Consider the following 60,146-nt stretch of genomic DNA (forward strand, 5'->3'; position numbering starts at 1 on the left):
AGCCACCAGAGCCTTTGTTTTTTCCAACAAGGAGAACAAGGTTTGAGCTAGCTGACCAGCCTCTGCTGCTCAGTCCACTTCAGGGCAGCTCCTGGATCTCATTATTCCCAACCAGACCAAGGGCCTCTTCCAGGATGTAAAAATTAACCCCTAGAGCCTTCAGGCATTCAGCTGAGGGTTCAAATTAAGCCCAGCTACTTCCCCCAGGGCTACAATGTGGTGGGCTGAATCCAGAGGATGAATGAGTATGACTTCACAGCAAGAGGGTCAGGCTCTCTGCAGACTCAGGCAGTGTTCTGCATCAGCTGCACTCACAGAAGCTCCCCCCTTAGCAAGCAAGTCTGACCCCATTCTGCAGAGGGCAGAATTGCACATGTCCCCTTCAGCCCACCCAGTTGCCTCAGCATCACCCTGGAGCAACCTGAGGTGGGGTAGACTGGGCTCTGTGTCTGAGGCCAATCCAACTTTCTGCCCCAGGGCTGCAGGTGCCAATAGCTGATGCGATTCTGTCTCCGCCCACTGGATCACGGTAGCTGCAGTCACACTGTTGGAGTCTGTAGCCCCTCAATGTGGCTGGCTCTGTTGCCCCCTAGAGAAAAAAGCCCAAGTCCCATTCTCCACCCCCGGAGCCAGCGCTCCCTGAGCCCTGGAACCAGATTGGAGCCAACACCCCCTAGAGGGGAAAAGGCACTGTGTCCCATTCCCCTAACTCGGCCCCTCCCACACACAAACTTTTTAGATGATTTTTTTATTTTCTACAACAATCAGAAAAATCTCAAAAAGCTACTGATAAAAAACCAGCCCAGCTATTTGCAAGAGTATGTACAGCATCTGGGATTCCACAACTCCACTAAAACACATGTAATTTTAAGACAGCTTTGAAAAAAAGTTAGTCTTAAAAGCATCAAAATATTTAAAAATATCCAGGGAAACAGAATTTACAGTTCTATGGACCAGCTGGGAATTGGAGCCAAAATAATAGTTCAGTTCTCCAGCTGGTGTCAAGCAGATGTCACTCAACTGAGATAATTTATACCAGTTGAGGAGTTGGTCCAAATATTTCAATTATAACATTAAAATTAAGGCTTGAATTTAGAGACCTCTTCCTCCCCCACAAGGACTCCAGATTCCCCCAGTAATGCCCTGTTTTTCCATGGCAATCAGGAGCCCCTGTCCCATGCCTGACTTGAGAAATCTCAGGCTATACATTGATCGAATTCATAATAAAAGTATCAGGTAGACAAGGCCCCCAACTGCTTTGCCAAACCCTGTGGCAACGGGCCAGCCAGTGTCCTGTGTGCCCTCCAAGGAAAAGACGTGACCATCCCAGATCCACGGCCTCCATCTTCTGCACTGGTGGTGCTTCTGGGAAGCGATCGGGAAGGAAAGCAGGCTGCATTTAAACCACCAAGCTCTCTCTGCTGAGGTCATGGTTCTGGAAGGGAAACAGATGCGGCAGGATCAGCAAAAAGAGAGAGACCCTACAGAGGTGAAATGCCTTCCAGTGAGACTCAGAGCACACCACCCGTTGAGCTGACCAAAAAGATCAAGAGTTGATTTCCCCGGGGGTGGGTCTAAAGGCTGCTCACTGGGGGAAAATCCAAAGCACTAGCATTGTAGCGAGACAAGGGTGGGGGGTGAAGGAATATCTTGGAAGCTTGCCTCCTTCACAAACAGATGCACAGACAGCATAGGCCGGGAGCTCAAAAAAATCATGTTGGATGCTTCTTTTGCCGTTTAGTTCCAGAGTCTCAAAAGGGTTGTGTTTTAGAGAGAGAAAAATCAGTACATGCCCCAAGATTTGAGGGGTGTGAAGGGAAATGCCTACCCAACCCTCTTTCCCCAGCCATGAGTACAAGAAAATGGCTTTTAAAAATCCCCACACCAAACAATAGGAGACTTGTGATGAAACCCTAACAGCCAGCCAGCCACCAGGGCCTTCTGGGGAAGGCAGAGTTAAAGAGGAACAGGACAGCAGAGCCCTGAGCCGCAGGTTGGCTTGGAAGACTTTGAGTCTTGTACATGGGCCCACATAACTGAGAGCACATCTGCCTGCCCCTCTATCCCCTGAGCAGAGCTTTATCCTCCGGCAGTTAAAGGCTTCCTGCCCAAGGCCCTTATGTGGAGGAACAACGAACCTAGATCACAGCTAGATTTGTGAGCAACAGCTGTGCTGCTGCCATTCCTGACATGGATTTGCAACTTGGTGGGGCCTGCCTCCTAGAGGAGGCGCTATGTCCCATTTACTGCCATGCCCCCCTCCCCCTCCTGAGCCAGTGGCACACTGTGGAGTGTGATGGCAGCTGGTGCCCCCTAGAGAGGCAGGGCCCTGCATCCCATCCACTTACCCGTCGGAGCTTGCGGTCATTCTTGCCCCGGGAGGAGACCGACTCGGTTTCTGTGTAGGGTGGTGGCGGTGGGGGGAAGCCGTCTTCATCCCGATCCCTCCTGTTTCCCGATCGCGCGCTGGAACTGCTGCCCCCATCCAGGTCCTCGCGGCTGTCGGCCCGCCCCTTCTTGCGCAGCGCCTCCTGCAGGAGCCGCCCATCGTAGTGGCCCCTATCCAGCTCCCGCAGGTCGTCCCTGCTGCGGCTGCGCTGCCGGCCGTAGTACTCCTCCTCTCGCCAGTTGGGGGAGCTGTCCCGATGCTGCCTGCCCCGTCCCCTGCCCCGTCCCTCAGGCTGCGGGGACCAGTCGCGGTCCAGGTCATCCACAGAGTGGGAGCGGGGCCGCCGGGCGTAGTGCTCCTCCTCATAGCGTTCGCCCCGCCGGGGAGGGGGGACAAGGCGCCGGGTCTCGCTGCCCCGCCCACTGTCCCCCTCCCCCACATCACTGATGGGTGACATGGGCCGGCTCCGCAGCCGCCCCAGCCCCTGGCGCAGCTCCTGGCGCCGGTCGTCTTCGTGGAGGGAGCTGATCTCACTCATCACTGAGGCTGGGAGGAAAGAGAAAGCGTTAAACAGGCCTCCCCAGCAGTCAGGGCTGGCCTCGATGCCCCAGGGCAGTGCTAGGGGGCCCTGTGCTGCTTGGAGCAGCCTGGGGGCACTCTCCCCTGACAGGGCTTGCCCCGATGCCCCAGGGCAGCGCTAAGGGGCGCTGTCGTGCTTGGAGCAGCATGGGGACACTCCCCCCTGACAGGGCTGGCCCCGATGCCCAAGCATGGTGCTAGGGGGTGCTGTGCTGCAGGGAGCTCTTGGCATCCCCTGGGTTTCTTGCTGGGTGGAAGGAGAAGAGGAATCTACAGCCAAGAGGCTACTCACCTTTCTCCAGCTTGCCATTGGCCTGGCCTGGCCGCGTAGGGTCAAAATTGGCCAGCTCCCTCTCCATGTAATAAAGGACCCGCATGGAGTCATCCTGTTGGTTAGCCTGAATCCGATATCCGCTCCGCACTGCTGGGAAGAGAGGGAGCCAGAGAGGGGAGTGAGTTAGAGACCCCCTTAGTGCCAAACCTGTCTGGAAGGGGCAGGCACAACCAGTGAGATGAAGCCACCTCTGAGGCCAGGCCGCTAGGTACAGCTTAATAGCAATGCCTGAGATGCAGCCACCTCTGGGAGGGGGCAGCTGAGGAACAGCTGCACAACAGCAAGTGAAGGAGAATCTCAGACCCAAATGAAGGGGGGTGGAATGGAATTGCCCAACGTGGGATTTGGCCATTGGGCGTATGGGGCACTTACAGACCTTTAAGAATCATCACGCTAAGCAATCTTTATGATGATTGGTGAGCACCTCTCACCGCATAGCGCCCTCTACCACTACGCTGGGGCACTGGAGCCAGTACTGACTGCAAGGGTGCCGCTCCCCCCAGCAGAGCGCCCCCTAGCACTGCCCCTGACTCCAAAAGGCAAGGGTGCCCTTCGGACAACTCCCTACACCATAGGTCTCCCATCCTAGCACTGTCCAGGCCTGACTCTGCTTAGCTTGCTTAGCCGCATGGCTCAGGCCATGAAGGGGCTATAACTGTGGCTGCCTGAGCTGAAGGGGGCACTATGAGCCATGGGGGAGCAGTGCCAACGCCATCCAGCAGGGGGCAAGAGTATCACATCAACTCCCACTGCTATACTGTCATCTGCCAAGTCTCTGCTTCACAGCCTGGCTTCTCCTTACCTGAGTTCCCACCACTATCCGTATCCCGGAGCAGGGGCACCTGGGAGCTGTTCCCTCCAACTACAAGGAAATCAAGAGAAATTAAAGACATCAACAGCTTCAGCCTTGCTGCTTGGTGCTGTGATTTCCCCATCTATGCGCCCCAGTCCTGCAAGTCCCAGCGCTCCAGGTTTGCAGGATCAGGGCCCATAGTTCTAGCACGTGACTAGAAAACCTGTATTTATAATACGGTAGAACCCATTGTGCCAGGTGCTGCCCAGACACAAAGAGAGACAGTCCCTGCCCCAGCTGAGATCGGGGCCCCATAGTGCCAGGTGCTGCACAGACACAAAGAGAGAGAGTCCCTGCCCCCCCAAATGAGAGTCAGCTGAGCACCGTAACTGTAATTAGGACTGAGCATGCCGCTATCCAGTTTACATTCTACCCTCCAAGTAGCCACGGGGGATGTAAATCAGCACTGACTCCAGCAGCACTACAGCCGATTGACACCAGTGGAGCTGCAGCCAACTGGCAGTTCCCCAGCTGCGGTCACTGACTCCAGCACAGTTAGTTACTATTGTGGCAGCACAGAATTGACATAGAATGCAAAGTTACCGGAGCTGGCTCTGTCGTATTCCGCCCCATAGCCGTTGTACATGGGCGACATGGGGCCCATGGGGATTGTGGTGGCGGGAGGACCTAGCTTCACAGGGTTTGGGTGGGAGTAGATACTGGGGGCACCGACACTCGGAGCATAAACACTGGGGACACCAGCAGTAGCAGCTTTTCCAGCAACGTAGACTGAAAAGAGAAAGCAGGGGGAGTTTGAGGGATCGGAACACACAGATCAGCAGAAATAGCTCCCATTGAGGACTTCTCCAAACTGCCTCGCAGCACCAGGGAGATAACCCAGGAGTTTGGCTCCCAGCCCTCCAACTGTAACCACTAGACACCACTCCCCTCCCAGAGCTACAGATAGAACCCAGGAGTCCCAGCTCCCAGCCCACCCCCCTCTTTTTTTTTTTTTTTTTTTTTTTTTGGTAAGTTCTCCATGCAGCATGAGACAAAGGAGAGAACTCACGAGCCTCTGGGCAGCAGCACTTCTCAGGGCAGCAGGGGCACCGGACATAGCAGCAGCAGGTGTGGGGGCAGCACTGGCACCAGCAGATGCCGAAGAGGAGGAGGAGGAGAAGGAATCCCAGCACCACCAGGACGACGAAGAGCCAGTCTGCAAAGAGGAAAAGGTTTCTCGTTATGGACCCAGTCGCCAACAGAACCCACCCAGCGGATCAGCGTCACAGTCTCCTTGCCCTGGGGAAACTGAGGCACACACCAAGGCCAAGGTTTGACCTGGGGCTTTGGGGTCGAGACACCCTAAGAGGGGTGATTTACAGAAGGCCTCATGGGAAACGAAGCAGCCCAGCTGGCAGGCAGCATGGCCTAGTGGAAAACACCCAGTTCTATTCCTGGTTCTGCCAGTGGCCTGCTGGGTGACTTGACACATCACAACTCCGTGCCTCAGTTTCCCCTTCTCTAAAGGTGCGGGGAGGGATTATGATCTTGACCACCTTTGTAAAGATCTGTTCACAGAGAGTGCTCTGAAGGAGCTAGGGATTATTATTAGGCATCTGGAGCTAGATACACAAAAATCACTAGGGGAACTTTCAGAGATTTCAAGGCCCAGACAGGACCATTTGGCCCTGCTGCATAGCCCAGGCTGAGAATCTCCACCAGCAATTTCTGCCTGCAGCCCAGATCTGAGGTTCAACAAGAGCGTCCTTAACTTCAAACCCTGATCTGGTAGAGTGGAGTTTAGAGAGATGCCTGATCTCAGTGGAGAGACTCCAAGGGCTGGAGAATCTGCCCCATCCTGGGGGCAGCTGCCCCAGGGTTAATTCTGCCCCCTTGGGGAAAATCTGCTCCTTATTTCTACTCTGGATTTGTTTCACTTCATCCACCGGCTCTCGCTCGCCTTTGTATGCTAGGTTAAAGAGCTCCCCAGGGAGGTGCTGATAGACTAGCATCAAGTCACCTCTGAAAATTCTCTAGGAGAAACTCCACAGATAGAGTCTCTTGATACCAGAGCGCTGATCGCCCTTGTTGGGTAGGGGGTTTCAAAAGAGCCACATCCGCTCTCCCCATCTCCCAACACAAAGACACAATGAAATTGGGAGAGGTGGCATACACAAAACAGAGCCAGTCAGTGTGTGATTAGTCTGCGGAACTCACGGCCACAAGATACTGTTGAGACCAAGAATTTAGTAAGATCCAAAGAGGGAGTGGATGATTGGACAACCTTGGCCAGGCCCTATACTCAACTTGATGGCATCTGTCTAACACAGAAAAGTGTTAACGCTGCATGCAATCCACTCCAAAACTCCAGGGAACGTTCTAGACATCCGTGGGTGGAACCTTATTGATTTTGGGGAGAAATCAGAAGTCCAGAAGGGGGAAAATGGAGGACACAGAGGCCCCAGCATCTGATTAGTAAAGATACAGCTTCAAGTAGCTCTGCAATTTTCTGTCTATAAATGAAGGAACCAGTTTCTGGTGCCATTAACACCTATCTTCAGGCATAACTCCCCTGCCCCCAGCTCAGTGTCCAGATGCAGTTTAACATCTAGACACCCTGCATTACCAGTCTCCCAGATAGACTGGTTGGGTACACACTTAGCTCCTGGCATTGGGGGGTGGGAGGGTGCAGTCATGGGGGGCACAGAGTCCCTGGCATGGGAAGGAGGAGGGAAATCTCTGAAATAGCATGAGAATAAATACATTGAAGATTGTGAGATGCTTAGATATCAGTGATGGAGGCCAGACAAGCAGATCACCACCACGGTCTGTCTGACCCACTCCATCAGGCCTATATCTTGTAGTCTGAAAGGGGAGTGGGGTCAAGTGGGTTAGAGCAGGAGGGGCTAGGAGCCAGGACTCCTGGGTTCTATCCCTGGCTCTGGAAGGGAAGTAGGGGTACATGCTCACCTCTGCCCTGTGCACTACCACAAGGTGAGTGCAATCTAAATACTCAAACATGAATGCACCAGGAGATGCAGAGTTCAGGCTCTGCAGGGACTGTCCCCTTGAGTCTGGCCCCTTTGATCCTTGCACTAAGGAGTAAAGCCAGGTTGAAAATATTCCATCAGGACAGTTTTCCATCAAAAATGTCATGTTGATGAAATCAAAGCGTTTAGCAGGAAGATACCGATTTTGCGTGATGTACTGCTGTGCAGACTTGTAGTGTGTTATAAGCCTCCGGCCCCCAACCAAATGAAATATACTCTCCCAAAGAGCAAATTAAAGCCCCTTTAGCTATTTCTCTCCTCTCACCAGCTCACGTCCTTCTAGCTCTGCCTCAGTCATGGGCTAAGAGTAATGTGCACTGCATAAAAGCTAAGTGGTGGCATAATTCCTCCCACACCCCAAAATTTAAAAAAAAAAAAAATCTATCAAGGAAAGTACCTTCCATGTGCCCTATCTGAAAGCCTGGCAAAAGCTCTGAGACTTCGGATGATTTGCCTACGGGACAGAGAGAGAGAGACAGTTACTAGAGATGTAAGCGAACGCCGTAAAGGCAAGCGATTTGAAGCCAACTGTGCTATAAGGGTGGAGGTGGGGACAGTAAGCAGCACGCTGGCCCAGGTGGGCATTCAAACTGGCACCCGAGTGCTTAGCACTTTAGAGATCTCACTCACACAGGAAAAGAAAAAGATTTGGGCTGTAGCTACAGCCAGGTAACCCTGTCAGCGAGCTAGATCGTCACTGATTGGGCTCTGACACATGGGCATTGTGTGTCCAGAATGGAAGAGACTGAACTCCTCTTTTTCCCACTTATCTAGTAACAAATCCTCAAGCCAGGCTTCCAAACTTCACGGTTGCGGCGTCCGACCCCTGCTGCAGCAAGATTTGGCACAGCTGTCCGGACAGTCTTGCGTATCCTACAGTTGGGAAGTGGAGCCGATGCTACGTACTCCAGCAGAACCAAAGCCAGGGTGGGTTTGGCCACAGATCCACATGGCCCTGTTCTCCAGAACCCTTCAGCCGAATCCTGCATTTGACTGTAGATCCATTATGTTCTCCAGGACCTCCATAACAGGATCCATAACAGTTTGGACAATGGCACATTATCCAGAGCACCAGACAACTCCATCCATCTCTTCCAAATGTCTCTCTTGGACCTCAACCTCCAGGCTCCCACCACCACCAATCCCTTTGCCCCAACTAGTCTCTCTCTCCTGCTCCCCTCTCCCTGTGGCTCCTAGCGTGTCTGTCTCCAATCGAGTCAGCACCCCCTCTCCCTGCCAAGCAGTATACCTCCTCCTGTTGTGCCATGGCGGCTCTGGGTGGGGTGCTGGTGAAGGTTTCGCCTTCCAGGTGGAATGATGGTACCTGCATCTGAGCAGCCATCCAGCCAGGACACCTCTTATCCCCACAATGGCCCAACCCATGAGCACGAGTGCGCTAGGGGCAGGTGGGCTCTAGGATACAAGAATTTGGGGGCAGTCAGGCCACTGCAGTGGGTGATGGGAGACTACAGAAGACCACTCCTTTGGGATCAGGGCTCCCCAGGCACAGCTGTCCTGTGGGAGGCCCCCAGGTTGGCGGCTGCTTAGTAAGGGTGCTGGAAAAGCTTCTCCAGACATGGCAATTTTACACCTAAACTGAGCTCTTTTGCATCGCTGCACTTCCATTTTACAAGAGAGAAGGGGATGGATATGTCTGATAAGGTACAACCCTGGAGTCCTGACTCCCAGCCCCCGCCCACCAGATCTCCACAGCACAGCCTCCTTTGCTGTGCCCTAGTGGCAGGGAGCTGTGGCACTGCTCAGAGGAGTGACACACTGGTATCAGTAACATAACCGTAGCGAAGCCCAACAGGATCAAAATTATTACAGGGCTAATTACTATTAGGTCATGGAGCTCCAGTGCCCAGAGGGCTGCTCTCTGAACGCTGAAACAGGCAGGACATTTGAGGATAAGAGCACGATCCGCAGCAAAAAGCTCCTGATTCCCATGGTCAACAAAGTGGAACAGCCAGGAATCGAACGAAGGAGTCATGTTTCCTGGGCGCCCCCCTCCTTTAACCCATTAGACCCCATGCCCCTCAAAGCTGGGATAGAACCCAGGAGTCCTGGTTCCCAATCCCAAATCCATTAGGCTTCATTTCTCTCGCCAAACCAGGCACAGAACCTAGGAGTCCTGTCTCCCAATCCCCTGCTCTAACCCACTAGACCCCACTCCCCCAGGGATAGAACCCAGGAGTCCTGGCTCCCAGCCCCTACTTTAATGCACTAGAGTCCATATCCCTTTCAGAACCTGGGATAAAACCAACTGCAGAATACATAAGCCCTTTCAGCTCCAGCAGGGAAGCTAGATTCTAACTCCCATGCCTGTTAGCAACCAAGCCAGGAGGGAGACAGTACATTTATGAGACGGGCAGCAGGGAAGGAGAGACGTTTCAGGAGATTTGGAGGGAGGGGAGTGTGGAAAGTCACATCTTATGCCAGCTGCGAGTGTTGCCAGATAGTGCTGCATGATGGTTAGCACTGTGACTGGGAGTCAGGACACCTGGGTACTATTCCCACCCTGGCCAATGACCTACTGCGCGAAATGGCCAAGTCACTTGGCCTGCATGCATCAGCACCCCCTTCCAACCTTTATCTAGTGGCAAACTCTTTGGGGCAGGGACTGTCTCTTGCTGTGCGGGCAGTGCCTGGCATAACGGGGACCCGATCTCAGCTGGGGCCAAGGACTGTCTCTGTCCGTGTAGTGCCCAATGCATCGGGGCCCCAATCTCAGCTGGGGCAGGGACCGTCTCTAGCTATGTGTCCGCGCAGTACCTCAACCTGAGCTGGCACTATTGTAATACTGATAGTGAAGTGATTGCTCTTTAGGAAGCTAGGCCAGCCATGCTGGACAGACATGCCAGCTCACGGGCAACACTGAATGGGAAGCAGTTCATTGGAAACAGCAGAGAGGATGGAAGTTAATACAAAGGGACTTTGTTGGAAGACCTCCATAGTTTCTGCTTCCTAAGTCCCTTTGTATCAACTCCTGTCCTCTCTGCTATTTACCTGACTGGGAGGCTGAAATTCCTGTTTGTGAAGCAGTGCAAGCAGCACAGAGAGGAAAGGGCCCATGGGGAAGATGCTGTGGGGCAGAATCGGAAAGGCCCCGGGGATGAGGAAGGGAGGCAGGAGCTGTGCGCGAGCAGGACAGCACTGCCCTGCGTGGGCTGCAGGAGTCACTGCTTCCCCTTTCTGGTTAACCTCTTCCTAGCCCAAAAGGCTGTTGATGCCTCCGACTGGTGCTGCTGTTACTGTGCTCCAAAAGCCACCTTCAGGGAAGCTAGGCACTGGGCAGAGAATGGCACGCACTGATTTACCAGCTACGTGTGGAAAGGGAAGTAGCTGCCTGTCTAGCCCTGTATCTGCCCCTGCAACAATCTACGAATCCCACTGCCCTGGAGCAGAGTGGTGAGCCCATATAGCCTGGTCTCCGACCTCCTCCCCAGATCAGTCCCCTGGGCCCATCTAGCCCCGTATCCTGCCTCCATCCTGCCACACAGATTCAGTCCCCTGGGCCCATCTAGCCAGGCATCCTGCCCATTACCAGCCACTCCAAGCAGACCCACAGGCCCCATCTAGCCTGGCATCCCGTCTTGACAGCACCTCCCAACCCCACTAGAACATCTTGCTTCTCACCTGCCTGTGTCCCAGTCCTGGCCACTTACCCAGCACGATGAGCTCAGCGTAGGCCTCATTGTTGCCCTGCAGGTCTTGTGAAGAGGTGACGGTGCAGTAGTACACACCACTGTCACCCCAGGCTGTCTGGTCAATACTGAGGTCAGCATCTGTGGGGGAGAGAGGAAGGCAAAGCTGGAGAAGCCAGGATGGGAGCATCAGGGTCACAGGCTAACATGCAGGAGGGGTCTCCAAGCAGGTGAGCCAGTGCACCAACGAGCCCTTTCAGCACAGCTTAGGCAAAGGCAGTGGTGTCTAGTGGTTAGAACAGAGCCAGGCCTCAGGGAGGGGAGTGGGGTCTACTGGGTTAGAACTGAGGAGGCTGGGAGTCAGCTTCACATTATTGTTAAGATACCAGCCAACTGGACAGTGTTTAGAGAAACAGCAACAATAATTAAGGGGGGCCCCTGGGGGAGGCTCTCTGGCCTGGGCTGTGCAGGAAGGCAGATTAGATGGCATATTAGTCCCTGCTGGCCTCTGTGGTGTGGGGGGAGGGAGGGGAAATCTATGAATTATCTAGAGTTTGTGGGACAAAGTTATGCAGAGAAATTAAAAGCGGAATACTCCCCACTGGGTTCAATGGCTGCAGCCCCTGCCTGCTGATCTCGAACAATGGCACTTCCACCAATTGAGGGCTTTGAAAACTGAAATGAACACTAAACCCTCAAGTATGCACACAAGCCCCTATGCCCTGCCCTGCCATCGGGAACAGGCTGGGGTAGCAGGGAGCCAGAGAACAAGGCCGTTTGATCTCAGCAACCCAGTGGCAGAGCTGAGACTGGAATCCAGGTGTCCAGAATCCTGGCCTGGGCAGCTTTGGGACAAGATTTTTTAGAAGTGGCTAGTGATTCTGGTCCTGGATTTTCAGAATGTGCTGAGCCCCAAATCCCCAAAAAAGAAAGAAGTCAGGTCTCTGTAAGGAGTCCCACTCAAATCACTAGTTGCTTCTGAAAATTTCAGCCCAATGTACAATATTCCCTTTAATTTTTTACATGCGGAATGAATTTTGTTATGTGCACCAATATGGAGGTGATGTGTGGTAGGGGTGGAGCCGAGGGGTTCGGAGTGTGGGGGGGCTCAGGGCTAGGGTGCAGGGGTGAGAGGGTTCTGGCTGGGGGTGCAGGTCGTGGGGTCAGAGGTTTGGGGTGCAGAAGGGGGCTCAGGACTAGGGCAGAGGGTCAGGGTGCAGGCTCTGGGGTAGGGTCAAGGATGAAGGGTTTGGGGTCCAGGCTGCCCCAGGGCTCTGAGAGACACACAGACAGAGAACATGGACTCCCCCCAGCTCTCTCTCGCCATAGCGGGCCTGGGGCAGAGGCAGAGGCGCCTCTCGCTGGTTGCAGGAGTCCCAGGGCTGGAGGTGAGGCACCTCCTGCCCCTGAGCAGCCCTTGACAGCCTGCTGCATGGCGACATGGCTTAGGGCTTGTCTACATCAGAAAGTTGCAGCGCTGGTGAGGGAGTTACAGCGCTGCAACTTAGGAGGTGTACACATCTGCAGGGCACCACCAGCGCTGCAACTCCCTGTTTGCAGCGCTGGCCGTACTCCCGTTTTGTCTCGGGTGTAGAGGATCCAGCGCTGGTGATCCAGCGCTGGTAATCAAGTATAGTCACTTACCAGCGCTTTTCTTGACCTCCGTGGAATAAGCAGGTATCCCAGCATACCTGAGGAAGCCTCTGGTAATCAAGCTGGTCTCCTTCCCCGGCTTGCTCTCGCGTTCCCCGAACCCCGAGCAAGCAGGTCTCCTTCCCTGAGGTTTGCTGGGTGGTTCCGGGAAGGCGAGAGCAAACCGGGGAAGGAGACCAGCTTCGCCGCGGTTTGCTCTCGCGTTCCGCGAACCACCCTGCAAACCGCAGGGAAGGAGACCTGCTTGCTCGGGGGTTCGGGGAACGCGAGAGCAAACCGGGGAAGGAGACCAGCTTCGCCGCGGTTTGCTCTCGCGTTCCGCGAACCACCGTGCAAACCGCAGGGAAGGAGACCTGCTTGTTCGGCGAACGCGAGAGCAAACCGGGGAAGGAGACCAGCTTCGCCGCGGTTTGCTCTCGCGTTCCCCGAACCCCGTGCAAGCAGGTCTCCTTCCCTGGGGTTTGCTGGGTGGTTCGGGGAACGCGAGAGCAAACCGCGGCGACGCTGGTCTCCTTCCCCGGTTTGCTCTCGCGTTCCCCGAACCCGAGCAAGCAGGTCTCCTTCCCTGCGGTTTGCAGGGTGGTTCGCGGAACGCGAGAGCAAACCGCGGCGAAGCTGGTCTCCTTCCCCGGTTTGCTCTCGCCTTCCCCAAAACCCCTTGAAGCCGCCCAACAGCGCTGCAGTGTGGCCACATCTAACACCACTTGCAGCGCTGGTTGCTGTAAGTGTGGCCACTCTGCAGCGCTGGCCCTATACAGCTGTACTAATACAGCTGTAACAACCAGCGCTGCAAAATTTTAGATGTAGACATGGCCTTAGAGGGAACTCAGCCTGGCCGTGTGGCATAGTGGATAGTGCACTAGACCAGGGGTCAGGACACCAAGGTTCTATCCCCAGTTCTTGCCAATGACCTGCTGTGTCACCTCAGACACCTCTCTATGCCCAAGATCTTGTATATTGTTGGTTTAGGACCTGAACCTTGAGTTGGTTTTGACAAACTTGGTCTAGGATTTTGCTGCATGCTCATTAGATCATCTTGTACTTTGGCTGGATGTCTCCTCATCTGGCCTCCTGTATAACAGGCCAGGGACTTTCACTCTGTTACCCACGGGTTGTGTTGGATAAAACTATCTTCCAGAAAAGCCTTTAGTCTGGATTGAATGACCCCAAGAGATGGACAATCCACCACTTCCCTGGGGAAGTCATAACGGTGAATCACCCTGCTGTTAAAGCACTCTCTTTCTAGTTGAAGTGTGTCTGGCTTTAACTTCCATATGTTGGTTCTTGTTCTACCATTCTCCACTAGACTGAAGGGCTCATTAGTACCTGGCATTTTCTCCCCATGAAGGAGAGATCAAATCACCCGCTATCTTCTTTTGGACAAACTAAATGGATCAAACGTTCACACTCTCTCACTGTCAAACTTTTCTCCAGCCCTTGGATTATTTTCACAGCTCTTCTCTACACCCTCTGCAGTTTTTCCAACATCCTTCATAAAAAGCACACCCTCGAGCTGGACGCAGCCTTCCAGTATTGGTCTCCCCAATGCCAGCAAGCTTTTTATACTTCATAAACAAGCAGTGTTCCCCACTGCTCCAATTCATGGAGTGATGCTGAAATCTGGAATCTGTGACATCACACACTCATCCTAAAATCCAGCCTCAACACCTAGCAGCCTAACTAGGACATCACTGGAGTCCTGAGCTAATTTGTTCAATTCTGCTGACCTGCATCATCAGCCAGAGTTTCAATTAGACTCACACGCTTCCTGCCTCAAACGGTAATTAAACTTTTGCAAAGCACTGCAAGGATGGAAAGTGTTATGTAAGAGAATCATTAGACTTGTGATCAGCTGTAATTAGGGTTATGATTTAACTGTTGGGTAGTGCTGTTAGCCAGTTGCAGTGTTCCGTCCCTGAGCTGGCTGCATTTTGGTAGGTGGAAGTGAACCACAGTTTATGAAGTGCAAGACTCTGGATGAGTATTAGAAACTGAAGATTTTTGCTGCATGAATCACACACCAGTTGGGCCAGGTTATGACAAAGCTGCTGTTATCACAGAAACGCCTCTGGGTAAGACAACACAAAAAGAAAAGGTGTGCTAATTTAACAGAGTTTGGCTGGAGACAGTTGAAGCACAGCTCCAGTTGGTTTTAGACACATGATCACAGGGCAGAGTTTTGTTGTGGACTTTTGACCCACCATAACACAATACGGTTAATTTACATTGTGAAACTAAAGCAAATGCAGTAGAACCTGAAAATATTTGTCTTGGAGTAGAGCCAACTGAAATCCAGGTCCCATCATGCCAGGCACTGCTGAGATGCAGTCCCTGCCCCAGCTGAGAAACAGCCCGCATCGTGCCAGGCGCTGCTCAGACACAGAAAGACAGTCCCTGCCCCCAAAAGCTTCCAATAAAATTATACAAAGGCAGGTTTATTATCCCCAGATGGGGAAACTGAGGTAGGGGGAAATGACTTTTCCAAGATCACATAATGAGTCCATCGCAGAGCTGGGAATTGAACCAGGATCCTAGTCCTAGTCTGTGCCTTAACCACAGGATAGTGTCCCTCTCCCCTTCCTAATGGAGCTCAGAGCATCTGACACCAGAGCACTCACCTTAACCTTAACCAGATACTGCTGTTCTGATACCCAGGGGTGGGTCACTGCAGGGCTGTGAGTGGTTACAGCTGGAACAGGATGCAGGAGTTCTAGTCACAGATGCGGGACTCTACACTCTACACCCACACTCTAACCCAATGCCCCAGCAGCGCTATGCTGCAAAGAGCTGGGTGGTGGCGCTCTCCCCTCATAGTCAGCGCTGGCTCAAATGCTCCAGCATGGTGAAATGTGTAACAGAGACTGTGACAGTTTGCACAATGGTTAAACATCCCCTAGTATTGTTGGAGTTTGGCCACAACGCTCCTGCTATTATAGGGAGCTCAATTCTGCCTCTCTCAACTTCTCCACCTGCTTCCTGTCATACAGGGCATTCTTTGCTACCTGCCCTGAACTCTCTTCTGTTATTGTCGACTGTTAAATATTTGTTTTGCCAAATCCCAGAGGTGGCTGCATTTCAGCACTGGGTGAGCGACACTGAAGGGCTATTAAGGAGTTGCAGCATTCCACCCCAGAGGTGGCTGCATTTCCATGGTGGAGAACTCTTTTCCAATAACTTAATGGCAGCCTTTTCTTTTCAGAGCTCCCATTTCAGTTTCAAAGCCACTGCTGCATTAGTTCTAAGCTTCTGGAAACCAGTGCGCCACGGGTATAAACAGGAATTATCTGGCTTGGAGTTAAGACACTGAACTGGGACTCAGGAGATCTGGGTTCAGTTGGCGCTTTGCCACAGGCACCCTGAGTGAGCTTGGGTATATTACTACATCACTCCATGCCTTAGTTTCCCCAACTATAAAATGGGGATGATAATCCCTGCTCTGTATCTTTAGACTATGAGCTCTGTGAGGCAGTGACTGTCTCTCACTTTGTGTCTGTGCAGCACCTGGCACAACAGCTCCAATCTCAGCTGGGCTGGGGACTGTCCCCCATTTCTCTGGCTGCTACCGTAAAACACCTAATAAGCAAGCAGAACAAACGCTCTGCGCCCCGCCTCATGTTATCCCCATCTCAGCTAGGGGATCCCTAGACCCCACCAGAATGCACCTAACAAACACACAGCAGTTCCTCTGCCCCATACATACTGAGGGTGCTGGTGATCGGACACCACTCATAGAAGTCCCCTGAGCGCTACCACAATACACCTAATAAGTGAGTTGGGGGCTACCATGAAACACCTAATAAATGACCTGCACAACAAGCCCTCTACCTGGCACAGTTACTCCTGAGGGCTTTTTGCACCAAAAAACTAAAAATTCTGCAAATTTTACTTGTCAATAAATGTGGAGGCTCCAGCATGGCACTGGGAAGCAGAGGCTACTGACTGCACAGAGGTGAGAGATCACTGTGCTCCTCCCCTCTGGGACACAGAATCAATGGTGAGGCTGCACTCAACCCTGACACAGTGCAAGGACCGGCCGTGCCCCTCCATGCCAGGTGCACCAGGTGTGGGCAGGCAAGCTCAGCAAGGCAGGATCCATGTGTGGAGTGGCTTAGTGGGGGGGGGGGGGGAATCCAGGTGTGGGTTGAGAGGGTTCTGTGTGGGGCAATCTGGGTGCAGGGGGATCTGGATACACAGGGGCTTCTTGGGGGGGTCTGGGTGCCATGGTAATCGGACTCTGCAGGGGGGTCCAGGTGAAAGTGGTTGAGACTCAGCAGAGAGGGTCTAGGTGTGTGTGTGTGGGGGGGGGGGGAATAGAGCTCAGCAGCAGGTCTGGGTGTCAGAGTGAGAGCTCGGTGGTGGGGTCTGGATGTGAGGAGCTCAGTGGGGAGGCGGGGGGTCAGATGCTGGGGGAGAGGGGTGAGGATCCAGATACAGCTGGTTGGACTCCATAGGGTGGGGATGCAGGTGTGAGTGGCTTGTTGGGGTGGTCCAGAAGCAGGGGGAGTTGGGGGACTCAGCAGGAGGGTCTGGAGACAAAAGGGTCTGGGTGGATGGTGGAGCAGCACCCTGTACAGAGATCCCTCCCCCTGCAGCTGAGGAGCTATGGGTGCCAGAAGCACGGGAAGAGTTTGCAGAGCTTCCTACAGCCAGAGGAGAAATCTGGGGGTGGGTCTGACAGCCCTAGATGCTCTGCAGAGGAAGAGGAAGTCCTGTCATCCCCAGCCCAGCCAGGTGTAGTAGCTGAGACCATCACAGGGTAGGAGTCACTATCCGAGTCTTCCTCAGTCCCATCCCCTGCACCACGATTCACCTCTCTGCCAGCTGCCATGGGCACCTAAAACATACTGCCGGGGAGGATCATATGATCACTCCTGTGGCTCCTCTTTCCTTCTCCGTCAGAAGGGCATTTTTCTGTGGGGAAGCAAAGAAGTCTGCAGGGGACAAATTCTGCACATGCACAGTGGTGCAGAATTCCCCTAGGAGTACACAGTGCTGTAGTTCCCAGCACCCAGTGTATTACCATACTACATCTCATAAGCCCTCCACCTGGCATGCTACTGTAATCTAGCTCAGTGGTCCCCAACGTGGTGCCTGCCGGGCATTTATGTGCACCTGCCCAGTGCCCAGCAAGGGAGAGAAGCCATGGCCTGCCGGGGACAGAGAACTCTGGGGCTGTGGGCGCCGGTGTTCTCGGTCCCTGGCAGTCACGGGGCCGCGGCTTAAGCAAGAGAGAAACCGCGGCCACGCACCTGCCAGGGACAGAGAATTCCGGGGCTCCAGGCTTCATTCTATGTTAAAATAAGAATAATAAATATATTTGGACCAGCAGTTCAACAATGTTTAATTTTTTAAAAATAAATAATGAAAATTGTTTATGATATTTATTTTGTAAAAACGCCTTAATTTTTCATATAGGTAGATAAAGAAAATTCCCATGGTAAGGTGAAAGAGTAACTGCCAAATAATTTAATTAATACCTTTTACACGTAAAATTACCCTTTTTATCTTATGGATTCATATATTATGTATATTAAATATGATGTTTTTGTATTATTTAATGTACAATAAAAATAAGCCTTGAAAAATTGTTGGCGCCCACCACACGCTTCTGAAAACATGAATGTGCTACTGGCCACAAAAAGGTTGGGGCCCACTGATCTAGCTAATAAGTGATCAGTAAAGAAAACCCTCCATCCTTCTCTGGAACTTACTGTTGGTGATGGTGATCCGACGCCCCTGATAGAAGTCCCCCAGTGTCACGGCATTGCCCTGCTTGGTAGCCACCACCCGCACAGTGCGAGTGCTGTCCTGGCACTCCACATAGGGGTTGTAGCCAGGATTGTTCTGCTGTAGCTGGTTGTTGATCTGGTTCTCCTGACTGCTAGGGTTGAAGGCATCGGCCAGGCGGCTCCGGCAGTAGGACTTATACTTCCAGGTGACGATGGGCGGCTGAGTGGCTGAGGTCTGATAGTTGCACTGCAGGGTAACAGGCTGGAAGAGGATCACCACGTTGAAAGGGTTCAGCACCGTGACTTGCATCCCCTGGACAGGACCTAGAACAGGGAAAGGGCAGGGTCAGCTGGGCAGTCAGGTCAGATGGGCCAAAGAGGGTCACATATGGGGAAGGGGGTGTACCCCAGGCAAGTGAATGATAGAGCCAGAAAAGAACCCAGGAGTCCTGCCTTCCAGACACTCCTGCTCTAACCACTAGACACCACTTCCCTCCCAGGACTGGGAACAGAACCCAGGCATCCTGACTCCCAGCCCCCTGCTCTAATTACTAAGCCACACTTTAGTCACTCTAGAAGTCAGATTTCCATTACAGTGGTTGACTCAGAGACATGACCAGACTAACTTCTCTGTTCGCCCCCATTTGAGGGTAACCAGCCATTGAAGAGTCAAGCGTAAGAGGTCTCAAGTGACCTTATTACAGGACAAATCAGGAACAGAGCCATCACAGGGCGAACTCGTCATCACTTGGATCACCATCACTTCCCCTGGCCCGTGGGCCACTCTGTGAGACACCCAACCCCATGATAGCTCAATCCCTGACCTCACTGTATTCATAACAGGAACGCCTGGTGCTTTTCAAAGTCACGAGTTACTAACCCACATGGCTTCATGTCTAAGAACAGCCAGGATATTCTAGAGGTGAGTGGCAGAACTGGGACTAGAACTCAGGAGTCCTGGCCCCCAACTCCTCTTTCTCTAACCCACCAGACCCCACTCCCCTCCCAGAACTGGGGATAGACACCACGAGTCCAGGCTCCAGCTGCCCTGCTCTAACCACCAGACCCCACTCCCCTCCTAAACCCAGGGCTAGAACACAGGAGACAGAATTGCGACTCTTCAGATTTAACAGATCTCACGCCCTCAGTGAGGAAATGCAGCTTCCTCTACTGTGACCCCACAGCAGCCATTTTAAAACCACTCACACCACCACCCGCCCCAACACTTTCCAGGTCATGACGCCAACAAATGTTCTCTGTGCACAGTACGGCATGCATTCCAACTAAAGGGCAGGAGGAAAGCCAGGTCACCAATTACACCGGGAACAGGGCCAGGAGACCAGGGTCCATGCCCCAGGGGAATGGACGGATCCTGCCCAGAGATCTCAGCTATATCTATCTTTTGCTGAGAGATCATAGTGCTTTCCCAGCACCCTGTGTTCACACCACCCGGCAGGGATAAGGGTAACAGAAAGCCCCTCCCTTGAGGCACATCACCGAGTTTCGGCAGACGTGAGCTCACCAGGACAGGGCCGTTGCCCTTCCGGGAAGGAGGCCACACCTGTGTCTCTGCATTGGGAGGGGCCCAGCGCCAGAGACAGCTGTATGCGGGTGACACAGGACACCCCGCCACCACCTCACTTGGCGTGGGAAGCAGAACAGGCCAGCGGGCATGAAACCCAGGGTTGTGGGAAAGGTGAGGGCTGAGGACAGAGCTATATTTGGCAGCTTCTTGTGCTACCTGTTTACCTTGGAGGGAATAGTTAAATACACACAGAGAGAGACGCAGGTTGGTTAGACAGTATTGGGGGAGGTGAAAGGACACTTGTAGTCTCTGATCCCACTTCCCCACCCCGCTACCTGGGACCCCCCAATCCTACCCCCGAGCTAACCCCACCCCGCTACCTGAGACCCCCCCAATCCTACCCCCGAGCTAACCCCACCCCGCTACCTGAGACCCCCCCAATCCCACCCCCGAGCTAACCCCACCCCGCTACCTGAGACCCCCCCCCAATCCCACCCCCGAGCTAACCCCACCCCGCTACCTGAGACCCCCCCCAATCCCACCCCCGAGCTAACCCCACCCCGCTACCTGGGACCCCCCAATCCCACCCCCGAGCTAACCCCACCCCGCTACCTGGGACCCCCCCAATCCCACCCCCGAGCTAACCCCACCCCGCTACCTGAGACCCCCCCCAATCCCACCCCCGAGCTAACCCCACCCCGCTACCTGAGACCCCCCCCAATCCCACCCCCGAGCTAACCCCACCCCGCTACCTGAGACCCCCCCCAATCCCACCCCCGAGCTAACCCCACCCCGCTACCTGAGACCCCCCCCAATCCCACCCCCGAGCTAACCCCACCCCGCTACCTGAGACCCCCCCAATCCCACCCCCGAGCTAACCCCACCCCGCTACCTGGGATCCCCCCAATCCTACCCCCGAGCTAACCCCACCCCGCTACCTGGGACCCCCCCAATCCTACCCCCGAGCTAACCCCACCCCGCTACCTGGGACCCCCCCAATCCTACCCCCGAGCTAACCCCACCCCGCTACCTGAGACCCCCCCAATCCTACCCCCCGAGCTAACCCCACCCCGCTACCTGAGACCCCCCCAATCCTACCCCGAGCTAACCCCACCCCGCTACCTGAGACCCCCCCAATCCTACCCCCGAGCTAACCCCACCCCGCTACCTGAGACCCCCCCAATCCTACCCCCGAGCTAACCCCACCCCGCTACCTGAGACCCCCCCAATCCTACCCCCGAGCTAACCCCACCCCGCTACCTGAGACCCCCCCAATCCTACCCCCGAGCTAACCCCACCCCGCTACCTGAGACCCCCCAATCCTACCCCCGAGCTAACCCCACCCCGCTACCTGAGACCCCCCCAATCCTACCCCCGAGCTAACCCCACCCCGCTACCTGAGACCCCCCCAATCCTACCCCAGAGCTAACCCCACCCCACTGCCTGAGACCCCCCAATCCTACCCCCGAGCTAACCCCACCCCGCTACCTGGGACCCCCCAAGCTAGGCCCTGAACTGCCCCAGTAGCTCAAGGGGACCCCTATGCCAACCCCCCCATGCCCACTAGTGAGGTCTCAGGTAAGGGGCAGCCCAGGGACCCACACTAACCCTGCCCCACACCCACTAAGGGGGCAGCCCAGAGACTCCCCCACTCCGACTAGTAGGGCTAAGAGCCCACCCAGACGGGGGGGCAGCTCAGGGCCCACTCCAACCCCCCTTCCCCCATGGGGGCACAGCAGCCCCCGCCCTGAGGGAGCCGCAGCTGGGCAGGGCTAACCCCCCCTCACACCTCGCCCCTCCAATCAGGCGTCGAGTTTCTCCCTTCCCGCCCCCTGCAGCTGGGGGCAGGAGACCCCGCAGCACGCAACGCCCCCTCAGAGGAGGGTGGAGGGGCGAGGGTGGGGGGGTATAGCGCCGCCGCTCTCTCGGTCGCCGAGCAGGGCGGTTACCTGGGACCCACGCGCCGACCAGAAGCCACAGCAGAGTCCGCAGAGCCGGCTGGGGTCCCCGGGTCTCCATCCCCGCCTCCCTCAAGCAACGCGGAGCCGGCGGCCGGGTTGATTCGCCCGCGTCGGGCTCCCGCCAGGGGGGCAGGGACGCTGCCCGCTTGATTCGGTCACGTCCGACTCCCGATTGATTCGCCCGCTCGCTCCGCGCGTCTGTCTCCAGCTCAGGTGCTGCAGCCTCGCCCAAGGCGCGGGACGTACCAATTCCTCGCGGGAGTGGAGGGGGGTGAGAAATACCTCCGTCTTGCTCAACAGCCTTTCAGGCGTGGGCTGTCAACTCTGATTCCATCGTGTCTTTGACTCAGGGGCTGCCCCCCCTTTCCCTTTAAAGCTGGGGTTTAAAATAAACAAACACCACACCTGTCTCCCTGCCCCCCCGGGATTGAAAATGGACTGGCCCAGGTACCCATAGGAGGGTACTTGGGGCAAACCAATTTGTAGTTTGGAAATTGGGAGAGAACTTGGTTGTTTACCCTCCCCCCATGCCAATGAATTGGCCCAGGGACACACCCTAGACTAAGTTGTGGGAGAAACCACAGTAACTTTAAAAAGGGGAAAGGATGAATGTAATATTCTCCCCCTTTATGAAAATGGACTGGCCCAGGGGCACACCCTTGAGAAAGGGGTGGGAGAAACCAAAGTAACTTTTTAAAGGAATTGGGGGGAGGGAAGTTGTGACTCATATAGCACCTCTCACATAATTGGGAAATGGACTGTCTCAGGTGCAGCGAGGCAAAGTGTGTGTGTGTGTGTGTGTGTGTTGTTTTTCTTTCTTAGGGGCCAGCAGCACTGGGATCAAAGTGGAGTTTTGCCTCAGGCCTAAAGCCATCTTGCTCTAACATACACTGTCCAACAAGTGTTAAAGACTTTAAAAGGAAGGAAACAAAATTGGCACTGAAAAGTTTTAGAAACTTTTTTTGGAGGGGGAAAGGGAAACTTTCAAAACTTTTTCCCCTTCCAAAAAAGTTTCTGAAACTTTTTCCACTGCCAACAAATGATTTTGAAAACTTTTTTTGCAAAAAGTGTCTGAAACTTTCCTCCCTGCTCAACATAAGTTTTGAAAATTTTTACCATCTCCAAAAGAAAGCTTCAAACACTTTTTGCCTCTAAAAAGAGTTTCAAAACCTTTTTGTATTAAAAAAAAAGTTTCAGAAACTTTACTACGAGTTTTGAAAACACTTTACCCTTCCAAGAAGAGTCTCCAAAACTTTTTCTCCTTCCATAAAAATTTCAAAACATTTTCCCCTCCAAAAAACAGTTTTAATTTTTTTTCTACCTCCCAAAAAGAGTTTAAAACACTTTTCCTATTAAAAAATTTTTTTTTTTAAACTTTACTCTCGGCACAATAAAAGTTCTCAAAACTTTTTCCCCTTCCAATTGTTTAAAAATGTTTATTAATTATTATTAATTTTATTTAGATTGATGTAACATCTAGGTGCCCTAGTCATGGACCAAGATCCCAATGTGCTAGGTGACATACAAACACAAGACAGAAAAACAGTCCCTGTTGCAAAGAGCTTTCAATGTAAATATAAGAGAAGAGACAACATGGATTCAGACAGACCCACGGGTGAGTGCAAGGAAACAGTGAGATAATATCCAACTCCCACCAAATATTTATCTCCCCCAGAACTTTTTTACCCGAGAGGCAGAAAAGTTATAAAAACTTACTTTGAGGAGTGAGAACCTTCAGAAACTCCTTTTTAATGGAGGAAAACTCTTCAAAACTTCTTTGTTTGAGGAAGGAAAAGGTTTTGAAAGGAGAAATGGTTCAGTTATGAAAATCTGGGACAAAAATGTTTCCAAACTTCGTGGAGATGTTTTCCAAAACTTTTGTTGAGGGCTGAAAAAGTATTTGAGTCTTTTCATGGGGGGGGGAGATTTTGAATTTAAGGACGAAAACGTTTGTGAAATTTATTTTTGGAGGGCAGAAAAAGGTTTTGAGAATCCTTGGGAAAGTTTTTGGGAATCATTTTATTGAGGGGAGAAAAGTTTTCAAAAACTTTTCACAGAGAAAACTAAAGTCCCAATCTATAAACACATACGCATGTGCTTGCAGCAGAATTACTTCACTCCTGCTGGGAACTCGCTTAGCTATGTCTACACTGCCTTTTTGTCAATAAAACTTGTCAGTCAGGGGTGTGAAAAAACATCTCCCTGACCAGCAAAAGTTTTACCTATGTAAAGTGCTGGTGTGTACAGCGCTGGAGACACTCTGCCACCAACAAAGCTACCGCCCCTCGTTGGGGGTGGTTTAATTTTTCACAGGGCATGTCTACACTATGAGATTATTCCGATTTTACATAAATCAGTTTTGTAAAACAGATTGTATAAAGTCGAGTGCACACGGCCACACTAAGCACATTAATTCGGTGGTGTGCGTCCATGGTCTGAGGCTACCGTCGATTTCTGGAGCGTTGCACTGTGGGTAGCTATCCCGTAGCTATCTCATAGTTCCCACAGTCTCCCCCGCCCATTGGAATTCTGGGTTGAGATCCCAATGCAAAAACAGTGTCACAGGTGATTCTGGGTAAATGTCGTCACTCAATCCTTCCTCCATGAAAGCAACGGCAGACAATCATTTCGCGCCCTTTTTCCCTGGATTGCCCTGGCAGACGCCATAGCACAGCAACCATGGAGCCCGTTTTGCCTTTTGTCACTGTCACCATATGTGTGCTGGATGCTGCTGACAGAGGCAGTACTGGAGTGCTACACAGCAGTGTTCATTTGCCTTTGCAAGGTAGCAGAGATGATTACCATCCCTATTGCACCGTCTGACATGCCATTGTAAATTGGTGATGAGATAACGGTTATCAGTTGTTCTGTATCGTCTGCTGTTGTCATGAGTGCTCTTGGCTGCCCTCGCTGAGGTCGGCAAGGGGCGTATGGACAAAAATGGGAATGACTCCTTGGGTCATTCCCTTCTTCATGTTTTGTCTAAAAATAGAGTCAGTCCTGCCTAGAATATGGGGCAAGTGTACTAGAGAACCAGTGTACCAGAGAGCACAGCCGCTCCATGTCAGATCCCGCAGAAATGATGAGCTGCATGCCATTCTAGGGGATGCTCCTGCAACAATCCCACCCATTGCTTCCCTCCTCCCCCAACCCTCCTGGGCTACTGTGGCAGTGTCCCCCCATTTGTGTGATGAAGTAATAAAGAATGCAGGAATAAGAAACACTGACTTTTTAGTGAGATAAAATGAGGAGGAGGAAGCCTCCAGCTGCTATGATAGTCCAAGCAGGACATTAAAGGGTGGGGGGGGGGGCGGAGAGGAGCGCAGCCTCCCGCTGCTATGATAGTCCAGGCAGTACAGAATCTTTTCTTTAGACATGAAAGGGTGTGGGGGCTGATAGAGCTCAGCCTCCAGTTGCTATGATGAGGATGGTTACCAGCCATTCTGTACCATCTGCCGGGAATGACCAGGAGTCATTCCCATTTTTACCGAGGCCAGCCAGGGGCACTCACGGGCTGATGATGAAGACAGATATCAGTCATATTGAACCATCTGCCACCGGGAAGGGGATGCTGGTGTTCAGCGCTGCAGCACTGCGTCTGCTAGCAGCATGCAGTAGACATAGGGTGACACTGAAAAAAGGCGAGAAATGTTTTTTTTTCCCTTTTCTTTCCGGGATGGGGGAAGGGTGTAAATTGATAACATATACCCTTAAAAACCCAGGAAAATGTTTTTGACCCTTCAGGCATTGGGAGCTCAGCCAAGAATGCAAATGCTTTTCGGAGACTGTGGGGACTGTGGGATAGCTGGAGTCCTCAGTACCCCCTCCCTCCCTCCATGTATCATAGCCTGGAGATTTTTTCAAAAGCTTTGGCATTTCGTCTTCTGATAGAACAGATTTGTCTCCCCATGCAGCGATCAGATCCAGTATCTCCCGTACGATCCATGCTGGAGCTCTTTTTGGATTTGGGACTGCATCGCCACCCGTGCTGATCAGAGCTCCACGCTGGGCAAACAGGAAATGTAATTCAAAAGTTCTCGGGGCTTTTCCTGTTTACCTGGCCAGTGCATCCGAGTTCAGATTGCTGTCCAGAGCGGTCACAATGGTGCACTGTGGGATACCGCCCGGAGGCCAATACCGTCAATTTGCGGCCACACTAACCCTAATCCAACATGGCAATACCAATTTCAGCGCTACTCCTCTCCTTGGGGAGGATTACAGAAGCTGGTTTAAAGAGCCCTTTATATGGATATAAAGGGCCGCGTTGTGTGGATGGGTGCAGGGTTAATTCGGTTTAACGCTGCTAAATTCGGTTTAAACGCGTAGTGTAGACCAGGCCACAAAGAGCGGCTACACTGAGTACCTTACAGCAGCAGTGTAGACATACCCTTAAAGTAGGCACATGCTTAGCAGGAGCAGGACTGAAGCCCTGAGACCCTCCTCCCCGTGGCCCATTCCCAGATTCTGGCAAACAAAGGCTAGGGATGCCCAGAGTGTGTGGATGCATTTTGAATTTACACATGTGTATTTGAGATCAGAATTACTACAGCCAGAGCGTGACTCCGGATCAACCCTGGGGGAGCTGAGATCAGAACCCAGCCCTGCCCCCTCTGCAGTCAGGGGGTGACTCCGGATTGACTTGGGGGGAACTGAGATCAGAACCCAGCCCTGCCCCGGCTGCAGTCAGGGGTGACTCCGGATCGAACCCGGGGGAACTGAGATCAGAACCCAGCCCTGCCCCCACTGCAATCAGGGGGTGACTCCGGATCGACCCCGGGGGAACTGAGATCAGAATCCAGCCCTGCCCCCGCTGCAGTCAGGGGTGACTCCGGATCGACCCTGGGGGAACTGAGATCAGAACCCAGCCCTGCCCCCACTGCAGTCAGGGGGTGACTCCGGATCGACCCCAGGGGAACTGAGATCAGAATCCAGCTCTGCCTCCATTGCAGTCAGGGGGTGACTCCGGATCGACTTGGGGGGAGCTGAGATCAGACCCCAGCCCTGCCCCCATTGCAGTCAGGGGGTGACTCTGGATCGACCCCGGGGGAACTGAGATCAGAACTCAGCCCTGCCCCCGCTGCAGTCAGGGGGTGACTCCGGATCGACCCCGGGGGAACTGAGATCAGAATCCAGCTCTGCCTCCATTGCAGTCAGGGGGTGACTCCAGATCAACTTGGGGGGAGCTGAGATCAGACCCCAGCCCTGCCCCCATTGCAGTCAGGGAGTGACTCTGGATCGACCCCGGGGGAACTGAGATCAGAATCCAGCCCTGCCCCCGCTGCAGTCAGGGGTGACTCCGGATCGACCCTGGGGGAACTGAGATCAGAACCCAGCCCTGCCCCCACTGCAGTCAGGGGGTGACTCCGGATCGACCCCAGGGGAACTGAGATCAGAATCCAGCTCTGCCTCCATTGCAGTCAGGGGGTGACTCCGGATCGACTTGGGGGGAGCTGAGATCAGACCCCAGCCCTGCCCCCATTGCAGTCAGGGGGTGACTCTGGATCGACCCCGGGGGAACTGAGATCAGAACTCAGCCCTGCCCCCGCTGCAGTCAGGGGGTGACTCCGGATCGACCCCGGGGGAACTGAGATCAGAATCCAGCTCTGCCTCCATTGCAGTCAGGGGGTGACTCCAGATCAACTTGGGGGGAGCTGAGATCAGACCCCAGCCCTGCCCCCATTGCAGTCAGGGAGTGACTCTGGATCGACCCCGGGGGAACTGAGATCAGAATCCAGCTCTGCCTCCATTGCAGTCAGGGGGTGACTCCAGATCGACTTGGGGGGAGCTGAGATCAGACCCCAACCCTGCCCCCATTGCAGTCAGAGGTGACTCCAGTTTGACTTCAGGGAGCTGAGAATCCAGCGTGCTCTCCCTGGGGCTCCCCAGCTGGCCCCTGCTGAGCAAGGGCAATTATGACCTCATGCTCAGACTGATGACATCACAATGAGGTCAGCAAGCCGTTGCCTCCTGCTCCAGCCTCTGGGCACACCCCAGCCAGCCATGTGCCCCCGAGCAGTGGCCCTCAGCTTCCTCTTTGCCTTGATCTCTGCCGTGGCCAATGGCGACCCATCCCAAGGCGTCTCCCTGCCAAAGCCCTGCCTCCCGGGCCACCCATGCACGCTGGCCTTGATCTCAGACAACCCTGTGACCCTGAGGTGCCCAGGCGCCCCCCACCAGGGCCCGGTCTCTTGGCAGTATGTGGATCCCTCCCGGCCTGGGGAGCGGCCGGCCACCTTCATCCGCACCGGGCACCCCTTGGCGCTCATCCCCATTCGCGCCAAGCTGTGGCAGCTGCGCTTGAAAACCCGGATGCTCCGGGGCGACCTGCGGATTCTGGATCCCAGCGTGGAGGACTCGGGCATCTACACCTGCCGCCGCGGCGACGCCATGCTGGCCTACTACGAGGTGGATTTCCAGGACGCCAGGCGTCTCCACATCAGCCACGCCAGCCTGGGAAAGCCCCCGCTAGCTAACACCACCGTGGAGCTGGCCGGTGGAGACCAGAGGCAGCTGTTCACCGCCTGGGCGCGCTGGCAGCCCTGCGACCGCTGCGGTGGCCCCGGCGAGAGGAAGCGGGTGGGGTTCTGCTATGCTCAGCTGGCATCACGCCCCCAGGGGCCCCTGCCATGCGGGCTGGCCGGGCGAGGGCTGCCCCAGCGGGGGCCGGAGCTGCGGGTGGAGAGCTGTGAGGTGCCATGTGACAGGGCCTACACCCTCAGCCGGGATGAATGGGGCAAGGCCCCCCTCCTTGTCATCACCCACTACCGAGCCCTGCCCTACGCCAGCGCCAGGCTGAGGTGCCCAACGGCCTCGATATACAGGTACAAGGAGCCAGGCCATGCTGTGGAGACCCAGGGGCCCGTGCAGCCATGTATCCCACCCTCCATCCCCGGATCAGACCTATGGGCCCATCTACCCTGGTATCAGGCCCTCTCCCTGCTACCCCAGATCAGACCCATGGTCCCACCTCAGCTGGTATTCCCACCCCACCCCAGATCAGACCCATGGGTGGCCCATCTAGAGCAATATCCCCCCCATCTCTAAAAATCTGTCCCCTAGCCAAGAGCTCAGGTCTGTTGCAGAATCCAGCCCTCATGTATGGGGATAAATCCAGGCTCCTCAGTAGGGTGAAATTGGAGGGGCCCTGGGGAGGGAACGGGGTAGATTGGAAGGAGTCAGCTTATTTGCACTGAGCTGGTTCCTGTGTGGGTGTTGGGAACGGGAGCCAGGTTAATAATTTACCACCACAGTGAACCTTCACCCTGGTTGAAACTGAGCTGTGGGATCAGGAGACAGTGCCTGGAACAAAGGGGTTCCAGCCCGGCATTAGGGAGCGCTGTGCCACAGGGAGCAGGGTAGGGGCACTCTCCTCTGGTGCCCGATGCCCCAGCATGGCACTAGGGGGCGCTGTGCTGCAGGGAGCAGGGTGAGGGCCCTCCCCAGGCAGTCAGTGCTGGCCCCAATGCCCGGGGGGGCTCTCCCCTGGCAGTCAGGAGCGCAGTGCTCTGGGGGGGGGTGCAGTGGGGGCGTTCTCCCCTCGCAACCAGTGCTGATGTCAATGCCATCCTCAGCAAAGTGTAACACCAAGTCCCTGCCCATGTATGGTCTTTTAAAACCCCAGCGCACTTGAATACAAGAGATATTGGCTATGAACCCAGGCGTCTTGGCTCCAAAATGAGTCTAGCTCCTGCTCAAGGGATACAAACTCCACCTCTGGGGGCTTCTGACCTGTAGCTTTCACCATCCACTAACATCATCCCAGATCCGAACAGAAAAATCACACCTCGTTAATTCATTCCCCACATGCTATTTTCTGGTAGCATCCAGTGGTGCCAGCCCTCATGATTTTACTGTGACTCCCAATTTTCCTAAAGCCCTCGACCACTGGAATCATGTTAGCGCTCGAACCTCTGCTTTCACGGAAAACACATAACTAGTCTACATGGCTACACAGAAAACCTTGGAAATGTGACTCCTCCCACCTCCAACATCAGAGGGCCAATTAAAACCAACCTGACACAGATCATTTCTTTAACCTTATGATTTTTGGAAGCTGCTCTCACAGTTTTTTTTAGCCAGCCTCAGACTTTTTTTTAAAGCCAATCTCACCATTTTTTAAACCAAACAAAGGGTTTTTTTAAGCCGATCAGGCAATTTTTAAGGCAATCTCACAATTTTTCGACAGAACACCTCATTAAAAGTGAATGCCAGGTCGTCCTCTTGTGGCTGATGCATTGGAGAATAACCTACTACTGCTATCAGCTAACCATGCTTCTCCTGTAGCTCAAGCACTAGTGTCTAGGGTTCAAATCATGCACAAAATCCTGCCTGAGGCCTGTTTTGGTGGCATCCCTGCTTCAGCCCTGCCCAGCTGCGTGTGCTCATAACACATCAATGCAGATGAGTTTAGCTACCGGCTGCAGACGTCTCACTGGCAAATCTGATCCCACTCTAGCCCCAGCCTGTGCTTAAGGCTCTGGTAGGCTTGGCATTTGCTGTTGTGGGGATGCGAATATCTTGTGGGCTAGACACATTTCAGGTAGTTTCACTGGGAGATGCTGACTCTGACATTTTTGCTGCCTGGTAATTCCATAGATAAGCACAGGAGGAGGGAGAGATTCCCCCTATTCTAGTCCTGGCCACCTGGACCAATTTAGCCCCCCCATCCCAGCACCCCAGACACCCCCACCCCCAGGGTCTCCCTCTAGGGGAGAGCAGGCTCCATGGATAGCCAGGCCTTCGGCCTCTGGTGATGAGAGCAAGGGGGCTGGTTAGTGCCAGTTGAAATGGACAGAGACCAGGTGAACTCATTCCAGCCAGCACCCCTTAGAGGGGGACCCTTTCGTTACCCCTTGAGCCAGCCAGTTCCCCGCCCTGGGGCTGGATCGGAGCTGGTGCCCCCCCTCGAAGGGTAATGCTTTACCCTCAGCCCCCTGGCTCTAACCTCTAGACTCCCCTCCCCTCCCAGAGCTGGGGAGAGAACCCAGGAGTCCTGTCCAGTGAGCATGTGCAAGGCCCACACCCAACTCTGCTAACCTCTCTCTGTCTGCTCCCAGTCCCGTGTACTGGCAGGAAGGCCCCACCGCCCTGACCTGGCTGGACCTTCATCAACGCAATGGCTCCATCAGCCTGGACAAGGCAACCGGCGGCGGGACCCTACTGCTTTCCTCCTGGAATGGCACCGATGCCGGCTATTACCAGTGCTACGTGGGCGGGCGGCTGGTGGGCCGGTTCCTGGTCACCCCGCCTAGGGTGCTGGCCCCCGCCCCAGAGCTGACCCGCGCCTACTCGGCCATCGAATCCCTGGTGGTGGGGCTGGCCATCTTCCTCATCTTCCTCCTCTTCCTCAGCATCCTGCAATCCTGCCGCAGGAAGCCAGGAACCATCATGGCTTGAGGGGGCTGCAGCTGACATCATCGCGAGGGGCTGGGGAATAAACATATTGACCAGCAGCTTGGCTAGGTGTGCACTAGGGGGCGCTGTGCTGCAGGGAGCGGGGTGAGGTGGGCGCTCTCGCCTGGCAGGCAGGGCTGGCCCCGATGCCCCAGAGTGGCTGCTGTGCTGCAGGATGGGGGCTCTGCCCTAGCAGTCAGGGCTGGCCCTGATGTCCTAGGGGGAACTATGCTGCAGGGAGGGGGCAGGGTGGGTGGGCTTTCCCCTGGCAGTCAGGGCTGGTGGCCCCAATGCCCCAGCATAGCACTGGGAGGTGCTGTGCTGCAGGGAGTGGGGTGGGGGGCTCTCCCCTGGCACTCAGGGCTGGCCCAATGCCCTGATGTGACACGAGGGGGTGCTGTGCTGCAGGGAGGGAGCAGGGTGAGGGGCTCTCCCCTGGCAGTCAAGGCTGGCCCCAATGCCCTGATGTGACACGAGGGGGTGCTGTGCTGCAGGGTTTTGCAGCCCTAATTTTATTTGCATGCCAAGCCTAGGTGCCTACCCCACTCAGCAGAGGGCGCTAAAAAGCCAGTGTTCAGATATAGATGCCCCAGCCACCTTTAAAGTGCCATCACGAGGTAGGCACCCCACATGGCCAGTAGGGGTCACTGTTCCCAGAGACTTAGCAGCCTCTCCTTGCTCCATGGGCACAGCAGGATGGTGTGGGATTGTCCACAATCAGCTCCCTGCCTCTGTTCCTCTCCGTGGGCCAGTTATCAGCTGTGTAACCCTCTCTGCGCTGCATCAAAGCAATGGGCCCATCTGCTCTGGTATCCCTCCTCGCCACGCTGCCCCAGGGCAAGAGGTCCATTTAGCCCAGGCCTTGGTTAAGGAGCAGAACTGGGGATAAACCCAGGAGTCCTGGTTCCCAGCCGCTGTCCCCCTGGCTCTATCCACTAAACACCACACTTCCTACAGATTTGGGGCTACAGTCCAGGAGTCCTGACTCACTGCCTTTCTAGCTCCCACCACTAGACCCCACTCCCCTCCCAGAGCTTTCGACAGAACCCAAGAGTCCTGGTTTCCAGCCCACCCCCCCCCCTTATCTGACCCACCAGAGTCCCCATCCAGAGCTGGGAATAGAACCCAGAAGTCCCAGCCCCACGTCCTCTAACCACTAGACAGCACTCTCCTCGCAGAGCTGGGAACAGAACCCAGGAGTCTTGACTCCTCCCCTCCCCCCGCTCTCTCCCATATCCTGCTGCCTTGTGTTTACAAGGGGAGGAGGAGAAAGGCTGCAGGTATCCAGATGGGTCCAGTCAGCACACTCTGGGGTGAGTTAATTACCCGCCCCACTGCCCGGAACAATTAGCCAATTCTCTACTCCGAACTCCAAGGGGTTGGTGGCCGGTGATCCTGTTCCTTGCTGCCTTTGTCTGCGCGATGAATCAGTCACACTGCTCCGCAGGATCGCCGTGACTCATGGGCGCTCACAAGCGCGGCCTTTGTGTGCCCGTCCAGCGGGACGGGACACTCCGTGACTGCCACCAGCTTTCTCGCCCCGCACTGGGGCCAGCCAACTGAGGGGGTCTTCAGATACCGCCACTTCTCTGACTGCCTGAAACCAGCCCTACGCGGGCCCCAGGAACGTACGTGCATGAATCAAGATCGGTGCTTTGCACGGGGCACCCGCAGGGCTTGGCCCTCAAACATTTGAGGGACGCGTGTCAGGATGCAGCGGGGACGGACTCTCCTGCTTTAGCCACCTGGCCTCTGAGGTCAAACAAACCACAAAAGAAGGTTTCTGGGCTGCTGGCATGATGGCTGCCACACAAGAAATGGCTGACGTTCATCTCGAAATCCTTAGCTTCACGCTGGCCCAGGCATGGAGGTGGTCGGCTCCGAGGCTCAGGGGAATGTAAAGCGGATCTTAGGAGAGGGGACTGACTGAAAGAGATTGGCTGTCTTAGCCCGCCAAATGTTTCAAGGGTGAACAGCAGCAAGGGGGAAGAACTATTGATTTGACATCTAGAAATCAGATCAACCCAGCGCGAGTTAGTTAGGTCAAGCCCCAGTGTAGATGCAACTAGGTCAGCGGTGGATTTCTTCCGTCCATCTAGCCACTGCCGCTCCGAGAGGTGGGTTAATGACAGAGACTAGTACGCACACTACCCCGCTGGCTGCCACGTAGCACTTGCCCTGGGCTCTGGTGCACGCAGGCGGATTTAAACCGCAGGGAAGCAGAGGGTTACTCCAGGCTCTGGCATATGCTGTGCTTGGGCACGCTGGGTCGGGCACGTGTTGCATTGGTGCAGGCAGGCTAGGTGCACCTCACCGCCTGCCCCATCTGGCGTCAGGTGATTTGTGGCTCAGTTTCCACTTCAGCTCCGGGGCCAACCGCAGATGTGGATCAGCAAACTGCAATGTGATGAGACCAGTCCCCTTCCAGACTATCTTTTTTTGTTCTGTGTTTGTACAGCACCTAGCGCAACCATCCCCGGGCCAAGAATGGAAGACCTAGGCACTATCATAATGCACCTAATACATTGCACTATTAATGTACAGCAGGGAGTTTTGGTCCCCGACTGGAGCGCCTACATGCTACTGTAATGCACCTACTAAATTGTACTAATAATGTACACCACCTAGCACAATGGAGCCACAGACCATGCCTAAGGCTGTTTACTGCTCCTGTAATGCACCTAATAAATGATAACGTACAGCTTGATAATCTCGCAAGCTGCTGTTTTCTTACTTTGCCTGTCGATAAATTTGGATTTTTGTCGATGGGAATAATTTTTCATCGGTTTGTGTGTAGAGTCGCCAACCCTCTAGGATTGCCCTGGAGACTCCCGGAATGAAAGATTAACCTTTAATGAAAGATTATGTCACATGATGAAACTCCAGGAATACGTCCAACCAAAACTGGCCACCCCACTGTGTGTGTCTGGTGAAATCGATATTTACCGATAAAAAGCTAATCCTTCCAAGCCTATGTATATAGTGTAGCAATGGGGTGAGTAAAATGGGCCAAGGATGCTGTTCCTTCATAGAAAGCTTCCTTCCAAAAGATGCTTGTCCTTGGCTAGCCGGGCACCTGGTTCAAACACCCTGCATGGGGGATCTCTGTTTTAGAGCTGTAAACACTGCCCCACTGGGTATAACCGAATGCAATGATTCCTTGTACGCTTCTTAGGCCACGGCAGGTCTGCCTGAATCTTTCAGGTCTCTTTTCCAGGGTGTTGCTCTATTTACACAAACAACACTGGCAAAGTAGCAAAAGATGCAGGCTGCAGGGGCAGTTCACTCAGCTCCACTGCTAGTGCAACCAATCAGTCAATCAATCAGTCACCTATGCACCTTCCTGCATCCCCCCCCACAGCTTAATCCTTCATAGAAAACACCGGATGCATCTCAGCTGGGTCTAATCAATTGCATATCAAGCTGGCTGGCCCCAGAATCTGTGGCTCCTAAAGGATCAGTCTCCCCAGTTACACTGGGCCCACATTTTGTGATGTTTTGCCCGTCTTTATGGAGCCTACCAGAGGCGTCGTGGGCCCAGCTGCACCTGCAGTGTCTGAGTCCACCTGGCAGCGCGGCAGGGTTGGCCTTTGAGCAGAGATGATCCATGCAGGGGGCTGGCTGGCCTTTCGCCGCCGGTCCCTGGGTCAAATCCAGCCCCTGCTCAGAGTGCCCCGCGTAATGCACTGCTTGAGGCCTCAGCCCCAGATCCCAGCAGGACTCATCTCCCCTGGGGAAAGGGCTGATGGTTGTGGACACAGAGCTCCCCATTGTCAGTCCAGGGAGCCAGTGTCCCCTAGATGGAAAGGCCCCAGGCCCCATTTCCTGCCCCTCTGAGCCAGCCTGTCCCTTGCCATGGGGCTGAAACAGAGCCGAAGCTCCCTAGAGGGGACCCCTTGCCCCATTCCCTGCAAGCCATGTCCTGGCGCTGGATGGGAATTGAGGCACATTGGTGTGGTGGGTCTTTTGGGGGGGGGCAGCTGTATTTTAGTGTGTGTGTGTCTATTGGGATCTGGAGGGTGTAGAGGGGCTCTATGTGTGTGGAGGAGGGAGCTTCTCCTGCCTGTCTTCCCCCCAACCCCCGAGATTCTGGTCCCAGCCCCCTTGCCTCCCAGATCCCACCCCAACCCCTTTTTCCTTCCTCCCCACCTCCCTGCCGCTCCTCCCATCGGTACATAAGCCCTGCCCCACATCTGGCCCCTAACTCCCCTACAAAGGGAGCCATTGTGCTGCGTGCCTGCTCTGTCGCTTCCTCGTCGTGCCCATCTGGCTCTGGTGAGCCGGCCATCGAGGCTGACAGACGCTGGTACCCACCCCAGGGACATAAACCCTTCCCAGATCTCGGCTGGACCCCGGAGATTGGACGCTTGGAGACATCCTGTGGATTCTGGGTAGGTGTCCCCATGCGATGAGGGGGCATCGGGGCAGCATTAGGAGCTGGTGACAGGAGAACCAGGGCGGGTGGCCAAGCTTATGCTTCTGGGCATGGATGGACCCCAGCTGGCAAGGTCATGAAGTAATTTGGCACAATTAAGGTAGGGGTTGATGCTTCCCTTTTATGAGGCTGGTGGACAGTTGCTGTACTGGGTCCCAGGACTCCTGGGTTCTATCTCCATTGCTGGGAGAGGAATGGGGTCTAGTGCTTAGGGAGGGAGGGAGGGAGGGTGGGTGAACTGGGAGCCAGGAGTCTTGGGTTCTGTTAGCTTCAGTTTCCCTTTCAGTGTAACCACAGTGACTTCCCAGCCAGGGACTCGGAGTTTCAGCCCAGCCGCCTTTAACCAAGAGATGCCCAGAGGCGAGGTTCTGGCCTCATGTTACCCCAAAGTCCTGGCTTCTCTCCCGAGCAAATCAGCCTCATGGATCTTAGGCGACAGACTCAGTAGCAGAGAGGCAGGATGGGCCAGTGGTCGGGGCTCCAGCCTAGTACTTCAGTGACCCCTTGTTCAATTCCTAGTGCTGCCCCCAGACTCCCCACTGGGAGTTAGGCACCTGGTTGCTCTGTGCCTCAATTCCCCAGCTCCCATGGCCCAAAGGTGGCTGCATCTCAGTGCCAGGTAAGTCATCCCTGTGCAGTGTTATGTGTGGCTGTTCCCCAGCTGCCCCAGCCCAAAGGTGGCTGCATCTCAGAGCTAGGCAAGGGATCACTTTGTGTCTAACAACTCAGTTGGGTGCTTACTCTGCCTCAGTTAAGGTTGCACCAGAATCTGAATTTTAAACAGCGTGGGCTGTGCCTTAGCAATGGGGCTGCAAAGACTTGTGAGTTTGAGGGCTGCGCAGTTTGGTTTGTTGTTGTAGGGTCTCCGTGCACTAGGTTGGTGCAGTTTGATTTGTTGTTGTAGGGTCTCCGTGCACTAGGTTGGTGCAGTTTGGTTTGTTGTTGTAGGGTTTCTGCTTAGAGCAGAACGTGGTTTGTTATCGTCGAGTGTGACCCTGGTGCTGTAGTAACAGGGAGAGCCAGGGCTGCTGGCAAGGGTATGCCCGAGACCCTAGTGGGGACAGGACGAGTGAGAACGATTCCCCTTAACACGTCACAGAGAATCACAACACGACGCCAGGCTGGGTACCCCTGTCGTACCCCCACACCTGGCAGGTGACACAGATAGATCTCATCCAGCAGGGGGCAGTGCTCTCACCCCCTCTTGCTGGTGCCCCTCACTTCCAAGCTGCAGCCTCTGCTAACCCAGCCCCTGGGCTCCCCCCAACCCCTCCGGTGCCCCTCACTCCTGACCCGCAGCCCCCTCCCCCTGCCATGTGACATCAGCAGATTGCACAGCCCAGCTATCAGCCCAGCCCCAGACAAACAGCTTTGTTATTGAAGGGGCGCAGCGTGGCGCTGCCAGGCTGTGCCATTCGGGGGCTGCCACCATCTGGTAGGAAGAGCCACACGGAGCCTGGTGCTCGAGAACCAGAAGGAATGGGGCCCCAGAGAGAAAAGTGATCTGCACGTTGCTCCCATCACTGGACTCTGCTCCCCTCCCAGAGCTGGGGATAGAACCCAGGAGTCCTGGCTCCCAGCCCCCCCCCCCGCCCCTGCTCTAACCACTAGACCCTACTCCCTTCCTAGAGCTGGGGATAGAACCCAGGAGTCCTGCCTCCCAGCGCCCCTGTGCTCCAACCACTAGACCCTACTCGCCTCCCAGAGCTGGGGATAGAACCCAGGAGTCCTAGCTCCCGGCACCCCCTGCTCTGACACCTATACTCCACTCCCCTCCCAGAGCTGGGGATAGAACCCAGGAGTTCTGGCTCCTAGTGCCCCCTGCTCTAACCACTAGACACCACTCCTCTCCCAGAGCCATCAGTCCCAGTGCTACTGCTGTGATTTTCCAAAGATCCCTGCCATGTAGTCTGTGCCTATACCTACCAGGGGGAGCCAGGACTCCTGGGTCCAGTCCCAGGCTCTGGGAGGGGAGTGGGGGGCTAGAGAGACAGATGCAGCAGTGGAGGGGTAGGCAGAGGAATGATTCACATGTATCATTGTCTCCCTTGGGTGGGGGGTGTCTCCTCACATTCACTCACTGTCCTGGCTGTATCGGCCCCTGCCATCAGGGGGCACAGTGAAGGCCTTGAGATCCTTTCCCCAGGCCGCGAGCGGGCAGCCCCAAAGCTGTGTGGCGGGAGCACAGCTGCTGCTGGGAAGGGAGTCGGTCACCCCCTGCCCCCCGGTGCAGAGCAGCTGGGAGAACACGTGAGGGGCTGGGGAGCCCCGTAGACAGACACATGCTGGAGGCAGGGATCTGAGACACATGTACACACACTGCACAGACCAGCTGTTGATTGAAAGCTGCATCCCAGTGCCCACGACAGCTCCCCGAGATTTACCCCTGGCCTCGATGCAGCACCCCGGGCTGGGGGTGAAGTTGCCTCATGTGCTTGTGTGACCGAGCTGGCTTTGAACCAGGAATCTGCCTGTACAACGCATGGATACCTACTAAGGAAACAGCAGCCAGGCTGTGATCTGCTAGAGATGGTGCTAAAGGGAGTCGCTCCATTAGCTGGCAGCTGTAGCAGGGCTGTTATCCTCTAGGTGGCATAAAGGAGTTGCTCCATTAGCTGGCAGCAGCAGTAGGCTTTTGTCCTCAGTGTGGGCCAGGCCACTGGAGAGGGCTTGGACTTGAACTTAGCTGACATGTTGCATTTAAACAGCTCTGCCCTGTCTTGTGTCACTAACCTCCACCCCCCTCAGTCCATCAGCAGCTCCCTCGGCCCTGGGGAAGGTCGGCAGTTCGACGGATCAGCCGATTCCTGTCGGTGTCACCGTCCGAGGTAATAGCCCAGCTGCCACAGATACCAGGGTCATCCATCCATCTACACACCCTCCCTGCATCCCCTCCTTTGCTTCCCCATCCATCCATCCATCTACAGGCCCTTCCTCCCCCCTTCATCCATCCACTCATCCAACCTTCCATCCATCCGCTCCTTTGCTTCCTCATCCATCCATCCATCTACAGGCCCTCCCTCCATCCCTCCCTCCTTCATCCATCCACCCATCCAAACTTCCATCCATCCCCTCCTTTGCTTCCCGATCCATCCATCCATCCCTCCCTCCGTCCCTTCCTCCCTCCTTTTGTTTTCCCATACATCCATCCCTTCTATCTCTCTCTCTCTAATCTCCTCCCACTGGGGCATGGAGTGGGATTACTCCCCCCCACTATTCCCCTGACCCTAGGGGCTGTTGGGTTTGCTGGGGAAGCTGGCCCAGGGATGGGTCGATCAGGCTGGCTCTGAGCCGGAGCTGGGAACTGGCCCTGGCAATCCCTGTCACACAGGCACAGGCAGACAGAGTTGTTCCTTAGCTGAAGTCAGCTGTGCCGGCTGCCATCTGCTCTGTGGAGCGAAGCGTCATCATCCTTATAATTATTAGGGGCCGTATCCGGAGGGACCTGGCTCCCCGCGGCGCCGGTTCAGTCAGGCAGAGCCCGAGGGGTGTAACTGGGAGCAGAATTTGCCTCGATGACTCAGAGATCAGCAGTGATTTTTGCAAAGAGCCTTGAAAATTCAATCTGCCCACGCGGGAGATGCAGCAGCCTCTGGGGCGGGGCAGCTGGGGAACAGCCACATAGGCACGGGGATGGCTTGTCCAGGGCTGAGATGCAGGACAGCTGGGGAACGGCCGCACATAACGCTGCACAGGGCAGGCCTCCCCCAGTGCTGGGATGCAGCCACCTCTGGGGTGGGGCAGCTGGGGAACAGCTGCACAGTGACACCACATGGAGATCTCAGTGCCAGGTAAGCTGAGGCCATGCAGTGTTGCTATACGGCTGTTTCCCAGCTTTAACTCTCCCCTGAAGTGGCTGCATCTCAGCACCGGGCAAACCCTCCCTGTCCCTACATTTCAAAGTGTTTGTGCTTTTTGCGAAGAGAAACACTGTGAATTAGAGCCCAGGACTGGCGTGGGTCCCATCAGCTGGAGAGATTCTGGGTGTGCCCAGCATGTGCCCAGCGTGGGGGCATTACACAGGCTCCTTTGTGCCCAGCTGTGTCTCCCCTGGCAGGGAGGGGGGGAGCTGGGGAAGCGTAGAGGAGGAAATGTGTTGGTAGCACACGACAGGCATGCCAGGAATTCCTGCCCCTGGAATGAATCCATGGGGTGAGGGTGTCACGTGACTGTGGCCAGGGATATCCAGGTCTTCAGTTCAAACTGCCATGGACTTGTATCTGCCAGGGATAGAATTCAGGAGTCTTGGCTCCCTGCCCCTCTGCTCTAACCACTAGACCCCATTGAGGGCAGGGTTAGAACCCAGGAGTCCTGTCTCCCAGGCCCCCTGCTCTAACAACTAGACCCCACCCATGGCAGGGATAGAACCCAGGAGTCCTGTCTCCCAGTGCCACCCCCCCGTTCACGCACGAGACCCTTCTCCTCCCAGAGCTGAGAGAGAATCCAGGAGTCCTGCGGTCTCTGATCTCCTCTCCGGGGAAGATGCATCAATAAACCCAGAGCAGAACTATCCTTCCTCCAGCCCAGTGGGACCAGACCCACTGGGGCCCTGTGGGGCCACCCCCCCAAGTCCCACAGCCCTGGAGGTAGAGAGCTGTGCAGGGAATAGCAGCCAGCACATGAAGTTGGCTCCCCCTCCCCCCCGGTGGCAGGTCCCCCCCACGCACACACTGAGCCGGAGGAATTTATGTGTGGGCTCCGCTCGCTCGCAGCAACGCAGAGCTACGGGCACCCCGGCTTGCCGGCTGCGAGAGGGGACGCCAGTGCCAGCGGCTGGCCCGGGATGGGATGCTGCCCCTCTGAGAGCCAGCGGTGGGATCCGTGAGTGGGAGGCTGGCGCCACACCGTGGGAGCTCTCTGCACCGGTATCGTCTGCTGCCCCCCAGCTCAGTCACCAGCTAGCCTGGGGTTCCCCTCGTCTCTGCCACCCCGGATCAATCCCTGGGCCTGCTAGCCTGATGTCCTCCTTCCCCACTGCCGGGGATCAGATCTGGGGTCCCCCTAACCTGGTATCTCCCCCTCATCCTGGATCAATCCCTGGGCCTGCTAGCCCGGTGTCCCCCTTCCCCACTGCTGGGGATCAGATCTAGGGTTCCCCTAACCTGGTATCCCCCCTTCCTGCTGACCCAGATAGGAGCTTCTCTCTGGAAGGGCCGGTCCCAGCTGTGCAGAGGGAGGCGTTCTGGCCACTGCTTCAGACCAGGGACTCTGATCACTCCAGGGTCCATCCGTGGCTCTGACCCTGCTGGTCCCTTCGGTTACAGGTGCTGGGATTTTGCAACCTTCATGCCGGAGTTGCCGAGGGGTTAGAAAGCCAGGAGGACACCGAAAGGTATGAGATTGTGGAGCGTTGCCATGTGCCTGAGTGGGCTCCGGTGGGTTAGAGCAGGCAGGGCTGGGAGCCAGGATGCCTGGGTTCTATCTCCAGCTCTGGCAAGGGAGTGGAGTCTAGTGGTTAGAGCAAGGGGGCTGGGAGCAAGGATGCCTGGGTTCTGTCCCTGGCTCTGGGAGGGGAGTGGTGCCTAGTGGTTAAAGCATGGGGGGGGGAGCCAGGACTCCTGGGTTCCATCCCCAGCTCTAGGAGGGGAGTGGGATCTAGTGGTGAGAACAAAGGGGCTGGGAGTCCAGACTCTGGATGGTTAATGAGCCTTGTTGCTCTGGTCACATTTTCCCTTTGGAGGCACAAAGGCCTTTGTCCCTCAGATGGGGAGAAGTCGCCTGTTTATCTCCCTGGGACACGTGGGGGCAAGCGGGATGGGGTTGTGCTAGTCACTTAGAACCAGGAGTCCTGGTGCCCAGCCCCCCCTGCTCTAACCACTAGCCCCCACTCTCCTCCTGGAGCTGGAACCAAGGTGTCCTGACCCCCAACTCATTCCACAGGGTCTCCTGATAAGCTTTCTCAGTGTGCGTAACCCAAGCTGATGGTAGCTGCGCTCATGGCCGGGAGGCCGAGCCCCGCGTCTCCTGGCTACCCCCTGGCCTAGGCCTGCTGCCCCTGGCTTTTCTCCCCGGCTGAGTGTGGGTGGTGGGGGTGTGTGTGTCACGGCTTGGATGGGAGACCCCCGCCCCGCAGCAGATGGGATTGGTGGGAGGGGCATTGGGTGGGCATAGAGCCAGGCGAGGGCTTGTGGGGAGTTGAAGCTGAGGGTGGTCTGGGGCTTGGGGACCAGAGGCTGAGGACCAGAGGGGTTCAGGGAATTTAGGGGAGCAGATGGAGAGCCAATGGATTAGGGGGGCAGAAGGCAGGGCTTGGAGATGAGGCCACTGTGGACTTGAGGCGATTCAGGGGGAGAAAGGGAGGGGCTAGCTGCTTCAGGAGAAATGGGGGTCAGGATTTTTTAGGGGGTGGGCAGCTGGAGGTGCTGGGGGGCAGATCAGGAGAGCTGTTCTGGGGAGGGGACCCGGGGGGAGGATCAGGAATGAGCGGGGTGGGGCGGAGTCATGGGGGAGGGATCAGCAGGGCCGAGGCCCCCCCAAAGGGTTATGGGGCTGCCCTGCATCGAGATAGGGCTGGCTCCTCGGCCCCTGGGGCTCACGCCAAGGCTGGGCCCTGGCAACCAGCCTGTGCCAGGGGGTTGGGGAGCGGCGGAGGCTTGGAAATGGGGCCTGATGCGGGCAAGGGGCTGGAGCCGTGTTGCCCGGCAGCCATCTTGCCTCTGGCCTGCAAAGGCCTCGGCACAGTGGGCTCGACAGGCCTCTCATTAAGGTTGCCAACTTTCTAACCACACAAGCCCAAACGCCCCTGCCCCGCCCCTTCTCTGAGGCCCCGCCCTTGCCCTGCCCCTTTGAAGAGGCCCCGCCCCTTCCCCTCCCCTTTTAAGATGCCCCATCCCCCACTCACTCCATCCCCCCTCCCGCCCCATCGCTCGATCTCCCCCACCCTCACTCACTAGCACTAGGCTGGGGCAGGGGTTTGGGATGCGGGAGGGAGTGAGGACTCTAGGGTGGGATTGGGGATGAGGGGTTTGGGGTGCAGGAGGGGGCTCCAGGCTGGGGCAGGGAGTTGGGGTGCAGGAGGGGGTGAGGACTCTAGGGTGGGATTGGGGATGAGGGATTTGGGGTGCAGGAGGGGGCTCCAGGCTGGGGCAGGGAGTTGGGGTGCAGGAGGGGGTGAGGACTCTGGGGTGGGATTGGGGATGAGGGGTTTGGAGTGCAGGAGGGGGCTCTGGGCTGGGGCAGGGAGTTGGGGTGCAGGAGGGGGTGAGGACTCTAGGGTGGGATTGGGGATGAGGGGTTTGGGGTGCAGGAGGGGGCTCTGGGCTGGGGCAGGGAGTTGGGGTGCAGGGGGGGTGAGGACTTTAGGGTGGGATTGGGGATGAGGGGTTTGGGGTGCAGGAGGGGGCTCTGGGCTGGGGCAGGGAGTTGGGGTGCAGGAGGGGGTGAGGACTTTAGGGTGGGATTGGGGATGAGGGGTTTGGGGTGCAGGAGGGGGCTCTGGGCTGGGGCAGGGAGTTGGGGTGCAAGAGGGGGTGAGGACTCTAGGGTGGGATTGGGGATGAGGGGTTTGGGGTGCAGGAGGGGGCTCTGGGCTGGGGCAGGGAGTTGGGGTGCAGGAGGGGGTGAGGACTCTAGGGTGGGATTGGGGATGAGGGGTTTGGGGTGCAGGAGGGGGCTCTGTGCTGGGGCAGGGAGTTGGGGTGCAGGAGGGGGTGAGAACTCTAGGGTGAGACTGGGGATGAGGGGTTTGGGGTGCAGGAGGGGGCTCTGGGACGGGGCAGGGGGTTGGGCTGAGGAAGGAGGTACAGACTGCAGGCTCCGGGAGGGGGCAAAGGGCTGGGGCAGCGAGGCGTATCGGTGTGTGGGCGGCACTTTCCTCAGGCAGCTCCCGGTTGGCGGCACAGCGGGGCTAAGGCAGGCTCCCTGCTGCCCTGGCTCCGTGCCACGGTTCCTGGCCAATGGGAGCTGCGGAGCCGTGGCTGGGGCCAGGGGCAGCACACGGAACCTCCCTGATTGCTCCTGCACCTCGGGGCTGTAGGGACGTGCCAGACGCTTCTGGGAGTGGCGCGGGGCCAGGGCAGGCAGGGAGCCTGCCTTAGCCCTGCTGCGCCGCCGGTCGGACTTTTAACAGCCCAGTCAGCAGTGCTGACCAGAGCCACCAGGGTCCCTTTTCGACCGGACAGTCTGGTCAAAAACTGGATGCCTGGCAACCCTACTCATAGCCCAGGCCTGCGTGGGGTTGGCCATGCCGTGGGGCTACTCAAGGTCCAGGCCTATGGAGCTCTGGGTAGAGTCGGCCCTAGCTACCCCCTCCAGGCCCTGTGTCATGGTGACCGTTCAAGCTCTGGGCCTTCAAAGCCATTGTGTCTCTCGGGGTGCTCCATCGCTAGCCCCCCAGCTCTGAGAGGGTAGTGGGGGCTGGGGCGGAAGGGGCTGGGAGCCAGGACTCCTGGGTTCTCTCCCCAGCTCTGAGAGGGGAGTAGGGGCTGGGGCTGGGAGCCAGGACTCCTGGGTTCTCTGCCCAGCTCTGAGAGGGTAGTGGGGGCTGGGGCGGAAGAAGCTGGGAGCCAGGACTCCTGGGTTCTCTCCCCAGCTCTGAGAGGGTAGTAGGGACTAGGGCAGGATGGGCTGGAAGCCAGGACTCCTGGGTTCTCTCCCCAGCTCTGAGAGGGTAGTGGGGGCTGGGGCGGAAGGGGCTGGGAGCCAGGACTCCTGAGTTCTCTGCCCAGCTCTGAGAGGGGAGTAGGGGCTGGGGCTGGGAGCCAGGACTCCTGGGTTCTCTGCCCAGCTCTGAGAAGGGAGTGGGGGCTAGGGCAGGAGGGGCTGGGAGCCAGGACTACTGGGTTCTCCTCCCAGCTCTGAGAAGGTAGTGGGGGCTGGGGCGGAAGGGGCTGGGAGCCAGGACTCCTGGGTTCTCTGCCAGCTCTGAGAGGGGAGTGGGAGCTAGGGCAGGAGGGGCTGGAAGCCAGGACTCCTGGGTTCTCCTCCCAGCTCTGAGAGGGTAGTGGGGGCTGGGGCAGAAGGGACTGGGAGCCAGGACTCCTGGGTTCTCTGCCCAGCTCTGAGAGGGCAGTGGGGGCTGGGGCTGGGAGCCAGGACTCCTGGGTTCTCTGCCCAGCTCTGAGAGGGGAGTGGGGGCTGGGGCAGAAGAGGCTGGGAGCCAGGACTCCTGGGTTCTCTCCCCAGCTCTGAGAGGGTAGTAGGGACTAGGGCAGGATAGGCTGGAAGCCAGGACTCCTGGGTTCTCTCCCCAGATCTGAGAGGGTAGTGGGGGCTGGGGCGGAAGGGGCTGGGAGCCAGGACTCCTGAGTTCTCTGCCCAGCTCTGAGAGGGGAGTAGGGGCTGGGGCTGGGAGCCAGGACTCCTGGGTTCTCTGCCCAGCTCTGAGAAGGGAGTGGGGGCTAGGGCAGGAGGGGCTGGGAGCCAGGACTACTGGGTTCTCCTCCCAGCTCTGAGAAGGTAGTGGGGGCTGGGGCGGAAGGGGCTGGGAGCCAGGACTCCTGGGTTCTCTGCCCAGCTCTGAGAGGGGAGTGGGAGCTAGGGCAGGAGGGGCTGGAAGCCAGGACTCCTGGGTTCTCCTCCCAGCTCTGAGAGGGTAGTGGGGGCTGGGGCAGAAGGGACTGGGAGCCAGGACTCCTGGGTTCTCTGCCCAGCTCTGAGAGGGGAGTGGGGGCTGGGGCTGGGAGCCAGGACTCCTCGGTTCTCTGCCCAGCTCTGAGAGGGGAGTGGGGGCTGGGGCAGAAGAGGCTGGGAGCCAGGACTCCTGGGTTCTCTCCCCAGCTCTGAGAGGGTAGTAGGGACTAGGGCAGGATGGGCTGGAAGCCAGGACTCCTGGGTTCTCTCCCCAGCTCTGAGAGGGTAGTGGGGGCTGGGGCGGAAGGGGCTGGGAGCCAGGACTCCTGAGTTCTCTGCCCAGCTCTGAGAGGGGAGTAGGGGCTGGGGCTGGGAGCCAGGACTCCTGGGTTCTCTGCCCAGCTCTGAGAAGGGAGTGGGGGCTAGGGCAGGAGGGGCTGGGAGCCAGGACTACTGGGTTCTCCTCCCAGCTCTGAGAAGGTAGTGGGGGCTGGGGCGGAAGGGGCTGGGAGCCAGGACTCCTGGGTTCTCTGCCCAGCTCTGAGAGGGGAGTGGGAGCTAGGGCAGGAGGGGCTGGAAGCCAGGACTCCTGGGTTCTCCTCCCAGCTCTGAGAGGGTAGTGGGGGCTGGGGCAGAAGGGACTGGGAGCCAGGACTCCTGGGTTCTCTGCCCAGCTCTGAGAGGGGAGTGGGGGCTGGGGCTGGGAGCCAGGACTCCTGGGTTCTCTGCCCAGCTCTGAGAGGGGAGTGGGGGCTAGGGCAGGAGGGGCTGGGAGCCAGGACTCCTGGGTTCTCTCTGGCTCTGCTACTAGTTTACTGTGTGTGAATGTGGCTGCTTTTCTGCGAGGCCCCACTGCCATCGTGCGGCCATTGTGAGAACAGCAGCGACTGCTCTGTTCCCACGTTTCTTTGGGTTGGGTTGAGGCTGCATTTCTCCACCCCTGGGCCAGGGATCTCCCTGCCCCGTTAGAGTTACAGCTGAGAGCCTGTGGGGCAACACCTACCTGGGCCTGGGGTTAAATCTCCTGAGCGTCAGGGAGAGATCCCAGGAGTCCTGGCTCCCAAGCCCCCCCCCCCCGCTCTAATCACTAGACCCCACTACCCTCCCAGTTCCAGAACCCAGGAGTCCTGGCTCGCAAGAGCCCCCCCCCACTCTAACCACTAGACCCCACTTCCTTTCCCTTGTTGGGAAGTTATTCCCCAACCTCAGAGGCTCCCCCTTCACCTCTGCATTGAGAGAACTGTCCCCTGGGATCCACCCTGAAAGTTTCTCTCCAGTTAATTTCATCCTTACTTCTGCAGGGGAAGGGTCTGATTGCAGAGGGTGGGGTGTGGGAGGGGAAGCCAGGACTCCTGGGTTCTATCCCCAGCATGGCCCTTAGGGGGCATCACAGCAGTTGCTGCTTGCAATGAATGACCTCTAGTTTTGGTGCCCATTTGCCCTGGTCTCTCCCCAACTTTTTTTGAAGGCCCCAGCACCTCCTGCGGGGAGGAATAAATCTGATGTTTGGGTGCACGCTGCCCCCTGCTGGATGGGACAGACCCACCATTGGCACATAGTGCTCTCTGCTGGGTCAGGTCACATTTGCCCTGGGGGTAAGATGGGAAAACACCAACCACACCTCCTCTAAGCCCCTTTCCTCTCTCCCCAGTTCACACAACCTCACCGCCCCTGAGAAGATGAAGGCTGCTGGGGCTCTGCTCATCTTGTGGATCCTATTTAGAGGTACTGAGGGGACCCCGAGACAGCGATCCTGTCTTTTACCATCCTGGCTCCAGAGGGTGGGTTTGAACCTGGGGCAGCTGACAGCTGGAGCTGGTGCTCATTGAGCCAAATGGGAGTAGGTGGCTCATATGCCTCAATGCATGAACTGTCCACTCGCCCTGCGTCATCACACAGACCTATCCAAGCGGGCGGGATGGTGCATCTGATTGATTTTCCAGCCCTGCCAATCAGCTCACCATCGGCGGTTCAAATTTTCCTGGCACATGAGCTGAGTTTGCTGGACCTTGTCTAGCTGTTTTGTACTGAGGGCTGGGTGGTCCCAGGAGAACAAACTACCCACTTCCTGATGTGGGGGGGGGGTGTCCTCCAAGGTGGGGGCTGCGGGTGGGTGTTTGGGGCAGCTCTCTACATTGGGGGGAAACAGAGGGATGCTCTCCATGGAATACCCCCTCCCCTGCCCCACCAGCCATGATGAGAGCTTGGGGAGTAGTATCCAGGTTCTAACTGGGTGCTGAAAGCTGGTGGTTGGGTCAGCAGGGAAACTAAGGCACGGGAGGAGTTCCAGGGTCAGATGAGTGTTCATTCAGGTCTAACGTTCCCAGCACGGGGATAGCCCTGAACTAGCTCTGCTGGAAGAGGGTTCCCAAAGGCCTCGGGTTCGGGCTGCGCTCACAGAACGGGGGACCCTGCTGGGGGGACCCTACAGGAAGCCCTGCTTGGTGTCCTCACCAGAGCAGGGTCCATTGCGGTGAGTCAAAGAGGAAGCTGCAAGGGTCAGAACTGTAATTTTATATAGGTTGCATTGCACCTGTGGCTTGGGTGGCGTTTAGATACGGCGCTGCCAAGTGTCTGAGAAGTAACTAGAGAGAGATGAAAGCAGGGTGGCTGGATGGTGGGATAGATGAATGGATGATTGGATGAGGGGGATGGATGGCTGGAAGGTGTGGGGGGGGGTGGCAGGATAGACAGTCGATTGGCTGGGTGGATGGTTAAATATACAAATGGATGGTTGTTCAGATGGTTGGGTGGGTAGGTGGATGGATAAATGGTGGATTGTTTGAATGGGTGGATGGATGGACGAACGTATGGATGGATGGATGGCTAAATGGTTGGGTGGATGGACTGTTGGATGGGTGGGTGGATAAACAGTTTATTGAATGCATGTGTGGATAAATGTTTTGTGGGAGGGAGGGATGGATGGATGGATAAGTGGAGAGAGGGACAGATGGATGGATGGATAGAAAGGGATGGATGGATAGGTGGAGGGAGGTAGGGATAGGTGGAGGGAGGGATGAATGGATGGAAATGGATGGATGGTTAGAGAGGGAGAGATGGACAGAGGGATGGATGGATAGGTGGAGGGAGGGAGAGTTGGGTAGGTGGAGGGAGAGATGGATGGATGGAAATGGATGTATGGATGGATGGCTAAGCGGAGAGAGGGATGGATGGATAGGGAGGGATGAATGGACAGGTGGAGGGAGGGATGGATGGATGGAAATGGATGGATGGTTAGAGAGGGATGGATGGATAGGGAGGGATGAATGGACAGGTGGAGAGAGGGAGGGATGGATGGATGGTTAGAGAAGGATGGATGGATAGGGAGGGATGAATGGACAGGTGGAGAGAGGGAGGGATGGATGGATGGTTAGAGAAGGATGGATGGATAGGGAGGGATGAATGGACAGGTGGAGAGAGGGAGGGATGGATGGATGGTTAGAGAAGGATGGATGGATAGGGAGGGATGAATGGACAGGTGGAGAGAGGGAGGGATGGATGGATGGTTAGAGAGGGAGGGATGGATAGGGAGGGATGAATGGACAGGTGCAGGGATGGAGGGAGGAATGGATGGTTAGAGAGGGAGGGATGGATGGATAGGTAGAGGGAGGGAGGGATGGTTAGAGAGGGAGGGATGGATAGGGATAGGGAGGGAGGGAGAGTTGGGTAGGTTGAGGGAGAGATAGATGGATGGAAATGGATATATGTATAGATGGATAGGTGGAGAGAGGGATGGATGGATAGAGAGGGATGAATGGACAGGTGGAGGGAGGGAGGGAGAGATGGAAATGGATGGATGGTTAGAGAGGGAAGGATGGATAGAGAGGGATTGATGGATAGGTGGAGGGAGGGAGGGGGAGGGGGAGATGGATGGATGGAAATGGATGGATGGATGGATGGATAAGCAGAGAGAGGGATGGATGGATGGATAAGCAGAGAGAGGGAGGGATGGATAGGGAGGGATGAATGGACAGGTGGAGGGAGGGAGGGAGGGATGGAAATGAATGGATGGTTAGAGAGGGAGGGCTGGACAGAGAGGGATGGACAGACGGGTAACAAAGCAGGGACTGGCAGGTTTGGCAGCTGGGCAGAGAAGAGGCAGTGGGGAAACCGACGGGAAGAAGACCGGACCGTGGCAGGAGAGGTTGGGGGCAAAGGAGACGGGCATGCGGGTTCCTGTCCCCACCGCCCAGCACCTGTCGCTCTCGTCTGCCCGCCAGGCACCCTGGGTGGGCCATGGAGCGCGTGGATGCCGCAGACCATTATGGCCTTCGAGGGCACGTGCGTGGCCATCCCGTGCCGCTTCGACTACCCGGACGAGCTGCGCCCCTCGGCCGTGCATGGCATCTGGTACTTCAACAGCCCCTATCCCCGGAACTACCCGCCCGTGGTGTACAAGTCGCGCACCGGCATCGTTCACGAGAGCTTCCAGGGCCGCACCCGCCTGCTGGGCGACCTCCAGGCCCGCAACTGCACCCTGCAGCTCAGCCGGCTCAGCCCCGAGCTGGCGGGGAAGTACTTCTTCCGCGGGGATCTGGGCGGCTACAACCAGTACACGTACTCGGAGCACAGCAACCTGGAGATCGTCGGTGAGTGGGGGGCGCTGGGGCAAGGCCCCTTGGATGGCTGAATCGGGGCTGAGACACGAGGCCTTTCCCCTCTAGGGGCTCAGAATTAACAGTGATGAGAGAGCCCCCCGCAATAAATCATGCACCCTGTGCCATGGAGCTCAGCACCCCCTACTGTATCAGGGGGCATTTGGGTCTCTTCTCATCTCTGGAAGGGGAGTGGGGTCTAATGGTTAGAGCTGGGGAGGCGGGGACTGGGAGAAGGACTCCTGGGTTCTGTCCCTGGCTCCAGGAGGGGAGTGGGGTCTGGTGGTTATAGTGGTGGGGTGGAGGGACTTGGAGCCAGGTCTCCTGGGTTCTACTCTTGGCTCTGGGAGGGGAATGGGGTCTAGTGGTTAGAGGAGCAGGAGGCTGGGAGCCAGGATTCCTGGGTTTTATCCCTGGCTCCAGGAGGGGAGTGGGGTCCAGTGGGTTGGAGACTGAGTCCCTGGCTTCACCCAGCCTCTTCCCTTGCCAGACAAACCCACCATTGTGCCCCCGGCTGCCGTGGTGGTGGGGACGGAGGCGGAGCTGCGGTGCGTGGTGCCAGATAACTGCCCCACCATGAAGCCTGTGGTGAGCTGGTTGAACCACGAGGTGCTGGAGGATCAGACTGTCTTCGGCCAGCTGGAGGAGGAGAGCGGCACCTGGAGCCAGGTGTCCCTGCTGAAGTTCCAGCCCTTGCGGGAGAACGACAGGCACGAGCTGGGCTGCCAGGTCACCTACCCCAACACCACCTTCCTCTTCGAGGCCTTCGCCACCCTGGACGTCAAGTGTGAGTCGCCAGCACCGCCCCCCTCAGCCCGCTGGGGTCTGGCCCTGGCACCGGGAGGGGACTGGGGGCTAGTGCTTAGAGCAAGAGGAGCCCTGCGGGTTAACCCTGCTGGCACCCAGTGGCAGGGAGTCCCGTGGATTAACCCCACTAATACCCAGTAGCGTGGCCTAGACCCCCAAACACCCAGTGGCAGGAAGTCCCGCAAGTTAACCCCGTTGACCTCCAGTGGCAGGGAGTCCCACAGGCTAAGGCTCAGCTTTGCCTCCCCCACTGCAGATGTGCCCCGGATCCTGCAGGTGAACTCATCCGTGGAGATCACGGAGGGCTCGCACGTGGTGCTGGTGTGCGTGGCAGACAGCAACCCCATGGCCTTGCTGGCGTGGTTCAAGGAGGAGGCCGTGCTGCGGGAGGAGCCGTCCACCAACCTGACGCTGGAGCTGGACAACGTCACCCACGCGCATGACGGGATCTACACCTGCGTGGCTGAGAACGTGTACGGGCGGGTGAACCACTCCCTGGCCCTCACCGTCATGTGTGAGTGCCTGGGTGGGAGGGGAGTGGGGTCTAGTGGTCAGAGCAGAGGAGAGGGGCTTGGGAGTCCAGAGTCCTGGGTTCTATCCCAGCTCTGGGAGGGGATTGAGATCTAGAGGTTAGAGTGGGGCGGGGCTGGAAGCCAGGACTCCTGGGTTCTATTCTGGCTCTGGGAGGGGAGTGGGGCCTAGTGATTATAGTTCTGGGTCTGTGGGTCAGTGAACCCCTGTCCTCCCCTTGCAGACGCCCCGCGGAAGCCGTCGGTGAACTCCTCGGTGGTGGCAATGGAGGGGGAGTCGGTGACTATCCTGTGCACCACCGAGAGCAACCCCGAGCCCATCATCACCATCTTCAAGGAGAAGCAGATCGTGGCCACGGTGGTCTACGAGAGCGAGCTGCTGCTGGAGATCCCCGCCGTGACCCACGAGGACGACGGGGAGTACTGGTGTGTGGCGGAGAACCAGTACGGCCAGCGTGGCTCTGCCTTCAACCTCACCGTGGAGTGTGAGTCACCCATGCCGGGTGGGAGAGAGCGTCAGGGCTTTTCCCCCACTTCCTGCCCGCCCCAGAGGTGGCTGCACTTCAGCACCAGATGAGCTGTCCCTGGGCAGCGTTATGTGTGGCTGCTCCCGAGCTGCCCTGCCCCAAAGCTGACTGCATTTGAGCACCTGCCTAGCTGTTTCCGTGCAATGTTATGTGCTGCTGTTCCCCAGATGTCCCGCCCCAGACGAGGCTGCATCTCAGGTAGCTCTCATGCAGGCTATCCCCGTGCAGTGTTGTGTGTCTTTCCCAAGCTTCCCTGCCCCATAGCTGGCTGCATCTCAGCCCAGCGAGCTGTACCTGTGTGGCATTGCAGTGTGGCTGTTCCCCAGCTGCCCTGCCCCAGAGGTGGCTGCGTCTCAGGCAGCTCTGGCACAGCTCCTGGCACAGGCCATCCTTGTGCAGGGTTATGTGTGGCTGTGCCCTGCCCCAGAGCTGGCTGCATTTCAGCACCAGCCTAACTGTTTCCATGCAGCATTATGTGTGGCTGTTTCCCAGTTGCCCCACCACAGATGAGGCTGCATCTCAGGCAGCTCTGGCACAGGCCATCCTGGTGCAGTGTTATTTGTGGCTGTTCCCCAGCTGCCCCACCCCAGAGCTGGCTGCATCTCCGTGATGCTGATGCTGCATCTCTCCCTGCAGTCGCTCCCATAATCCTCTTGGAGTCGAAGTGCACGGCTGCTCGGGACACGGTGCAGTGCGTCTGCGCCGTGCTGGCCAATCCGGAGCCCGTGATCTCCTTCGAGCTGCCCACCCGGAACGTGACGGTCAATGAGACTGACCAGGAGTTCGTCTATTCCCAGAAGACGGGCTACACGGTCACCAGCATCCTGACGCTGCGCGGGGAGCTGGACTCGCAGCTCTTCGTTGTCTGCTCCGCCCGCAACCTGTACGGCACCAAGAACCAGCAGCTCCAGTTCCACCACTCCAGTGAGTGTCTGCCCTGCTCCATACAGCGCCCCCTGCTGAGAGCGGATCGAGCTGGGGTAGCCAAGAGCTCCCCCTATGGCCAGTGTTCCTGCCCCTCTCCGTACAGCGCCCCCTGCTGGGAACAGACCGAGCTGTGGTAGCCGAGAGCTTCCCTCATTGCTAGAGCTCCTGCCCCACTCTCACAGCGCCCCCTGCTGGGAACAGACCAAGCTGGGGTAGCCGAGAGCTCCACTCCAGGGCCAGTGCTCCTGCCCCACTCCCCTCAGCGCCCCCTGCTGGGAACAGCCAGGGCTGGGGGAGCGCTGGGGGAGACGAGAGCTCCGCTCCAGGGCCAGTGCTCCTGCCCCGCTCCGTACAACACCCCCTGCTGGGAGAGGCTGGGGCTAGGGTAATTGGGAGCTCCCCCACAGCCAGCACCCTCCATCCCTGACTCCCCACAGCGCCCCCTGCTGGGAGAGGCCGGGACTAATCCCAGCCCGCATGCTGCTTTCAGACAATCTGATGTGGGCGAAGGTGGGGCCGGTGGGCGCCGTGGTGGCCTTTGTGATTCTCATCGCCGCCGTGTGTTACGTGAGTCAGACGCGGAAAAAGTAAGTGCGGAGCCCCCGAGGGCTCAGCTGTACTAACGAACAGGGCATCCCGGGAGCAGGGTGACGCCAGGGCCCGAATCCAAGCCGGAATCAGACGGGATTGCAGAGCGTCCTCTTGCCAGTATGAGGCAGAACTGCCCTTAAAGGGAGAGCAGCTGTTCTGAAATCCTTCCTGGACCAACCTCAGGCCTAACTGCCATGAGCAGGTGGATCTTCCGATCCAGTCAGGTTCTCAAATGGGGGGCTCTTTTACTGGGGCGGCTGGCAAATGGCCACCCACCGAAATAAGTGTCAGTCGCCACAATCGTTTTAAACACGTTTTCGTCATTTATTTTAGACAGGGCGATTTTGGCAGAGAGAGGACTCCATTTTTGGTACCTCTAAATAAAGGCAGGATAACAATTAACACATGACGGTTCTTCTCTTAAATCTAAGGAGCATTTTTGGAGGAGAAGGATAAACATTTATATCCAGTTCGGTAACCCACAATCGCTGGTTAAATGGCATTTCTAATGACTAATTAATGAAGCACCAATGTTAAACTGTGTTTGGTCATTAGCAGTCACCTATTGACCAGGCCAGGGCATTAGCCATTAATTGATCCTAATCAAAGATGGTTGGTGGGTAATTAATGATTGATAATTCATTTGCAACTATCAGCTACGGATACATCAGGAGCAAACTGCTACCTTTTGGTTATTAAGATCATTATTAAATTATGTCGTTAATGCAGATGCAGTTACCCGATGCAGATTGTTAATTGAGTGATGAGATATGTAATGTCATAAGGAGGGGGGGCGGTTGAGGTCACCCAGCGACACAGTATTGCCCCCTGCTGTGGGGTCGCCCAGTGACAGAGAATTCCCCTCCCTCCCACTGTGGAGGTCACTCAACGACAGAGAATCCCCCCTCCCCTTGCTGCGAGGGTCGCCCAGTGACAGAGAATTCCCCCCTTCCCCGCTGTGGGGGTCGCCCAGTGGCAGAGAATCCCCCCTGCCCTCACTGTGGGGGTCACCCAGTGACAGAATCCCTCCCTCCCGCGCTGTGGGGGTCCCTCAGTGACGGAGAATCCCCCCCACTCCCGCTGTGGGGGTTGCCCAATGACGGAGAATCCCCCCTCCCCCACTGTGGAGGTCCCTCAGTGATGGAGAATCCCCCCCTCCCCTGCTGCGGGGGTCGCCCAGTGACAGAGAATCCCCCCTCCCCCACTGTGGGGGTCGCCCAGTGACAAGGGGTCTGTGTCGTCTCTCTCTCCCCAGGAAAAACGTGAATGAAAACTCCAGTTTTGTGCAGCTGGAGCACCCGCCCGTGGCGTACAGCGGCGAGTACCGGCCCCCAGGGGCCCTGGACAAATCCGAGGTGGGACGATGGAACTGGCATGACGGGGGAACAGGGAGGTGCAGAGAGTGCTGGGTGTGTGGGTAGGGAGGGGTGTGTGTGGGGGGAATGGATGGATGGAGGGGTATATATGGGGAGGATAAGTGGAGAGGCAAATATGGGGATGAATGGGTGTATGGATGGATGGATGGAGGAGTGTGTATGGGGGGGATGGATGGAGGGAGGGGTGTGTATGGGGGGGATGGATGGAGGGAGGGGTGTGTATCGGGGGATAAGTGGAGAGGTGTGTATGGGGATGAGTAGGTGGATGGATGGAGGGGTGTGTTTGGGGTGGATGGAGAGAGGGGTGTGTATAGTGGTGGATAAGTGGAGGACTGTGTATAGGGGTGGATGGATGGATGGAGGGGTGTGGAGAGGTGTGATGGGGATCAATGGGTGGATGGATGGATGAAGGGGGGATGGATATGGGGTGGATAAGTGGAGTGGGGTGGATGGAGATGGATGGAGGGAGGAAGGGAAGGGCATGTATAGGGGTGGATAAGTGGAGCAGGATGGAGGAGGATGGAGGGATGGATAAGTGGAGAGGTGTGGATGGGGATGGAGAGATGGATGGAGGGTGGGAGGGGTGTGTATGGGGTGGATGGAGGGGTGGATAAGTGGAGAGGTGTGGATGGGGATGGAGGGAGGGAGGAGTGTGTATAGGGATGGATAGATGGAGGGAGGGGTGTGTATAGGGGTGGATGGATGGATGGAGGGGTGGATAAGTGGAGGGGTGTGGATGGGGATGGAGGGAAGGAGGGGCATGTAGAGGGATGGATAGATGGAGGGAGGGGTGTGTATAGGGGTGGATAAGTAGAGTGGGGTGGAGGGGGATGGATGGATGGATAAGTGGAGAGGTGTGGATGGGGATGGAGGGAGGGGTGTGTATAGGGATGGACAGATGGAGGGAGGCAGGGGTGTGTATAGGGGTGGATGGATGGAGGGGTGGATAAGTGGAGGGGTGTGGATGGGGATGGATAGTTTAGATAAAGTTGATCCCTCTATGTTGTCAGGTACTATTTAGTGTCCATAAGCGGAGAGGAAATCTAGCCCGGATTGGCTGGCTCAGGGGGGCAGGGAATGGGACGTGGGGGCCTTTCCCCTCTTGGGAACTAGATTTGTTCCTGGAGGTTCAGTCTATCAATGATAATCCTGACTAATGGATGGACAGGGATGGTGTCCTTAGCCTCTGTTTGCCAGAAGCTGGGAATGGGCGACTGGGGATGGATCAGTTGATGATCCCCTGTTCTGTTCACTCCCTCTGGGGCACCTGGCACTGGCCGCTGTCGGCAGACAGGACACTAGGCTAGATGGACCTTTGGTCTGACACAGTCTGGCCGCTCTTATGTTCCTATGATCCCGCCCCAGGCTGGTGCATGGGGCTGGGGGAAGGGATTCTTCCATCCCTATGCATCCCAGACCCAGTCCAAAAGCTGCGGCTTCGGAGGTGCTCCCCAGAGGCATCCTCCATATGGGGCGGCAGCAAGGGGTCGTCCCCCCAGGTACACAGTGACAGCTCTTCCTTCTCCGCTAGTCTAAGGAGATCTGCTCCCTGGAGAGCCACTGACCCCAGGGTAAGTCTGGATTCCCCAGTCTGTGTCACCCCCCACCAGTGTGCGTCACACCTTGGCTCGGACACGGGGACCCCCTTTGCAGCCCAGTCATGCAGCGGACTGGCTGGGCAGGGAATGGGACACAGGGCCTTTCCCGTAGCGGGTGCTGGCTTTGATCTGGCCTGAGAGCCGGGGACTGTTGGGCTCATGGTGGTGGGGAATAGGGCACGGGGCCTTTCCCCTCTAGGGGGCTCTGGTTCTGGTTTCTATCCTGTTGCTTGGGCAGCTCTCAGGTCAGCTGTGGGGCAGGGCATAGGGGTCTTCCTGGAATACTGGCAGCCCCTTGTCCTGGCAGCAAAGGTCTCTTGCAGTGTTGTGGTGTTTTCCCTTCCCTCTCTGCTCATTCCATAGTCTCGTCTCTTTGTGGCGTAAAATCTTAACAGACACCCCCGACAGTCCTTGCACCCCTGGCACCCCCTGCCCAGGAGAGCTCTGATTAGGAATACATTGGAAAAGATCCTGCAGATATTAGTTCCCCAGGTTAACACCAATAATGTCCCACAGGCTAATTCCAGAGAGATCAAGTGGCAGTGAGTTTCCTATGTAAACTATAGTATTATTGGACTGGCTAACCCCAATGGTATCCTCCTGAAGCAAATCCAATAGGTTGAGCTCCTAGTATCCAGTGGCAGGGAGTCCCAATGGTTAACCCCACTAAAACCCAGTGGCAGGGAGTCCTATGTGTTAATTTTATAATATCCAGGAGGAAGGAGTCCTGTGAGTTAACCATATAATACCCAGCAGGAGGGACTCCGGTGGGTTAATATCCAGTGTCATGGAGTCCCACAGATAACCCTATCATATCCAGGCTCAGTAAGTCTCACAGGTAAGCCTATAATTTTCACCAGCAGGGAGTCTCACAGGTTTACCCTTTAATATCCATTGACAAGGAATCCCACAGGTTAACCCTGTAATATCCAGTGGCAGGGAGTCTCACAGGCTAACACTGTACTCTCCAGTGTCAGGGAGTCCCAAAGGTGAACACACCAATCGTACCCAGACTGACGCTGCTCTGCTTTCCCCGCAGTATGAGCGGCGCCCAGCCTCCGACAAACGCCTCCTGAACAAGCCTGAGGGCTCCCTGGACCTGAACGTGGACTACGCCAACATTGACTTCACCAAACTGGCTACCAAGGACAGCTACACCCTGACGGAGGAGCTGGCAGAGTACGCAGAGATCCGGGTCAAGTGAGCGCCCCCTGCCCCCCCCAGTGACATGCCCTCTGCCACGGAAACCACGCCCACCAGAATCAGGACCTGTCTGTGCCCCCAAATCACCAGGCACACCCCCGCCATGGAAACCCCATCTACCGGGATCAACCCCATGCAGAGTGCAGGTCCTGCCCCGCCCAGTACTGGCAGGACACGCCCCCTGCCATGGAAACCCCACCCACTGCAATCAGGACCTCCGACTGAATGCAGCTGGGACAGGGGCTGTCTCTCGCTATGTGTCTGGGCAGCTTCTGGCACAATGGGGCCCTGATCTCAGCTGGGGCAGGGACTATCTCTTGCTGTGTGTCTGGGCAGTGCCTCATATCCTGATGCCCCTTCTTTGACAGCCCTATGGCTGGTTATGTGGGTCTGGCCCTGCACTGGGACCCAGGAAGACCTGCGGTTTAAATCTCACCTAGGCTACAGATTTTGTACTACCTTGAGGTATGTCCTAACCTTGCTGCGTGCCTCAGTTTCCCCAAATCTCTTAATTTCCCCTGTGCACAATGTGGCTTATAATTCCCTCCCACCCTGGGCTTTTGTGAGGCTAAATTTGGAACCGACTGGGAAGCTCAACCAAAGCCCCGTTGAATCATTAATGATCCCGTTGAGCTATCTCTGTAGGAGCCACGCAAGTACCTGTGTCGATCCTCCCTAAACCCATCCAGTCCTTGGTCTAATTCCCCCAGTCTGTCTTTCCACGTGCCGAGGGAACAACATCCTTTTTCTGCTGAGCAAAGACTTGTCTATGGTACAAAGCTACTTAGATCAGCACCGCCATCCCCAGCCAGGAAGGGGAATACACTATCCTGGGATAAAGACCCGTCCTACTGGGATAACGGCCCTCACAGCTGTATTGGTGTAGGCAGATCAGCCCTGTCCTACTGGGATAACTAGATCAGTAGAAAATCCCACGTCTAATTGACAGTTATTCGGGGGCGGGGGCGTGGCTCAGATGTAAATCAGGAGCCCAAAAAACCCCACAGCTGTAATCTTTGTTTCTCACTGGGATAAACAGGTGCTCACGGTTTGGGTTCGACCTCCTGGAATTCTGTGCTCCATCGGCACCAGCCACCCTGGGGGTAAAAATTTATAACAAATCGTCATTTATTTTTGGCATCATTTTTGTACAGATATTTGCCTGGTGATAGAAAACAAAATAAATAAAAAGCCCAAACTAACAAGGTCAAAGCTCTCTAACCAGCGCTTACTTCTCCCCAGAAACCGCCCCCTAACCTTGTTAACCCTTCCAGGCACCCGGATCTAGGCTCTATTTATTGATTAGCTGGATGTGACATGATTAGATGTTAAATAAAATAAAGCTTGAGGCTCTGGTATGATAATAAGGCCGCTTCACAGAGCTCTGGCAGGTAAAGGAACCAACCACATGAATGACGTTGACATGAGGGCTGGGTGGAAAGGATCCAGGGGCCTCGCGAGGCAGCCAGCCGCCCGCGCTGACGCAGAACCAAGTAACCCCAGACCATCCCCGTCAGGCATTTCTCGAACCTGGTCTTAAAACCCACCACTGACGGGGATCCCACAACCTCCCTTGGACTCCCCCCCGGAGAGTTAGGAAGTTTCTCCTAATACCTGATCTCAATCTCCCCTGCCCAGAACATGTTTGAAGACTGTTCTCAGGTTCGCCCTCAGCCTCCTCATCTCTAGACTAAACAGGGCCAGTTCTTTTAATCTTTCCTCAATGGTCAACTTTTCTAAACCTCTGATCTTTTCTGCTGCTCTCCCCAGGAGCGGCGGAAACTGTCTAAAAGTAGAGGGGCCACCAGCTCCTGAACCATGGTCCCGCCCCTCCACCTCAGGCCCTGCCCCTTCTCTTTCTCCCTGCCCCCATCCCCTCCCCTCCCCCAAGGCCCTGCTCCCAGGCCACCTCTTCTCCTCAAGACCCCACCTCTCGCTCGCTCCTCTCTCCCCTCCCCTCCACCCGGCACTGACCCTTATGTCTGGTAGAAAGTGCTGGGGCCATGGCCCCATGGCCCCCCTGTTCCAGCACTCCTCGCTCTGCCCTGGACTCTCCATTCGGGCCACCCCTTTCTGAACGGGCAGCACCCCCACCTGGACACGGTTCTCCAGCTTCGGCCTCCCCAGAGCATGTTCCTGCCCGTTTCGTACGTCTGACACTCCTGTTTCCACAGCCCAGAACGACGTCAACTCGCAAATAAAAAAGCTGAAATGGAAACAGAAAGTTTCCATTGACCCAAAAAAGAAAAAATTTTGCTGCAAATTTTCATTTTGCAGGAAATTTTGCCATTTTGGAGCCTTCTTTGGTTTGAAAACACAGAACCCCCCCCGCCCCCGCCCCGCCAACCAAAATTTAAATTCAACCAGCTTTCGTTTCCATCTCCTGATATTTGGCTTTGTGTTCCCAGAGCTTTGTAAAAGAGCCGCAGCCTAACCCAGCACGCCTCCTCCGTCGATTTATGCTAAGTCGTGTGGACAATTCCCGTTCTTGGCTTCTATGTAAATAGGAAAGAATGTAAAAAATAATTGAAGCCAGGATTAGCACAGTAACTTTTCAGTAGTGTGTGTGCGCGTGTGCACGTGTGTTACAGGACAAAATTGTGCCACTGGCTTAGCCAGCCCTGCTCCCAGGTAGAACTAGGCTTGCGAACATATCAGGACAGCTGGATTAATTCCAAGGTTATGTCAGTTTCATTGTGTATCGTTGTTCCGTGAGGTGCCAACTGTTTAATGACTTTAACCCAGCAGACTTTGTATTCCCAAGGAAGTAAAATGTATTTTACAAATCCACATGGTGTCTAGCGTTGTGTTCCCTTTCGGGGAGGGGTGGGGGGTCTTCCCAATGCCACAACATGGCGCTAGGGGCTGCTGTGCTGCAGGGGGCAGGGTGATGGCGCTGTCCCCTAGCGGTCAGGGCTGTCCTGATGCCCCAGAGCGGCACTAGGGGGCGTTGTGCTGCAGGAAGGAGGATTGCGGACAATCCTGGGGCAATTT

General features: G+C 56.2%; 3 protein-coding genes across 10 annotated transcripts; 2 read left to right on the plus strand and 1 right to left on the minus strand.

Annotated features, from left to right (window-relative positions):
* Positions 1-793: 793 nt before the first annotated feature.
* LSR (lipolysis stimulated lipoprotein receptor) lies at positions 794-21,862 on the minus strand. 4 transcript variants are annotated; one of them, XM_050930156.1, is made up of 10 exons: positions 21,649-21,862; positions 18,157-18,498; positions 10,814-10,933; positions 7,543-7,599; positions 5,165-5,311; positions 4,699-4,884; positions 4,105-4,164; positions 3,261-3,389; positions 2,349-2,935; positions 794-1,435 (listed from the first exon to the last, which is right to left on the minus strand). In XM_050930156.1, the coding sequence occupies exons 1-10, from the start codon at positions 21,716-21,718 to the stop codon at positions 1,400-1,402; spliced, it is 1,734 nt and encodes a 577-aa protein (XP_050786113.1). In that variant the 5' UTR covers positions 21,719-21,862; the 3' UTR covers positions 794-1,399. The 4 variants fall into 4 exon arrangements, with proteins under 4 accessions (XP_050786113.1, XP_050786112.1, XP_050786115.1 ...); XM_050930155.1 differs by having other exon boundaries at positions 3,261-3,392; XM_050930158.1 differs by lacking the exon at positions 7,543-7,599.
* Positions 21,863-27,603: 5,741 nt separating this feature from the next.
* Positions 27,604-31,056, plus strand: FAM187B (family with sequence similarity 187 member B). Its single transcript, XM_050930223.1, has 2 exons — positions 27,604-28,481; positions 30,717-31,056. Exons 1-2 carry the CDS (start codon positions 27,604-27,606, stop codon positions 31,054-31,056), a joined length of 1,218 nt encoding a protein of 405 aa, XP_050786180.1.
* A 4,221-nt stretch (positions 31,057-35,277) lies between these two features.
* On the plus strand, positions 35,278-59,942 carry MAG (myelin associated glycoprotein). Of its 5 annotated transcripts, none has more exons than XM_050930151.1 (12): positions 35,278-35,444; positions 38,237-38,316; positions 40,753-40,820; positions 46,650-46,723; positions 49,219-49,587; positions 50,084-50,380; positions 50,657-50,914; positions 51,155-51,415; positions 52,094-52,381; positions 52,875-52,971; positions 54,231-54,330; positions 56,989-59,942. In XM_050930151.1, the coding sequence occupies exons 4-12, from the start codon at positions 46,678-46,680 to the stop codon at positions 57,151-57,153; spliced, it is 1,881 nt and encodes a 626-aa protein (XP_050786108.1). In that variant the 5' UTR covers positions 35,278-35,444; positions 38,237-38,316; positions 40,753-40,820; positions 46,650-46,677; the 3' UTR covers positions 57,154-59,942. The 5 variants fall into 5 exon arrangements, with proteins under 5 accessions (XP_050786108.1, XP_050786111.1, XP_050786106.1 ...); XM_050930154.1 differs by lacking the exon at positions 38,237-38,316 and adding an exon at positions 55,883-55,922 and having other exon boundaries at positions 56,989-57,085; XM_050930149.1 differs by lacking the exon at positions 38,237-38,316.
* The last annotated feature ends 204 nt before the right edge of the window (positions 59,943-60,146 follow it).

Source organism: Gopherus flavomarginatus, chromosome 20 (assembly GCF_025201925.1).
Source record: "Gopherus flavomarginatus isolate rGopFla2 chromosome 20, rGopFla2.mat.asm, whole genome shotgun sequence".
NCBI lineage: Eukaryota > Metazoa > Chordata > Testudines > Testudinidae > Gopherus > Gopherus flavomarginatus.

Bases quoted from the DNA above. Each gene is read 5' to 3' on its own strand.
- FAM187B (XM_050930223.1), top strand. From the start codon at position 27,604: ATGAGGTCAGCAAGCCGTTGCCTCCTGCTCCAGCCTCTGGGCACACCC. The intron at 28,482-30,716 runs GTACAAGGAGCC...GTCTGCTCCCAG, and splicing joins CCAACGGCCTCGATATACAG to TCCCGTGTACTGGCAGGAAG.
- MAG (XM_050930151.1), top strand. From the start codon at position 46,678: ATGAAGGCTGCTGGGGCTCTGCTCATCTTGTGGATCCTATTTAGAG. The intron at 52,382-52,874 runs GTGAGTGTCTGC...TGCTGCTTTCAG, and splicing joins GCTCCAGTTCCACCACTCCA to ACAATCTGATGTGGGCGAAG. The intron at 54,331-56,988 runs GTGGGACGATGG...CTTTCCCCGCAG, and splicing joins GGGCCCTGGACAAATCCGAG to TATGAGCGGCGCCCAGCCTC.
- LSR (XM_050930155.1), bottom strand. From the start codon at position 21,718: ATGGAGACCCGGGGACCCCAGCCGGCTCTGCGGACTCTGCTGTGGCTT. The intron at 18,499-21,648 runs GTAACCGCCCTG...TCCCTGTTCTAG, and splicing joins GGTCGGCGCGTGGGTCCCAG to GTCCTGTCCAGGGGATGCAA. The intron at 5,312-7,542 runs GTACTTTCCTTG...TCCTCTTTGCAG, and splicing joins TCAGATAGGGCACATGGAAG to ACTGGCTCTTCGTCGTCCTG.